This window comes from Tamandua tetradactyla, chromosome 9, assembly GCF_023851605.1.
Source record: "Tamandua tetradactyla isolate mTamTet1 chromosome 9, mTamTet1.pri, whole genome shotgun sequence".
Classification (NCBI taxonomy): Eukaryota; Metazoa; Chordata; class Mammalia; order Pilosa; family Myrmecophagidae; genus Tamandua; species Tamandua tetradactyla.
In genome coordinates, this window is record NC_135335.1 from 19,161,463 (window position 1) to 19,233,551 (window position 72,089).

The following is a 72,089-nucleotide window of genomic DNA, read 5'->3' on the forward strand; positions in this document are numbered from 1 at the left end:
GCAAGGTTGACATTTCAGTTTACACTCTAAAGTTGCTATTCTAATAATAAGACTCTGAGTCTGATTTTCAGAGAGTTCAAGTCTGCAGCTACGAAAATAAGATTTTCCTTCAGGACAGTCAGAAACATTTACATTTGTCATACAGAGCCTATGCTTCTCATTTGAAGCCTTCAGCTCATCCCTTTCCCTCACCAACACATACAGTGTGTCTAACATCAACCAGCCAACATCTCAATACCTCCTAATTCCACAGAACTCTATAAAGATGTCAAAAACATTATCCTCCAGAGCCTGGCTTCGAGCAAGCAGAGCATTAGAAGAATTCAATGGTGATATTTTGACCATCCCTTTTGCCATTCACTCCATGGATTGACAGTGTCATTCTGATTATGGGAAACAGTGTCCTTAGTGCCTTTGAGTCCAGAGTAGAAAATCAATTGTAAAAACCCAAGTTTAAGATTCTGTTTCTTAAGAACCCACCTTCTGGTACAAAGTTATATGAGCTAGGGTTCTCTAGAGAAACAGAATCAGCAGGCGATATCCATAAATATAAAATTTATGAGAGTGTCTCATGTAACCACGGGGATTTAGATTCCAAGGTCTGTAGGGCAGGCCACAAGCTTGCAGCTCCAATGAAGATCCTCAAAAAACTCTCAGGAGAGGCTGGCTCAGCAACAGTGGGGATGTGAGGGTCCAAGATCTGCTGGGCAGGCCATGAGCTGGCAGCTCTGAAGATGGTCCCCAGTGAACTCTCTGGAGAGGCTGGTTGGCGGAAGTAGAAAGAGTGACTATCTCTTCTGAATCCTCCTTAAAGGTCTTGAAATCCTGTACAGATTTACAACAAGGTTTTTAACATAACATCACAACAAAGAAAAGGCCGAGGACAGAATGGATTTACTGGAAAATTCCATGAAAATAATTCAGAATTAACTACAGTTCAAAAAAAAAACAGAGGAAGTGGGAACAACTCCTAATGCACTATGTGACTCAATATTACCGTGATAACAAGACAAGATATAGATGTCACAAGAAAAGAAAACTAAGGAACAATATCCACTATGAATACAGATCCAAAAATTCTCATTCAAACACTAACATTCTGAAAAAGCAGCATAAAAAATATTATACGTCATGACAAAATCGTATTTATCTTAGGAATGCAAGAGTGCTTTAAGACATGGCAATCAATCGATTTAATACAACAAATTAATAGAATGAAGTAAAACACGTACACAATTACCTCCATTGGTGCAGTAAAATAATTTGACAAAAATCCAGCAGTTCCATGATAAAATACTAAAAAATTTCATATATAAAGGAATTACTTCAGCCTGATAAAAGAAATTTATTCAAAATAAAATAATACCATGGATAACATCATAAAATAGCAAAAAGAATAAAAGCTTCACCCTAATATCAGAAACAGGACATGGACATGTTTTCAGCACTTCTATTCAACAGTTTGCTAGAAATTATAGCCAAATCAATGAGGCAAGAAGAATAAATAAAAGGAATCCAAATAAAAAATAAGTATATTTATTTGCAAATTGCATAATATCATACTTCGAAATCCTAAAGAAATTCATTAGAGCTAAAAATAAATTTTTTCAAAGTTGCAGGAAACAAGAAAGGAGGAAAATAATGTATTTCTGTAGAGGAGGAATGAACAATGCAAAAACAAAATTAAGAAAATATCATTTATAATTTCACCAAAACACATAAATAAATAGGAATAAATTTAACCCAAGAGATTTGAGGTTTCAGAAGTTAAAATGATGAAACATTGATCAAAGAAATTAAAGAACACTAAAAAATGGAAAAACATTTCATTTTCATGGATTTCAAGATTTAATATTGTTAAATGGTAATCCAGCCCAAAGTGATCCTCATACTTAATGACATTCCTAACAAAATACCAAAGACCTGTTTTGCAGAAATATAAAAGTTATTCCTAAAATTCATTAGAGTTGCAAAGGACCTTGAGAAGCCAAAACAATCTTGAAAAATAAAGAACAAAATTGGAGGACTCACACACCAAAATTTCAACACTGCCTACAAAGCTAAAATAATCAAAACAGTGTGGTACTGGCTTAAGGATAGACATATGGATCAATGGAATATCATCGATAGTAAAAAATAAAATAAAAAAACACCTATCTGTATATTGGTTTCAAGAAGGTGCAAGTACAATTCAATGGGGGATAGAAAAGGTTCTTCAACAAATGGTCCTGGAATAACATGAAAAAAGATTGAAATTGGACTCCTTCCTCACACCTTTTAGAGAAAAACAGCAACTTAAGATGGATCAAAGACATGAGTATAAGTGATAAAACTTTCAGAAAAAAAAATAGGGGGTAAATCCTTGTGACCTTAAATTTGGCAATTGATTGCTAGGCATAGTACCAAAAGCATGGGCGCCTAACCAAAAAATAGACAAATTTGACAATGATAATTAAAACTTTTGTACACCAAATGATCTATAAAAATAGTGCAAAGGTAAAATAAATATTCGGAGAAAAGTATTTGAAAATCATACTTAAAGAAATCTTGCCACTTAAGAAGCAAGACAAACAACCCAATTAAAATGTGCAAAGAGGTTGAATAGACATTTCTTCAAAAAGTTATACAAGCACAGGAAAAAATGTTAAACATCATGTGTCATTATGGAAATTTAAATAAAAACCACAGTGAGACACCACTTCACATCCACTAGCATGTCTATAATAAAGCATATAGAAAGTAAAAACTGCTGGCGAGATGTGAAGAAATTTGTTGCTGGTGGATACGTAAAATGGTGCAGCTACTAAAGAAAACAGTCAGTTGTTAAATAGCTAAACACAGGCAATAGTTAAACAGAGAATTATCACATGACCCAGCAATTCTATTTCTAGGTATATTTCCAAAGGAATTGAAAGAAGGTACTGAAACCAATATTTGAATATTACTGCCCATAGCAGCACTATTCACAATAGCCAAAAGGTGGAAACAACAGAAATGAACATCAATGGATGAATAGGTAAACAAAATATGGTATATCTATATAGTGAAACATTATTCAGCCATGAAAACAAATAAAGTGCTGTCATGTGCTACAAAAATGAATGAAACTAGAAGATATCATGCTAAGTAAAAGAAACTGGACACAAAATGTTAAATGTTGCATGATTCAATTTATATCAAATACCCAGAATGAGTAAACCCATCCAGACACAAAACAGAGTGGTGGTTGACGATGGCTGTGGTAAAGAGGTAAGTAAGCTGCCGAGTGACAGCTTCATTGATACAGGGCATTTGTTCGGTGACGAAAATGTTTTGGAACTAGAAATGATGATCATTGCACAACCTTGTGAAGATGCAAAATGCTGCTGAATTGTACACTTTAAAATCGTTAGTTTTCTGTTCTGTGAATTTCACGTTACTTAAAAAGGAGAGGAAAAGGGAGATTAGTTGGGTACAGAAGAGCAGAAGGCAATGTGACTACTGAGGTAGAGATTGGAGTGATGACGTCATAAGGCAAAAAAACGCCACCAGCCAGCGGGAGAGAAGTGACTACAAAAGAAAATGCCTTAGAGCCAACAGAGAAAGTGCAGCCCTGCCGATACCTTAATTTCAACCCGGTGAAACGGAGTTTATACTTTTCATTTCCGAAACTAAGAAAGAAAAAAAATGTGTATTGTTTCAAACCCCCAAGTACCAGATGACTTTTTTACAGCTGCCATAGGGAATTAATATAAAATTTTGTTGTATGAAACCACTGGATATCGGGGTTGATTTGTCACTTCAGTGCGACCTAGCCTGCCTTGAGTCATGCAGGATATAATTTGCTGTGGCATGTTTTGTTATCTATGCTCAGTATTTTACAAATAGATGGTGGTCCTTTGAGATCAGTTAACCTTATGATTCTTTAATTAGTTCAAAATCTTTATTGAGCCCCAACTATGTTCTAAGAATGAGTTTGCATCAATAAACGAATCAGAAACTGTTCTGATCAGCAAAGAATTTTATTTGTCGAGGTGATGAATTAAATAAGTAAAAATACACTAAAATATACAATAATATATTTTGTTATCATTATGAAGGATGAGAAGATAGAGATAAGAATTTATGATCGTAATTGTTTTCAAAGAAATTGGTCCATGTCAGTTGGTTCTTTCACTCAATTTAATTAGACACTTGAGCTCTTCTCTGTAACCAACATTGGACTAGATTTTGAGAACACAAACCTAAATGAGTTAATATGTTTTTCCTGAAGGGTTCATACTTCAGTGTAAGAGAAATCTGTAACAAAAAAAATGCAATATAATTAATAAGGGATTCAATAGCCATATAGGAGAAGTTTGCTGATACAGAAGAGAAAGTAAGAAAGGGGCAAGGGAAAGCAATGGAAAAGGAAAAGAATGTAACATTTGTTGATCAACTGTGATGTGTCAAGACTGGTGCTAATTTCTGGTTCATTCAATACCTGTTTAATAAAGCTCTTTGAGGAAGGCATTATTTTTCCCCCAAAGAACTTCAGAACGTTTAAGTAACTTGTTCTATATTGCAAAATTTGGTTGAAATGGAATTCAAATTGGCTTTATTCTCCCCCAAAACCTATTCTGATTTTTGGTATCCAAACTTTTTTTTTAATCACATTTTGAGGCTGAATGAGAACTCATATAAAAATTGTGAAACAAATTGTGTTGTAGATGTTTGATGGTATTTCTCTTCATATATCCCCTTCCCTCTCTTCAATGGAATCCAGATTTTCTTATGAGGCTCTTTCTGCCCTAATTATGGTAAATAATACTAGATGCCATAAAAGCAAGCTCCCAAATCACTGTGGCTTCACTATGGTGGTTTCCTTCACTAATTTATTGTTTACTTGATTGATCTAAGGTAACTCAAACAGAGTTTCAAGTTCTTTCTATTTAGTGCTCACCATATCCTGTGGCTTGGATACTCTCTATTCAAGTGATAACATAGAAAGAGTCACATGGGGACAGGGGTTTCATGGGCCAGGCTTGGAAGGTGCACATACGACTAGTAGTCACATTTCATTAACAAGAACACATCACACAGCACAACTAATCAGAAGAGGTCTGAGAAATTAAGCCTAGTTAGGTGCTCCAGAGGAAAAAGTATATTTTTTGTTAAGCATCTGAGCAGTTTTTTCACTATAATGGTTATGGCCATCAAATATTAATTTTATTCCTAACCCACACACAGAACATGACAAATAAATCCTATCTAATCACTATAAAAGTTCAGTATCCAGACTATGGAAAAGATCCTTCGCATCAAGTCAGATGCGGTCCAGCGACATAAGAACTAAAAAGAAAATGTAGCCCACCTAACATTCATACCCAGTATAAACATTGGAACAGGGTAAAAAAAAAAAATAGCTAACTCCCACTAATAAAAGCAAAGAATGGAAGACAGATTGGTCAGCTCTGATATCTAGTTAAGTTGGCATTACAAAGGCCGCTCAACCCTGGTGATAGAAAATATTCCTTCATAAGATCCTGATTTTGTCCATGGGGATAAATCCACTTCCATTGTGGTCTTGGCCACTGTTCTACCCTCTTAGGTGTCATTTTTATCCATATATTTTACCACCCTTCTGAAACCTATTAAAGACTAAAATATGTCTAACACCATTAACAAATGTTTTTTATTGACTCTGCAGTATCTCCGAAAGTTTTTTTGTAAATTTCCAGTAATTCTAAAAGTAAATAATTATTTAAAATAATAATAAACATGATTCCAATAGAAGAAATATCACCATCAAACACAATAGTGAATATTTGTGTTATACCACACTATCATGCAAGTACCAGTATAACCAAATTTGCACATTCTAGTAAAATTTTGCAAGTATTGACATCGATGGCAAAAATTGCAAATGTATAGAAACTAAAAGTAAGACATGAGCGCACATACCTGTTGGTAGCTTTAACAAAAAATTGAGCTCCCTGGTGGTCAAAATTAAATGCATAAGTATTGCATATTTTCATACTATATTGAACATGCATTTTTTTTAATTTTTAAGTTTTTTATTGTACTGTATGATATACATACAAAGCAAAGAAAGGAAAAAGGAATAGTTTTCAAAGGACTCTTCAACAAGTAGTTACAGGATAGATTCCAGATTTTGTCATGGGGTACAATACTATCATCTCATATTTTTCTTTCTACCTGCTCCAGAATATTGGAGGCTAGAGGGCTTAAATATTTCTTTTATCACCACAATCAACTTTTTTCCCTTCTTTTTCTTGTAAGAAATAACATATATGTGAAAAAGTTATAAATTTCAAAGCACAGCACCACAATTAGGAGTAGAACATATTTCAGAGTTTGACATAGGTTACAATTCCACAATTTTAGGTTTTTACTTCTAGCTGCTCTAAAATACTGGATAATAAAAGAGCCACCACTTTAATGATTCAGCATTCATATTCATTTCTTAAAATCTATCTTCACTGAATAATTCCACGATCCCCTTTGATCTTCCCACCCTTGATTACAGAGCTGATATGAGTAATATTCAAACTCAAAGGACAAACTTACTTCTGACCAAATGAAAAACAGTATTTTTAGCTATCTCACTGTCAGTGTTGTACTTTGTAGATCTTGTTGTTAGTATAGAAGTGTGGGATTATGTGGAAAAGATTAGATTGGAATATAGATGTTCCTAATTAAATTAAGACCCCTTTCTAGTTTAAAGAATATCATTTCACTCTATTCTGCTATTTTCTTTTTACCTATAATAAGAGACAAAAAGATGGTGAATAAAATGAAATTACTATTTATGCAATCAGAGCATCATCTACCATTTTTTTATCTCACCTTCTCGAAGAAATCAGCATGATGTTTCTTAACTATTGCCTAAGTCCCTACTCATGAAGTTTTGTTATTTATACACTGGTCTCATCTCAGTATTTCAGAAATATGTTGAATTCATTCAATATTAGGCTCAAAACACTTATCATAGATATAGCTTGCCCAATAAAAGAGTACATGGAATAACGATTCTTAAATTGCTCCTTGGAAATAAAGAAACATCAATTTCTAATTATGAGTTTAAAGTGAGAAATTCAGACAGGAAATGATGCTAAATGAGTCTTCAGTCAGATATTGGTCAAATGGTTCCACAGTATCTACAGCAGGGAAAGGTGAAGGAGAGAACACGGACATGGGGCCAGGAAACTGGGTTCCAATCTTGAATCTACCACACCTTCTTTCAGTGTCCTTAGAGAAGTTAATTACTTCCTCCTATTTGTACAATGAACATAATGAAATTACCCTTTTCACATAATTCACAAATCATGTCTGTGAAGGACTATCAAATAACTCACTAAGTGGTTACTGTTTTGAAGACAACATTGATCTCGGGGGTTGTGGTCAGCTATAGTTTTGACCGAGACTTCCTTAAGTGTTGTTTTTGAATCAGCACTCACTCATTCGCTGTGAATATTTGACTATTTTTCAGAATCCTGACACAGCTGATTTAGTCAGTTTTGCTATTTTTTTCAGTGTTCTGTGGAGATATGGGCCATTGGAATTCCTTACTCCATTTCTTCACCTTTCTCTTAAAAGGGCACTTACTATTATACTTAATCACCAAATAATCCAGGATAGTCTCTCCATCTCAAGATCGTCAACTTAATCATATCTACAAAACTCTGCCATAGGAGTGTCAATATCAGGTGCTAGAGCTTAGCTTAACATCCAGGTATTAAAAATGGGTTATTACAATGTCAAAATGAAAACTTTAGTGCTTGCTTTGATTGTACAAGGAAGGGGTTAACCTGGAGGGAAGTACCAGCTCTCACTATTCCATTTTTCCCATGGAACAGTTAGAAAATTTGTGCAGACATGTGATCACCTCATTGTTGACAGATCCTTGAACATAAGGCTCTTGTCATTTTATGGTTCTGGGGACTAAGAGTGGAAAACAGAGAGAAGCATTGAGTGGAAAAATATGGAGTACGGAACCAATAGGTCTCATCAGAAGCACCCGAGGAAGGCAGTAGCCTAGAAATATAAATTTGTGTAAGAACATAAATCATTTAGAGGCTTTGAGTCTTTGACTGCAATTCCCTTCAGACATGGCAGTGCACCGGTTCTCCACCAAGCCTGATGTGAGGAGGGCAGTTTCCTCCATGAGGTCTGACAAGTAGAACCTGTGGAAAGGCTGGAAAATGACACATAGGATTTTAGTCATGAACCAGACTCCTCAGTAACAATCAAAAGTGCCAGGTAATAGAACCAAATGTCTTCCTAGCCATTGTTCAACCAATGCCAGATTTGTTTCTGACTTTTACTCGTGCATGTCCATCACACAGATTGACCGTGGAAGGGGAGGACTCTCTACACGTGGTCACTGAATAACACAGGATGATGATGGCTCCACCATCTGTACCTATACCTCCTGGAACATTCAGCTTCCTTGGTCATAATAGTAAGAAAGAGACAACTGTAGGATTGTGCACATGTTTCAATCCACAAATGTGACACATACCAATTCTTCCCACAGTCCCTTATCTAGAACTATTATATTTCTGCCTAGATGCAATAGAGTAGGCACAGTAGGGAAGCAGATAGAATTATAAGAACCACTGTATTTTTGACCCATGCGTTAACAACTTGTAAATAAATAAAATAGTAATATTTACCTCATAAGCATATGATATGTATGAGATTTTGTATATATGTCGTATATGTTATCTCATATAATATTCTTGACAATCTATAAGAAGTACGTGTTATCCAGTACTTTATACATGATAAATTTGAAGAGGTTAAATCATAACCCTGAATGTGAAGCCAAGTCACACGCTTGTACAGAACAAATCTGTACCCGCTAAACTTGCCTGTTCTGAGAAACGGCATGCGCCAGAAGTGAGAGTGTAGAGGAAGGAATAGACCTGTTTTCTTTGTTGAATAAAGTAATTCTGGGCAATAAATGCAATAGTAAGGCAAATGGGTGTTCCTTAAAAAAAGATTTTGTTAAGGAAACTTGTTGATGTTTCTTTGAGAAAGAGCAAACAATAAAGAATGCTAAATGAAAATAAAATAAAATTTTTAGAAACATGTCAATTCCAAGTGCTGGAGAGATGGTAAAGCAATTGGAATATATTGCTGGTGGGAATGCAAAATGATAGAGGCACTTGAGAAAACAAATTGGAGGTTCCTTATTCAATTAAACATATATTTACGATATGATCAAGCAATCCAAATCCAAGGTATTTACCTACATAAAATGAAAACCTATGTTCACTCAAAAAGCATTAAGCAAATGGTTAAATGACTTTATCCTTAGTTGCTAAACACAGAAACCAGCACACAGGTCCTTTCACTGGGGAATGGATAATAATCCGTAATGTCTGTAGGATGGAATATTACTCTTTAATAAAAAAAAGATTCCACTAGTGTTACAGAAAACAAAAAGGTGGGATCTCAAATGCACTAAGTGAGGTGAAAGACACCAGACTCAAAGGCTGCATATACTAGCATTCTATTTATATGAGACACTTGCATATGCAAAACTATGTGGACAGAAAACAGCTTGGGGACTACCAGAAGAAGTGGGTAGGAGAAGTTGACCACAAAGAAGCTTGAGGAAATTTATTTAGGTGATGAAATTGTTCTACATCATGATTGTACAAGTGGTTACATGACCATGTATATTTGTTTGAACTCTTAGAAGTATAAACTAACAACTGTGGATATTACTGTATGCAAATTATACTTTAATTATAAAAGAAAAAAGAAATGACAGCAACTCATGAACAAATGTGCACATGCTCTACATATCCAACTAAGTCCCCACAGGCATTAAAATTGCTTCTTTGCCAGGAAAGTGGAATAGGGAGCTATGTGCGCCCTCAGAGGGGCTGGCCCTGGGGGCTGAATGTCTGTATAACTCCCTCCTGATTCCCATGTATTAGTCTCTAAAGTCACATCATGAGTCCATGTAACATCATTTTAGAGGATGGAGACTGTGTGTGGAGACACTTTTGCTAATCATTTATTCATGTGAATAATAGTAAGACTTTCGCTTAAACTGAATATTTGCTATGATCCTGCGATATGTAGAAAAAAACACCCAAGACAAAAATTACATTGATTGACTTTAAAATAACCCTTTAGCAAATTACTGTCTATACCTTGCCTCTCTTGCTCTGTGAATTATGTGATATAAGTAATTTTATTATGATTATTTTACAAACAAGTAAGAGTATATTATTCCTACATGTACAGAGACAATGTATGGCAGGTGCAGGATTCAGGTTCTTGTATCCAAGTAAATATTCTTTCTTCCATCTTTCCCTGCCTTAGAAATCTTGGGACCTTTTGACCAGCATTGGCTGAGAATTCAATAAAGCCTTGTTCCATGGATGAATTTCTCATTTCAGACCCACATTTGGAATTGACTGTCCTTTTTTATCAAAGAACAAGGTAAGTTTTTATGATCCATTTACACTTTAATGAAAAGTGTACTTCATGGCAAAAGCAGTAGGGCAGCTACCATCAGTTATTTCAACCCAGAAACAGATATTTGAACATTCTTCCAAAACAATGAGACTGGGAAGTAAATTTCAAAACTTCGATCTGTAAAGAACTTTGTGATATATATAAAACATCGTGTCACTTTCCTAAAAAAAGAAGCAAAATAAATAGAATAGATAATATGCTCATTAAGTAAATTGTAATTTTATCTTGTTCACTATTTGTGGGCTTTTCATTCAAGGTCAAAAAAGAGAGACAAAAAAAGAACAAGGAGATGATATATCTTTAAATTGCCTGAGTGTCCTAATTGAATTAGCAAGATTAGTGCTCCACTTTAAACTTTTCCCCATAATCTCACTCTTTTAATAAATAGTTCATCTTCAAACACTGACAGTGAAGTGGCTATAAGCATAGTCTTTAATTTGTTTAGAACTGAGTTTGCTACTTGAAACTCCCTCATGCTAACTATGTAAGTATGGGCACCATGTAACATCTTGACCCTTCAATACCCTTAATGGTAAAGTGGGAATAATGATACCTACCTTTTAAGGTTATTTTGACAATTAAATGAAACGGTATTTATATCTATCTATATGTGTGTGTGAGTGTGTGTATATTTATTCATCATTGACTGTAGAATATAGTGTATACTGAAAGTGGTTGTGTCGCAAGTTAGCAAGCAGAGACTTTATGGGGTAGGCTTATAAAATAAAATTGCAAAAGGATGGAAAGAGTGGTTAGAAGAAGATGGATATCCTACCAAAGTTTCAAATTAAAACACAGAAAATTAAAGTACTTTAGCTGGTACAAAAACATATTTTTAAAAAAATTAAACATGGTGTTCACCACCAGAAAAGTTCTGCAGGCTAAAGACAATTCACAATATGATCTTTTTTATTTTTCTAAGAACAATCTTACTGAGATATATTCATATACCATACAAGGCATTCAAAGCGTTCAATCAGTCTTTTAGTATATTCACAGTTGTGCATTCACCACACAATTAGTTTTAGAATATTTTCTTTACTCTAAAAGAAAACCCATTACTCCTCAACAGTCGCCTCTCTATACCTTTATCCTCCCCTGCCTCTAGACAACCATTAATCTAAATCTGTCTTTATAGATTTGTTTGTATTTACATTTCATATCAACAGAATCATACAATATAGTATATTGTGTTCATTTCTTTCACTTAGCATAAAGGTGTTTTTTTATTTAAAGAAGTGTAGGTTTGCATAAAGGGCATGTAAAAGCAACAGTGTCCCATATACACCCCTATTGTTGACACTTTGCATTAGTGTGGTACTTTTTTTTAACAATTAAAAGAATATTAAAGCAGCATTATTATAACTGTATTTCATAGTTTCCATTAGGTGCATTTTTCCCATAAACCATCCTATTATTAATACCTTCTATTAGTGTTGTCCATTTTTTATAATTGATGAAAGAACATTCTTATACTTGCACAATTAATCCCAACCCATCATCCACAGCAGGGTTCACTGTGCTATACAGTCCAATGTTTTATCTCCTAACTTTCATTCTAGTAACGTACACAATTCAACACTTCTCATTTCAACCACTTTCACTTTCATAATTCAGTGCTGTTAGTTACTATCACAATAATGTACTCCCATAACCATCATCCTTTTTCAAACTTTACAAAAAACCTAAATAGAAATTCTGTACATATTAAGCATCACCTCAACCTACTTTACCTTCAGTCTATCCCCTAGTAACCTAAATTTGGGATTCAAATACTATGAGTGCTAATTATAATTAGCTCAGATCTGTGAGATCATACAGTACTGGCCCTTTTGTCCTTGGCTAATTTTACTCACCATTATGTCCTCAAGGTTCACCATGCTGTCACATGAATCGGGACTTCCTTCTTGCAGCTGAAAAATATTCCATTATATGTATATACCACATTTGTTTATCCATTCCCCAGTTGATGGACACTTGGGCTGTTTTCATTTTTTTGGCAATTGTGAATAATGCCACTAGGAACATTGGTGTGGAAATATCTATTTGAGTCTCTGCGTTCAGTTCTTCTGGGTATATGACTAATAAATAATGGGATTGCTGGATCATATGGCAAGTCTATAATTGGATTCCTGAGGAACAACCAAATTGTCTCTCACAGTGGCTGCACCATTTTACATTCCCACCAGCAATGAATGGGGGTTCCAATTTCTCCACATCTCCTACATTTGTAATTTTGTGGGGTTTTTTAAATCGTAGCCATTTGGTGCATATGAAATAATCTCATTGTGGTTTTGATTTGCATTCACTAATAACCATGGAAATAACATTCACTAGCTAGTGATGTTGAGCATATTTTCACGTGCTTTCTAGCCACTTGTATATCCTCTTCAGAAAAATACCTATTCAGGCTTTTTCTCCATTTTTTAAATTGGATTGTTTTTCTTTTTATTGTTGAGTTGAAACATTTTTTTAATATATTCTGGACATGAAACCCTTATCAGATATGTGGTTTCCAAATATTTTCTCCCATTGAACAGATTACCTTTTCACTTTTGTGACAAAGACCTGTAATACACAAAAGTTTTTCATTTTGAAGAGGTCCCTATTTATTTTTTCTTTCACTGCTTGTTCTTTCAGTGTAAAATCTAAGAACCATTGCCTATCAGAAGATCCTGGAGATGCTTCCCTATGATCTCTTCTAGGAGTTCTATAGACTTGGGCTCTTATATTTTGTGTTTGATCCATTTTGAGTTAATTTTTGTATATTATGTGAGATAGGAGTCTTCTCATTCATTTGTATATGGATATTCAATTCTCCCAGGGCCATTTGTTGAAGAGACTATTCTTACCCATTGAGTGGATTTGACAGTCTTGTTAAAAATCAATTGGCCATAGGTGCAAGGGTCTATATCTGAACCTCTGATTTGATTTAATTGGATAATATATCTATCTATCTTTATGACAGTATCATACTGGACCACTGCAGCTCTGCAGTATGATTTAAAAACAGTAAGTGTGAGTTACCAAACTTTGTTCTTCTCAAGATGTTTTTGCCGCTGGGGGCCATTGACTTGCACATTTGATACTTGACTTCAATTTCTGCAAAGTAGGTTGTTGTAATTTTGGTTGGGATTGCATTGAATCTGTGAATCACTTTGAGTAGGATTGACCTCTAATATTTAGTTTCCAGTCCATGGACATACGCTGTCCTTCCAATTATTTAGGTCCTCTTTGATTACTTTTAGCAATGTTTTGTAGTTTCTGGGTTGAAGTTCTTTACATCCTTGGTTAAATTTATTCCTAGATATTTGATTCTTTTAATTGGTGTTGTAAATGGATTTTTAAAGTATTCTCCTCAGCTTGCTCATCACTGTGTGTAGCTCTTGTACCACACCATTTTGCTGAATTCATTTATTAGCTCTAGTAGGTTTGTTTTAAAATTGTCAATTGAATATCAATAGGAAACACAACCTGAATAATGTGATAAGTGAACTAAATCTAACAGACATAAACTGAACATCAGAACCCCAAACAAGAGGATATACATTCTTCTTAAGTGTGCATCGCTCATTCTCCATGACAGACCACATGCTGGGTCACAAAGCAAGCCTCAATAAATTTGTAGAAATACATAGAAATACATAGCTTCATGTTATGATAGAGAATGTTTTAATTCTTCCTTTCCAATTTGGATGTCTTTTATTTCTTTTCCTTGCCTTATTGGTCTGGCTGGAACTTCCAGTACAATGTTTAATAAGAGTGGTGACAGTGGGCATCCTTGTCTTGTTCCGGGTCCTAGAGGTAACGCTTTCAGTCTTTGATCATTGAGAGCCACTATGTTAGCTGTGGGTTTTTCACATACGCCCTTTATCATGTTGAGGAAATTTCCTTCTTGTCCAATTTACCTAAGCATTTTTATGAAGAAAAGGTGTTGGATTTTTTCATATGCCCTTTCTCCATACCTTCACTGCATCCCGTATGTTTTGATATTTAATGTTCTCATTTTGAGTCATCTCACTGCTTGATCTTGCAGTTTCTTGTTTGACCCACTGATTGTTTAAGAATTTGCTGTTTTACTTTGATATATTTGGAAATTTTCCAATTATTTGCCTCTTATTGATTTGCAGCTTCATTCAATTGCAGTCAGAGAGAGTGCTCTGTATAATTTCAATTTTTTTTAAATTTATTGAGGCTTGCTTTGTGACCCAGCATGTGGTCTGTCATGGAGAATGAGCGATGCACACTTAAGAAGAATGTATATCCTCTCGTTTGGGGCTCTGATGTTCAGTTTATGTCTGTTAGATTTAGTTCACTTATCACATTATTCAGGTTGTGTTTCCTATTGATAATCAATCTTGATAGTTTATCTGCTGATAAGAGCAGTGTATTGAAATCTCTAAATATTGTTGTAAAGTTGTCTGTTTCTCCCTTCAGTTTTTTTCACTGTTTGCCTAATGTATTTTGAGACATCCTAGTTAGGTGCACAATATTTATATTTGTTAATTCTTCTTGGTGAGTTGCTTCGTCTTCTTTTTTTTTTAAATGTTTTCTGTTCTTGTTTGTTTCTTATAACAGCTTTAGATTTAAAGTTTATTTTGTCTGATATTATTATAGGTATCCAGCTCTTTTTTTGATTGGTATTTGCATGGAATATATTTTTCCACCCTTTCATTTTCAAACTATTTGTGACTTTTTGTCTAAGCAAATTGTTGTAAACGTATGGCTGATCATGTTCTTTATCCATTCTGCCAACCTCTTTCTTTTGACTGGGTAGTTTAGTCCATTAAGATTTAGTGCTATTACTTGAAGGACAGAATTTGACCATGTTTTCTTTGATTTTTCTATGTTGTGTCTTTTTTACCTCTTTTTCTTTTTTATTGTAAAATATTTTTCTGTATAGTTGATATTTTGAGATCTATTTAACTGATTCATTTATCATTTTCATTTCTGTAACTTTTTAAAATATGTTTTTGTAGTTAACCTGCAGTTTATATTACACAACCTATATCTATAACTTACTGACTTAAAAATATACTAATTGAACTGCAATATCATACATATTCTTACTTCAACAGCCCTCTGTTTCCCCTCTTTATGTTATCTCTGTCACAATTTACCACTTTATATTTTGCATATCCATCATTGGGAATAAACCTACCTACTTCAATTCCATTCCGATTTTATGTGAATTAAGTAATAGAGTTGCATATTGTGGATACAGTACTATTAGATTTTCCATTAACACTTCAGTTACCTTACTGATGATCTTCCTTTCTTCTTATGACTACAAGCCACTCTCTTCTGACTTTCCTTTAAATATGCAGAACTTCTTTCAGTATTTCTTTAGGAGAGCTCTTTTGTTAGTGAGCTCTCTCAGTTTCTGTTTATGTGTGATATTTTACTCTTCTTCATTTTTGAGGGACAGCTTTGCTGGATAAAGAATTCTTGGCTGGCAGTTTTCCTCTGTTGGTACCTTAAATATATCATACTGTGCCTTTTTGCATCCATGGTTTCTGATAAGAAATCTGCACTTAGTCTTACTGAGAATCCCTAGAATGTGGTGGAACACTTTTTTCTTTTGCATAAGCAGGCACCAGGAAACGAACCTCGGTCCCCAGCATGGCAGACGAGAAGTCTGCCTGCTGAACCACCGTGACCTTCCCGTGGAATACTTTTCTCTTGCTGCTTTCAGAACTCTGTCTTTATCTTTGACATCTGACATTCTGATTAGTGTCTGTATTGGACTAGGTCTATTAGGATTTATTCAGTTTGGAGTTTGTTGAGCTACTGGAACACATATATTGGCTTTTTCATAAGAGTTGGTAAATTGTCAGCCACTAGTTCCTCAAATATTCTTTCTACCCCCTTTTCTTTCCCTTCTCCTCTGAGACACCCATGACATGTATGTTTCTGTGCTTTGTGCAGTCTCTCAAATCCCTGAGACACTGCTCAATTTTTCTATTTTTTCTATCCATTCTTCTGGCTCTATGCTTTAAAATGTCCTGTCTTCTAGTTTGCTGAATCTTTCTTCTGTCTGTTCAAAACTGCTGTTGTATTTTAAGTCTATTTTTAATCTCTACATTTGTGCCTTTCATCCCCATAATTTTTATTATGTGTCTTTTTATACTTTAAAATTACTTTTTCTCACACTTTGTCTTCCCACCATCCTTTATTTCTTTATGCATATTTTCTTTCATCTCTTTGAATTGATTTGGGATATTTGTTTCAGTATCTTTGATTAGTTTTTCCAGTTTTAGAGTCTCCTCTGAAATTTTACTTTGACCCCTTGGTTGAACCATATCTTCCTGTTTCTTAGTATGCTTGTAATTTTTTTTGCTGTTGTCCATGCATCTAATTAACTTGGTGAGTTAACACTAACATTTTCAGGATTGCTTTTTTTTGTGCAGTTGTTTCACCTCCTGGAGAGGGCTTTCTTTCCTCTCTTCCTTCTCCAGGAATCTTGATCTCTTCTATTGTTTTTGTACAGTATTTGCTCCCCAGCTTCTATGATTTAATTAAATTCTGTCCTTCCCTCAGTGCCCTGTTTTCTGTATACTTTTCATTTCTGGGAACCATACTCTCTTACAAAGGCTCAGTTTATCCCCTTTTCATTTTTTTCTGTGAGGCTTTTTAACTTAAAGTTTCTTCTTCTTTAGTGTAAACCACCCCAGGGAGCTACTTGGGGTCAATCTAAAAGACTGGGTTACTACAGAAAAATCTGTTTTGCCTTTAGCTGTCCAGCCAACTGAAACTAGGTTGAGTGATTCTGTACTCTGTGGTGGTTTGTGTTCTTCCCTGTGTCTCTGTGAACATAAGTCCCTGTGACTCGATATGTGTGGAGTCCTCACTCATTTGGATGCGGAAAGAAAAACTGAGTAATATTTCAGGGCACAGAAAATTTCAGTGGGGCCCAGTATATGAGAAGAAGCAAATAAAAGAGGGAAGTTACCAGACTTCAAATTTCACCGACACCTTCAAGCTTTTCATGTCACCACCTCACTTTTCCAAATTTACATAGAAGCCATTATTCCATCCTAACAATAATCGTATACCTAACACTGGTGAAACTATGATAAATATGACATTTTACTCATCGTTTGGGTACATTATCTCATTTAATTCTTATAATTCCTTGAGGTAAATCTCATTAACAACTTCATTTTACATCCAGAGAAAACGAAGGTAAGAGAAGTTAAGTTGAGACCAATGACTCCTTAGTAAATGGTAGATTTGACATTTGAATGCCTATACACCCCTTCACAGATACCAAATTCCATACCCTGTTCGATACCTTCTATTCAGAATTGCCGTTGCGGCTGGTGCGTTCCCCTCCTGCTGCAGTTACCCCACCATGTATGCTATACACACATCTCCCGGTTACTTGACTGTAAAACACCAAATACTGAGTTTGGAAACAATAAAGAAGAGTAAACTGAGGCAAACTGAATTTGATTTAAATTAACATCACTGGACTTGGGAATCTCTCTTCCTCAGTTCAAGGCATGGTTTTGCAGGTTAATACTTATGCAGACCTAAATTAATTATTCACTCCCTGGTGCCTCAAAAGCTAAAAGAAGTGACAGCCAAGGTATCTCAACGGGATTTTGAGAAGAAAAATAAATATGTATATATAATGCCAAGAACAGTAAGTGGTATGTGAATACGTTAGAAGCATATGTATTTACCAGGCTTGGAAAATTTAAATGGCAGATATATTGAATTAAAGACATGTCAACTTGATCAAATCATTATATTTTTTAAAATCTGAGTCTACAAGTTAAAAAACAAATGTTCAGAAAGTGATTCATAAACATTATTCAGCCTCAGTAGCTTATAACTCCAATAATTACAGCATAAATTTAGTTCTCAATCTCATACTTTAACGCAGAGAATGTTTAAGTACAAATTATTGCTATAATGTGATAATTGACATAGTACTTATATTTATTAATTTCACTAAAACTGTTTTATGTTTAACATTCTGTTCATTTATTTTACATCACTACAGGGCATCTTCTGATTCTCAAATACCTTCAATGGAGAACAGTACAGAAGTGACTGAGTTCATCCTGCTGGGACTAACCGATGCCCCAGAACTGCAGGGCCCCCTGTTTGTAGTGTTCACCATCATCTACCTCATCACTGTATGTGGGAACCTGGGGATGATTGCATTGATTCTCTTGGACTCTCGACTCCACACTCCCATGTACTTTTTCCTTTGTAACCTCTCTTTGGTGGACTTTGGTTATTCCTCAGCTGTCACTCCCAAGGTGATGGCTGGGTTCCTCACAGGAGATAAGGTCATCTCCTACAATGCATGTGCTGCTCAGATGTTCTTTTTCACAGCATTTGCCACTGTGGAAAGTTACCTGCTGGCCTCAATGGCTTATGACCGCTATGCAGCAGTGTGTAAACCCCTACATTACACCACCACCATGACCACAAGTGTGTGTGTCCAGTTGGCAGTGGGGTCCTATGTCTTTGGTTTCCTGAATGCCTCCATTCACATTGGGAACACATTCCGCCTCTCTTTCTGTAGATCCGATGTGATCAACCACTTTTTCTGTGATATTCCAGCAGTCCTGGTTCTCTCTTGCTCTGATAGACATGTGAGTGATCTGGTTGTTGTTTTTGTGGTGAGCTTCAATGTGTTTTTTGCTCTTTTGGTTATCTCAATTTCCTACCTGTTCATATTTATCACTGTCCTGAAGATGCACTCAGCTAAGGGATATCAGAAGGCTTTATCCACATGTGCTTCCCACCTCACTGCAGTCTCCATCTTCTATGGCACAGCCATCTTCATGTATGTACAGCCCAGCTCCAGTCATTCCATGGACACAGACAAAATGGCATCCACCTTCTATGCTATCATCATCCCTATGCTGAACCCTCTGGTCTATAGTCTGAGGAACAAGGAGGTCAAGAATGCATTCAAGAAGGTTGTTGAGAAGTCAAAATTTTCCCTAAGCTTAACCTTTGTAGGATCCACAATGACATAGTTTAATCCCTCTCCTGTCTTCTTCATGAAATGGCTCACATTTTCAAGGTCACACTGTATCTAGAACCCTAAAGTGGTATCTTTGCTTTCTTATAGAAATCTGTTGTCTACAAGAAAGAGAACATATATATGGAAATGTAATGAGGATGCTTGAGGGGGAAATGAATTATGGGTTCTGCTCAATCACTGCACTTCATACACACTGATTTGTTATTCCTAAACAACTCCAACCTTGCTTCTCCCTCAGGGCCTTTTGCCACCTATTCTCTGTTTGGAATATATCCTAACTTCTTGAAGGTATCTTCTAAAATGATATTATGTCATAGACATACCAATATCCAATGGACCTTGTCCTCTCCCTGCTTTATTCTTCACAGTCCCAATCACATCTCAACGCTTGTTATTTCCTCTTTGTTCACTTGTTAATCTCCCCTAACTAAAATGTACCTTCCACAAGTGACTTTCTCTGCTTTACTAGCAACCTTATCCCCAACACGTAAATTATGGCCTAGTTCATACTAATTTCTCAATAAATATTTGTTTAATTAATTAATTTTTTGATCCAACTTTCCATATATTTGAGTGACTAATAATCATAATTTATTACCCATAATATAATTCTTTAAATATAAACTTTGTGCCTTTCATGAGACACGGCTGATTTTTTTTAATCTACATTTTCACTCAGTACTTACAGGCTCTGCTTTTGGATAAATTAATGACTTTTAGAATTCCCACAGCAGAATGGATCATTTCAAATAATTTTAACTTTTTGCAATAGGAATGACTTCTTACAAAGTGATAAATAACACGTGAAATCAATTACGTTTAGTAAGTCATAAAAAAGCAACGCATGAGACTAAGAGAAGATTCCTATCTGATTCAATGTGAAAAATTCTTCATAAATATTGATGACTCCTTTGATTCCAAACCCCCACAGACAATGTAAGTAAGACAATAATTATCAGCAATAAACATAACAGCTCAATATGCTAACATAGTACACAATAATTGTGTATTTGATTTTGATCCTTAGGTGAACTCAATTCTATAATAATGCTACCCAAAGGAATTTGTATCCATTTCTTATTTCTCTTCATATATAAAATTGGAACCATTGAACATATCAAAATATATAAAATTGGGCTTTAACATCCATAAAGGGTCATGCTGATGATAGTGAGGCAATGTATTATAATCTCAATATTCTTTCTTTGGTGTTTTTCATCCTGCAACCATTCTTTGAATTATTATTTTAAAATCATTTTAAATTTTGGAATACTTTTACTTCCAAAAATTTGAAGATATATTATAGACAGTTCTCATATACCCCTCACCCCATTCCCCTTATTGATAACATCTTACTTTACCTAGATAACGTTCTTAAAACTAAGAAATTAACATTGGCATGCAAATATTACATAATTTTCATAATTATGATGATTAATTTCTTGTTTCAACTTTGTTCTGTTACAGTGTCAAGTTGTTTGGTGAAGCAAGTACTGATCTGATTGTTACTCTAAGGATATTTCATAGATTTAAATCAGTCAGCTGATTACATCTATAATCAACTAAAGAGATTACCTTCAATCATGAGGAAAATATCATCCAGTCATTTAAATGCCTTTAAAGGAAAGCTGATTATTTCAGCAGTCAAAAGGAAGAATTTCCGTGTCAACTTCAGCCAACCAGCTTTTCCTGGGGAATTCACTGAAAATATTCACTAGAATTCCCAACTTGTGGCCTGCTCTACAGAGTTCAGACTTGTTCATCCCCACAGTTGTGTGAGCCAGTTCCTGTAATAGATCTCATAATATTTACATTATATGTCTAATTTTCTGTCAGTTCTGTTTCCCTGGAGAACCCTGACAAATATGGATTGTATTCATATTTTATTATTTTCCCACTAATCTCCTTTTTTTCTTGCAGAATCAATCCTGGATACAGCATTACATTGTTTACATGTCTCCTTACTCTCTTCTGTAACACTTTTCAGTTTCTCATTAGTTCCTTGTTTTTCATGACCGCATTAGTATTAGTATATTACATGTAAATACATATGTAGAGATGGAAATTCTTTCTTTTAATTGCTGAAATCATCAGTTTTCTTTTAGGATTTCTGACTGATTAGATGAGACTTCTCTCGTTGCTAAAGGCAATTTCCTTATTTTATCAGCCATAGATGCAATCAAATGACTAATGATTTTAATACAGTTTCTACCAAGCCAGGGATTACTTAACCAAACAACTGGTCCACATAAGCTTGTTGAGTTGGCACATGCACTTAACCATTACAATGACCTTGACCGTTTTGAGAATTTCTGTTTAGATATTTGTAGAATTCCTTCCTATTTGTACTTCTTTGATTTCCTCCCTCATATTTAGACAAGAGCTATAAGATTTGGGAAGAATAAAAAGTGCCTTCCTAATTGTTATTTCTGGATTTTGATGAGCTGTTTTATATATATATACGTGTAACCTGGTATTCAGAGATAAGAATGAAGTCAACCAGTTCAGGATTAAGGTAATTCAGAATACAGGGATGAGGAAGGCATTGTCTGTTTTAGAACATCACTTACTCTTTGAGAAAAAAAGGAAGAAAGGTTTATTTCAACCATAACTGAAATTTTCTGAAGCACATAATCTAACTCAGCCTGTCTAGATAGTTCATTTAAACAACCCAAACACAGGGAGCCCAAAATAAGAATGACAGCCTTTAATCCTGTATAGCTTAATGTAATGCCAGGATACACCCCAGAGTATACTAAGCAAATAATCAAAAACTATTGGCAAAGTCCCTTGAGGGATGGGAACAAAAATAGGGAACTATTAAATTTTACCACCAGAGAAACCCCTGATACTGTGTCAAACATTAGGGACACTCAAATTAATAAGCCAAGCCCTTGATCTTGAAGCTTACTCTTATGAAGCTTATGTATGTAGCAGAGAAGTTTAACCTTCCTATAGGTATGCCTTAATGTTACTTCTGGAGAACCTCTTTTGTTGCTTAAATGTATCCTCTCTCTAAGTCCAATTCTTCAAGTGAAACCATTGCCCTCTCCACTACATGGGACATGACATCCAGGGGTGAAAGTCTCCCTGGTGATGTGGGAAATGACTCCCAGGGATGAGCCTGGCTCTGGCACTATGGGATCAACAATGCCATCCACCAAAAGCGGGGAAATTAGTGTAACAAATAAGGTATCAGTGGCTGAGAGGTTTCAAATAGAGTCAAGAGTCTACACTGGAGGTCACTCTTATGCAAGCTTCAGTTAGAAATTGCTACTTACCATAATTTGCCATCCCCAACTGCAACCATTCCTAGAAAATCCAAAAGAATACCTAGGGCATTATATAAAATCCAACAAAGGTTCAATGAACTAAGATAATTTTCCAGAAACCTACAACCTCCAGGTGGGTCCCTGGACCAGGTAAGTCCTGAAATGCAGAGGGACCAACCTCTCCAGATCATCAAATAGTTCCTTCCTCATATCCCATCTTATACACAGCCCATCCAATAGGAAAAACTTAGAATGAGCGTAGCTCAAATACCCCTGAAAAGTGGGAAAAAGATCAAAGGTGATGATGGAGTTATATAGAGAAGGTAGGATTTAACAAATGAGTATGAATGCCGAATCATTATATTTCTTTTAGTCTCCAGTACCTGAGTGCAGCTAGAAGTAAAAATCTAAAATTGTGGAATTGTAACCCATCTCAAACTGTGAAATCTGTTCTACAACTATTTGTTGTATTGTATTTTGAAATTCATTGCTTTTTTGCATTTATGTTACATATATATCTCACTGTGATTTTCATTTACATTTCCACAATGATCTATGTTATTTAACAGTTTTTCCTGTGCTCATAAAACTTTTTGAAGAAATGCCTACTCAAAAAATTTACATTTTTAATTAGGTTGTTTGTATTGTTCTTTGAGTGACAAGAATTCTTTATATGTATAAATATGATTTGCAAATGTTTTTCCAAATATTTATTTTGCTTTTTCATTATTTTTATAGGGTCGTTTGATGTACAAATGTTTTTAGATATCCTGAGGTATAAATTACCAATTTGTTGGTCAGGTGCTCATGCTTTTGTAGTATATCTTAGAATCCATTGTCAAATCCAAGATCACAAGGATTTGCCCTTAATTTTTTTCTAAAAGTTTTAACACACATTCATGTCTTTGATCCATCTTAAGTTGCTGTTTTTTTTCTATAAAAGTGTGAGGAAGGAGTCCAACTTCATTCTTTTTTTCATGTTATTCCAGCACCATTTGTTGAAGAAACTTTTATATCCTTCATTGAATTGTACTGGAATGCTTTTTGAAATCAATATATGGAGAGGTGGTTTTATTTCTGTACTGGTGATGCTATTTCACTGTTCCATACATCTATCCTTAAGCCAGTACCACATCGTTCTGACTGCTGTAACTGCGTAGGCAGTGTTGAAATCGGAATGTGTTAGACCTCCAATTTTGTTCTTCATTTTTCAAAATTGTTTTGCCCACTCAAGGTCTTCTGCAGTTCCATATGAATTTTAAGAAGAACTTTCACATTTCTGTGAAATAGGTCTTTGGTATTTTGTTAAAAATGCCATTAAGTATGTAGATCATTTGGGGGAGTACTGCCATTTAACAAAAGTAAATCTTCAAATCCATGAAAATGGAATGCCTTACCATTTTTAATGTTCTGTATTTCTTTCATCAATCTTTTGCAATTTTCAGTGTTCAAACCTGAATCTCCTATGTTAAATTTATTCTTATATATTTCATGATTTTTGGTGTAATTATAAATGGAATTTTCTTTGCATTGTTCATTCCTACTCTACAGAAATACAACATTTGTTGCCTCTTTTTTTTATGACCTGCAGCTTTGAAATTTTTTTATTTTTAGCTCTAGTGCATTTCTTTAGGATTTCCTAAGTGTGGGATTTTAGCTCATTTGCAAGTAAACGTAGTACTATTTTTCTTTTCTGATTTGTATTGCTTTATTTATTTTTCTTGCCTAACTGCTTTGGTTATAACTTCTAGCACATTGTTGAGTAGAAGTGATGAAATCATGCATCTTTGTCCTGTTTCTGGTATTAGGTGGAAGCTTTTATTCTTTTACTATTATATGATGTTATCCATGGCTTAATTTTGTTTTTAATAAATTAGCTTTATCAGGCTGAAGACATTCTTTTATGTATGGAATTGCTGAGTACTTTATCATGAAACGCTGCTGGATTTTTTTCTCAACTTCGTTTACTGCACCAATTGAGATGATTATGTGGGTTTTTTTTTTTACCTCATTCTATTAATGTGGTGTATTAAATAAATTGATTTGTGTATCTTAAAGCACCTTTGAATTTCTAGGATAAATCGCACTTCATCATCATGTACAGTATTTTTATTATGCTGCTTTTTCAGATCGCTAGTGTTTGGATGAGAATTATTGTATCTGTAATCTTAATGGATATTGTTCTGTAGTTTTCTTTTCTTGTGATATTTTTAACTCGTTTTGGTATCAGGGTAATACTGAGTCATATATATAATGTATGAGGAATTGTTTGGACTTCCTCTATTTTTTTTTTTCTTTTTTGGAACTGTAGTTAAATCTGTAAATTTTTTGTGGAATTTTCCAGGGAATCCTTTCTGTCCTTGTCCTTTCCTTTGTTAGGATGTTTCACCTTAAATATGTTGTTATAAATTTCTATTTCTTTTTATCAATTTTAGTAGTTTCTGTGTTTCTAGCATGGTTTCCATTTCATTTTGGTCATTTAATTTGTTTTGTAAAATCATTCATATTCTTCCATTATTACACTTTTTATTTCAGTAAGGTCAGTAGTAATGTTCTTACTTTTATTTCTGACTTTTTTTTGAGTTTTTCTTTTCTTCTTGATTATCTGCTAGAGGTATTTTGATTTTCCTCATATACTCAATAAACTGACTTTTTTGTTTCACTGATTTTATCTACTGTTTTTCTCTTCTCCATTACGTTTACCTCTACTTTAATCTTTATTATTTCCATCTCTCTGCTAGCTTTGGAATAGTTTGCTGTCCTCCTGCAATTCCTTAAGATGTAAATCTTGTTACTGACATGACACTTTTCTTTTTTAATGTAGTTTTTACAGCTCTAAGTTTCCTTCTGTTGCTGATTTTTGTGCTGCCTACCATAAGCTTTGATATGTTGTTTTCCATTTTTGTTTGATTCAAAGTATTTCCCAACTCCCCCTATTATCTTTGAACCTTGAGTTGGTTAACAGTTTATTCTTTAATTTCCACATGCAGTTGATCCTCATTATTCACATTTTCCATATGGGAATGTAATATTCAGGTACATGTATTCACTAAAAAGGTATGTGACATTTTCACCAACATTTTCTTACCCTAGGGAAACAAAAAAAAAATTGCAATTAAGTTTGAACAAGTCTGGTTCAGTTTTCATTACTTCAGCATTCATGGGAATTTTATAGACCATATAAGTACCACTGATAACAAGAAAATGCTTTTTAATGAATTTTCTGATTTTCTTTCATTGTTTTCTATCTCTGTACAATTGTGGTCAGAGAAGATACGTTGCATGATTTCAATTTTTAAAAATTTACTGATACCTGTTTTGGGGCTTAATGTGAGATCTGCTGTGGAGAACATCTATGTGCATTTGTGAAGAATGCTGATTCTGCTTTTTTGGGATGAGTGTTATACTGTTATAGCACTGTTCACATCTTCTGTTTCATTAATGATCTTCTGTCTGGCTAGTCTGTCCATTATTGAAATTTGGGTATTTACTGCTCCAACTATTATTGTAAAACAGTCTATTTCTCCCTACATTTCTGTCCATTTTCATGTATAAACTCTGCAGCTTTGTGGTTAAGCATGCCTTTGTTTATAATTGTGCTATCTCCTTGATGGATTGACTCTTGCATCAATATATAATGTCCTTCTTTGTCTCTTTTAATGCTTTCTGAATTAAAACTTTTGTCTGGAAAATAGCAACAGATTTTTTTAAGTTGTTATTTTTATTATATCTTTTACCGTGCCTTCACTTTCAACCCACTTGAATCTTTGGCTCCAAAGTGCTTTTCTTGGAGACACAACATAGTCGGATCATTTTTGTTTTATCTGCTTTCTGCCAGGTTATTTTTAATGGAAAACTTTGTCCATTTACATTTAAAGTGATTACTAACAGAGTGGCGTGATGGTGGCTCAGTGTCAGAGTGCCTGAGATCTGGGTTCAATTCCCAGTGAATGCCTAGGCAAAAAAAAAAAATAGTGATTACTAATAAGGAAAATCTTACTTCTGCTATGTTGCTATTGTTTTCTATATATCATCTATTATGTGTCCTTTGAATTTGAATTACTGACTTCTATGTGTTTTGTTTGTTTTTATTAATGCACCATACTTATTCCCTGCTCATTTCCTTTTCTGAGTTTTTTTTCAGCTATTTTTAATATAATCTGGAGTTTACAATTAATATACTAAACATAAAAATCTAGTTTAATAATGAAAACATTGCTTCAAAAGTTTAATAATGTAAAAATGCTATTATACAGCTCTTTCATTTCCCCCTTTATGCCATTATTCTCACCAATGACATCTTTATACATTGTGTGTACATTAGCATAGGCTTATAATTATTGTTGCATGCATTTGTATTTTAAATTATGTAAGTACAATAGAGGAGTGGCAAACAAAAAATACAATAATACTAGCTTATATATTTACTATGTAGTGTATTTATTTCTTTATATGGCCTCAAACTATTATCCAATTCATAATAGCCTGAAGAACCCCCATTAGCAGTTCTTGTAGGTCAGCATTACTAACAATCTTTTTAAGCTTTTATTTATTTGGTAATGTCTTAGTTCCTAGATTGTTTTTGAAGGAGAATTTTGTTATGCATAGTATTCTTGCTTGACAGTTTTTTAAATATGCCATTTCACTGCCTTCTGGCCTCCATGGTTTTTAATGAGAAATTGGCTGTTTATCCTATTCAGTGTCTCTTAGGTAATGTGTTATTTTTCTCTTGCTGATTTCAAGGTTCCCTTTTTGTTTTGGGCCTTCAAAATTTGAAAGATAATGTGTTGATATGAATCTCTCTGTATTTACTCTATAAGAGTTCATTGAACCTTGTATGTGTATGATATTTTATCATCTGTGGGAAGTTTTCAGCCATCATTCCTTCAAGTAACCTTTCTGCTCCCTTTTTTCTGTTTGCTCCTTTTGGAGCTGCTACTTTGTATATGTTGGTACAAATATCTTTACTTATATTTGATGGGTTGTTGCTCTCCTGGTTTGTTTTAGCATATTTAAGAAAGCTAATTTAAAATCTTTGTCCAGTAAGTCCAATGCTTGTGCTTCCTCAAGGATGGTTTGTAATAATTATTTTCCTCATTGAACAGTCTATACTTTCTTGTTTGTTTACATGATTCTTAATTTAAAAAAATATGTGCTTCTATTGACAACTCTTCACACACACAAAGTCCATATATGGTGTACAATATATGACTCACAACATGATCACATAATTATGTGTTCATCGCCATGGTAATTTTTTAGAACATTTGCATCACTCAAGAAAAAAAATGTAAAGAAAAAAGAAGGAAAATGCACATCCCATACTCCTTACCACTCCCTCTCCAATCTACCCAATTCATCTCACCATTTGTCCCCGCTATTATTTGTTTATTTTTAATCCATATTTTTTTACTCATCTGTCCATAACCTGGATAAAAGGAGCATCAAACACAAGGTTTTCACAATAACACAGTCAGCTTTGTTAACATGATTCTGAATTTTTGTTTAAAAACTCGACATTTTCAATATTATAAATTAATAAATCTATAAATCAAAATCTCCCTTTCTCATGGTTTGTTGTTGCTTACTCTGGGTTGCAGTTACTCCTTTGTTTATAGACATTTCTAAACTCTTCTTTAAAGACTGTACTCTTCGTCCTGTGTGGTCTCTGAAATCTCTGTTTTGTAGTTTATGGTCGACCAGTGGCTTGACGTGAACGTCCTTAAATACCATGTTTAAGTCACCTTGCTCTTGATTCAGCATTCATTTGGTTGTTGGAAACCTTTGATTATTTTCCAAAGTTCAAAGTTGATTCTGATCATTTTTTCCTTTTTCTATTGGTGTTTTTTGTAGAACTTGGTTCATGTGATTTCCTATCCAACCATTTTTCCTGTCTTGCTCTGATTGGATACTTGGCATAACATTTTCTCCCCACACAAATAATCCAATATAATCTCCCCAACTCAAGGTCCTCATTTTAATCACATTCTCAAAATCTTTGCATTAAAATTCAACATAGAAGCATTCCAAGCATTATTATCTTGGAAATATTGTCTTTAAGACCCAATATTCAGCCATCTGAACAGTTTTTTCTCTATTTATGCTCTTATATGACCATCACAGGTTATTTGTGTAAGGTGAAGACTCCAAATGGTCACTCAAAAACACAGGCTTCTGAAAGCATCCTAATCAGTAACAACATCTGCTGCAACATGCAGCCTCCTCTGATACTGTGGTTGGGGAAGACACTACTAGAGGGTTACTCATATGTGTCAGGGTACACAGACCTATCTCAAATTACCAACATTTCATTGTCTAAAATTAGCAAACATCTTTGTCTAGCTGCAAATGAGACACATATATATGGAGAAGTAGGTGCAGTGTGTGTGAACAACTAACTTCTTTCTTAGGTTCAAATCATATCATTCAGGGCTTCTGGAAGTTTGAAGGAGTGAGGACAGTGACGTCTGACATCCATGAATCAGCTAGATATCTCCTAACTTGAAGTTGCCAAAAACAGAAAGCTAATTTTCATTCCATGGTATACAATTTTTTTTAAATAATATGACAGCAATATTTAATCTATAAGGCATCTAATTTATGTAAGATAGATATTGTATTCAACTCTGTATATATTGTCATCTCATATAATCTTCTAAAAAGTCCTATTAGAAATGCATGAAATTATGGTCTCCCTCTTCACAGATGAGATGCTGAAGTTTAAAAGTTTAAATCACTTCCTGAATTTTATATCAAATCACCAGACTGCACAGAATGAATTTCTAATTCTACACTTGTGTACATGAAAAAAGGTATTTGTTCTAGTTTGCTAGCTGCCAGAATGCAATACACCAGAGACAGATTGGCTTTTAATAAAAGGGGATTTATTTCATTAGTTCTTCAGAGGAAACGCAGCTAACTTTTAACTGAGGTTCTTTCTTACATGGGAAGGCACAGGGTGATCTCTGCTGGCCTTCTTTCCAGGCCTCTGGGTTCCAACAACTTTCCCTGGGGTGATTCCTTTCTGCATCTTCAAAGGCCTGGGCTGAGCTGTGAGTGCTGAAATGAGGTATGCTGAGCTGTTTGGGCTGTGCTACGTTGAGCTCTCTCATTTAAGCACCAGCCAATTAAGTCAAACGTCATTCATTACAGCAGGCACGCCTCTTAGCCAACTGCAGATGTAATGAACAGCAAATGAAGTTCACATACCATCAGCTCGTGGCCACAGCAACAGAACTAGGTGCCTTCACCTGGCCAAGTTGACAACTGAATCTGACTATCACAGCATTGTGATTCTGTTTTGGAGTATGCACTTAGAGGTGACTGTGCAGTGTAAAGATTCCTCTCCATCGTTTGTAAAGTTCTTCCCAAGGAAGGTCTGTGGTGGTAAGACAAATGGGTGATTTTTTTAAAGAAATCTTTTGCTAAGGAGACTTCTTGAGATTTGTTTGAGGAAGATCAAAATTAAAGTGAAATCAAAAGAAAATTAGATTTTAAAACCATCTAAGAATACCAACTACATACAAGGATGTGAGGCAATTGGAATACATTTCTGGTGGGAGTGTACAATGGTAGAGTCACTTAAGAAACAGTTTGTCAGCTTCTTATTCCATTAAATGTATATTTACCATGTGACCAAGCAATTCAACCCCTAGGTCTTAAGTTCACACAAAAGAACTTTAGGCAGATGTTTAGAGGGCATTTATTTGTAAATATTAAACACTGGAACTAACACAAATACCTCTCAACTGGGGAACAAACAATATGCATATATAATGGAATACTACTCTACAATAAAGAGATTCCACTAGTGATACAGGTAATAATATGGATGGGTCTCAAATGCATTCTAAGTGAGAAAAGCCACACTCTAAGGCAACATACTCTAGGATGTTATTTATGACAATATATGTTGACAAAAAACAGTTTAGTGGTTGCTAGGAGTAGTAAGGTAGAAGAGTTTGACTACTGTGGGAGAAGAGGCTCCCAGAAACAAACTCAGCTGAATATTTTATAAGAAATGGAGGTTATTTATATGAGTTTGGTAGGGGTTACATGATCGTATACACATCACCAACTTCTTAGAACTATTTGCTAAAAATTCGATATTATTGTGTGTAAATTATGATTTAATCAGAAAAAAAGAGAAGAAATGGCAATAAGTAATGCACAAACATGGGTGCATTCTCAACACCAAGACCAATTTAGGTCTCAGCATGCAGTTTAATTGCTTCTTCCCCAGGAATAGATGATAGGCTATAAATGCCTTCATCGGGAGCATCCCTTGAGAGCGCTGTGTTTCTACAGCTCTCTACTGATACCCCACTATTAGCCACTGAAATCTGAGCATCACTCCCTGATATATTATTTTAGAAGGATAAAACTGTCTGCAGAGCCATTTAGATCATAATTTACTCATTTGAATATTGATCATTTACGTACACATAGACCTTGCTCAAAATGAGGATGTGCTATAAGTCTGCAACCATGGACAGGGAAATTACCCCAAGATAAAAATTATTATACTGATTATCTTTAAAGCAGTAAAGACTCAGTGAGTTGTTTGTCAGCTCGCCTTTCATTTTCTCTTAACAGCCACGATTCTGTAAATTATGTGAAAGAAGAAATTTTATTATGTTCATTGTGCAAATAGGAGGAAATAAATGACTTCTGTAAGGAAACAGAAAAAATAAGTGGTAGATTCCGGATTGGAACCCAGTTTCCTGGCTCCATGTCCATATTTTATACTTCATCTTTCCCTGCTGTAGATACTGTGAAACCATTTGACCAACATCTGATAGAGGACTCATTTAGTATTGTTTCATGGCTGAATTTCTCATTTCAGACTCATAATTAGGGATCGATGTTTCCTATTTCCAAGGAGCAAGGTAAGAATCAGTACTCCACATACTCTTTTATTTGGCCTGCTATATCTATGATAAGTTCCTTGAACCTAAAATTGGATGAATTGAACATCTTTCTGAAATACTGAGGTGGGTCAGTGTATAAATGACAAAACATCTTGAGTAGGGAGTTTGGTGATAATTAAGAAACATCATGATTTCTTAAAGAAGGTGACTTTTTAAAAAGTATAGATAATGCTCTGATTGACTAAATAGTAATTTCATTTTATTCACTATCTCTTTTCTCTTACTATAGGTAAAAAGAAACTAACAGAATAGAGTGTGAAATAATACTTTATGCTAGAGAAGGGTCTTCAATTAGTAACATCTGTATTCCAATCTAATCTTTTCCACCTAACCTCACCTTATTATTCCTAGTACATTTACACTGACAATGAGATCTCAGAAACACTGACACTGATATCGCTAAAAGTAGTGCTTATATTTGGTCAGAAGTATATTTGTTTCTTGAGTTTTTAATATTACTCATGTCAGATGTTTAATTAAGAAGTGTCATGGAAAGCCTGGAATTCAGTTCCTTTAGTGGTAAAATGGGAATCAAATACTAACTTCTTTATAAGTTCTTGTGAGGTACAGTTGTGAAAGGATTAAGAACAATACGGCAGAAAACAATGGTTAGCAGAACTGCCAAAGCCATCATATTCAAATAAAACGCACTCTGCTTGCACAAGAACAAATTCAAAACAAAATTTTAAAATCCAGAGATTACCACCAGAACATATCTTCCAGCTAAAGACAACCACAATTTATGAACGTTTGACTATCAAACTCTAATTCAGCTTTGAAATGGTACTAATGAGAAAAAGAATGAGTTTAAGAAAGAAGAGTTTCATTCCAGCAAAACATGGATTGCAATGAAAAAAAAAGCAAATAATCACATGCAAAGACTAACAAAGTCCTTCGTAGATGGAGGAGGGACAGACAGAAACAATGGAGGGCACAGAAAATCTTAGTGCAAATAGTTTTGAGAACAGTCTCATTGAAAAGGAAGACTACTAGAATTCAAACTTACCCAAACCTTTGAGCCTGTTGCCACCCATGTTTCCCAAACTAAAGTAGAAGCCAGCGTTCCAGCCTAATAATAGTATTAACTAATCAGGCCTGTGTTAATCACTAAAATTGTACTAATTTTTAAAATGCATTATATCATTTAATTCTCACAATAATCCCTTGAGGTAGGCATCATTATCATCTTCATTTTATAAGTGGAAAAAACGCGACTTAGAGATGTTAAACCAGGACTGATGACTCCAAGTAGTAAATGATATTTGAAAGCATATACACTTCTCCCAGAACCCAAAGAATTGCCTTTGCTCACTGTACAGGCTTCAACCACTGCAGTTATCCATATACATATACAGTACTAAGCTTACATCTCTGTTAACTCACTGTTAAATACCAAATACTGAGCTTGGCCCTATGGAAACGATGATAATTGTAAATTGAGCTCAGATCAATTTGATTTCAATTTAGTTAAGACCGTTGGACATGGAACTCACTCTGCCTCAGTACAAAACTTGGCTTTGCCAGTTAATAGTTCTGTAAACGTAAATAGCTCAGCACCTTGCACCTCATTAGTTAAATGGGAGTAGCAGCTTATAGATTTTATATGGCTGTTGATAGTGATACAATAATATGAATATAAAGGTGCTTCCTCAGGGTCTGACATGTGAACAATATAGAAGTGTAAGCTTTATTGAGGCTCAGAAAGCCTGAATTGGCAGATGCTTTCATTCCAGATATGTCATCTTGATCAAGACATTACATATTCTACATATAAGTTTACAAACTTATGAAATTGAAAATTTGAGGAGATGATCCATGAACATTACTCAGTTTCAATAACTTGCAGTCCATAAATAATTTATGCATTAAATGTTGTTGTGAAGTCCATGCTTTAGGTATGGAGAGTCTTAAATACAATGTTTACTATACTCAAAATAAAATAATGTCTATGATATATTTCAATTTTACTGCTATCTACTCCTTGTTTAAAACTCTGTTCTTTTTCATTGCTACAGGGCAGCTTCTGATTCTCAAATACCTTCAATGGTGAACAGCACAGAAGTGACTGAGTTCATCCTGCTGGGACTAACCGATGCCCCAGAACTGCAGGGCCCCCTGTTTGTAGTGTTCACCATCATTTACCTCATCAGTGTATGTGGGAACCTGGGGGTGATTGTATTGATTCTCTTAGACTCTCGACTCCACACTCCCATGTACTTTTTCCTCTGTAACCTCTCTCTGGTGGACTTTGGTTACTTCTCAGCTGTCACCCCCAAGGTGATGGCTGGGTTCCTCACAGGAGATAAGGTCATCTCCTACAATGTATGTGCTGCTCAGATGTTCTTTTTCATAGCATTTGCCACTGTGGAAAGTTACCTGTTGACCTCAATGGCCTATGACTGCCACGCATCAGTGTGTAAACCCCTACATTACACCACCACCATGACCACAAGTGTGTGTGTCCAATTGGCAGTGGGTTCCTATGTCTGTGGTTTCCTGAATGCCTCCATTCACACTGGGGACACATTCCACCTCTCTTTCTGTAGGTCCAATGTCACCCAAAACTTTTTCTGTGATGCTCCAGCAATTATGGGTCCCTCTTGCTCTGATGGACATGTGTCTGGTCTGATTGTTGTTTTTGTGGTGAGTTTCAATGTACTATTTACCCTTCTAGTTATCTTGATTTCCTAACTGTTCATATTAATCACCATCCTGAAGGTGCACTCAGCTAAGGGATAGCAGCAAGCTTTTTCCATATGGGTTTCCCACCTCACTGCAGTCTCCATCTTCTATGGGAGAATCATGTTCACGTATGTACAACCCAGCTCCAGCCATTCAATGGACACAGACAAAGTGGCATCTGTGTTCTATGCTATTGTCATCCCCGTGCTGAACCCTCTGGTCTACAGCCTGAGGTACAAGGAGGTCAAGAGCACATTTAGGAAAGTTGTTAAGAAGGCAGAGTTCTCTCTGGCATAATCATTTAACTTTGTAGGTTCTACAATGACCTAGTTTCATCTATGCCATACAATTTTAAAGGCCACACTATGCTAAAATCCTTGTAATACTCTTCACCTTTTAAAATCTGTTGTCTGGATAAGGAAAACATTATGCCCAGAAATGTAATACCTGAATGATGGTGGCTGAGGGGGTAGCTTAAAAATTTGAGGTTCTGCTTATCAAAAATCTTATTGATATTTGAATTACTCACATATTCACATGTTCTTATTTTCTCTAACATATATCATGAAAGCCTCATGTAGAGAAGGGCACACAAAAGTCCATTAACTGAAATGTATACAAGGGTCCCCTGTGTGCACAAACTCACAGGACTGGGGAATCATTCAATGAAGTCAATGGAGTGTGGCCAGTATGTGATAAACATTTTAAAACAGCAAATTGACATATCGTAATTTAAACTTTTGTCTCATTTGTTTATCTAGTTGAAAAAGTATTTTGAGTGTTTAGAATGAAGAAAAAATGAGATTATGGATTTTTAAATAAATACATTTGCCTTCTTTTGGCACGCAGAACTATATATGTATATCATCTTAAGGTGAATATTATGTCTTTTCTAGAAGTATTTGATAGAAGTAGTGTGGTCATATGATAATTTTCAAAAGGAAACAGATTAGAGTATAGAGAAGTGTACTTATAGGAAGGAAATTTTTACATTTATCAGTATATGACAACCAAGCCTTCACATTTTGAAATAGTTTTTAAAAGCAGTGAGAGTAATGATAGTGCTAACCATTTTTCACCCAAGAAATGCTATGTAATGGCTAATGCCACTCATTCATGGATACTTTAACTTTATTTGAGATTCTTTATCTCATCACTCTCCTGTTCTTGACCACACTTTCTTTATGCTGATTTCCTCAACAATTTAAGGACAACTCTATCCCAACTCCTGCCTCAGGGCATTTTTATTTGCTATTCCCTCTGCTTGGATTATTCCCTTACTCTGATCCCTGCCCATGAGCTTTGTGCTTTATTTACATCTTTAATTTATTTCAATAATTGTTTGTACTTTTCCATCTCCAATTTTTACACTTCTTTTAGTAAAGTGTATTCCTAAGTATTATTATTATTATTATTATGTTTACAATCCACAAAAATTTTATTTTTTTACTCCTCTTATGCCATGAATTTGTAAGGAATAGTCTACAGAAGGTCAGTTTCCTTTCCATTGGTTCTCACAAAGTGTGCTTCTCTGCTGGGAGCAGGCTGACACTTTAGTTGAACACAGGTACCTTTCTCTTTGGTTACCATTTTTTCTGATTATTTTCCTTTACATGCTTCAGGAAGCTATCTTGACTCTTAGAGTGCTTAATATGTTCAATATGCACATTAATTCTTTTGGCAAGAATCTTGCCCTCCACTTGTTTGTTGACAACAATACCAACAGCATGCTGTATAACATTGTAGACCCTTCCTGTTTTGCCAAAGGAGCAAGTGTTGATTCCTTTTTGAACAGTATCCATTCCCTTGATGTCTGCAATATATTTATTGCCTTTCTCGTAGATTCATGTGTATGTGGCCAGAGGAACAACTCCATGTTTTGTAAAAAGCCTAGAAAACATATAGCAGATGTCTCTCCTCTTTCCCTTTGTGTTCATCATTTTGGTGAATTACTGCAAAATGGCGGTTCTGGTGAAAAGAAAGTATTTTATTAGTTTTGATGTTGTTTCAAGTGGAATTGTTTTCTTAACTTCATTTTAAATTGCTCACTGCTAGTTTCTAAAAATCCAATTGCATTTGCATACTGATCTTGTGTCCCACAGTCTTTCTGAATAGCGTATGAGCTATAATAGTTTTTTAGGGTATTACAAAGGGCTTTCTCTATATAATATCATGCCTCTGAAAACAGAAGGAATTTTTTTCTACTTTTCATATGTGGATGTGTTTTATTTATTTTTCTTGACAAGATTCCTGGCTAGAACCTCCAGTAAAATGTCAATTAGAAATGTTGATATTGAACATCTTGTCTTATTCTTAATCCTAAGGATAAGCATTCAGTCTCACCACTTAGTGTGAGCTAGTTGTACAGGTTTTTTCATAGATGCCTTTGATCATATTGAGGAAGTCCCTTCTACTTCTAGTTTTTGATTGATTTTGTTCTGAATGGGTGGTGGTTAGATTTCATTAAATATGTTTTCTGCATTTATCATAATGGGATGTGATTTTTATCCTCTATCCCATTATAATGGTGTGTTGCAGTAATTATTTTCAGACGTTAAATAAATCTCACATAATTTAATCCCACTTGATAATACTTTTATAAATGACTTTCTGAGAATTTGTTTTTTTCACCTATATTATCTAATTTGTAGCCAGGCAATTGTTCAGAATGTTCCTTTTAATTTCTTTAATAATGTTAGGTTGTCTATTCTTTCATTCAACTTTACTAACTCAGTTGTCTTTTCTTATCTTGGTCAGTCTAAAAACCTGCCCATTTGTTGATTTGTTTGCTTGTTTACATGGGCAGGCACTGGGAAGCTAACCCAGGTCTCTGGCATTGCAGGCAAGAATTCTGCCATTGAGCCACCATCTCATCGCTCTATTGATATTTTTAAATAACCAACTTTTGTCTTCCTTAAGGCTCCTTAATATTTGTTCTTGTATTATTTATTTTAATTCTGCTCAAAATTTTTTTATTTAATTGCTTCTGTAGTCCTATATTTACTTAGCTCTTCTAAAGATGAAAGTTAGGATATTGATATGATTCTTTTTTTATAATATAAATATTTAAAGATATACACTCCTTGCAGGTAATATTGTAGCTATATCTCAAAATTTCTGAAATGTTATGTCCCTATTTTCATCAATCTCAAAGTATTTGCTACTGTTCCTCATGATCTTTCCATTGGCCCATTGGTTATTTAAGAGTTTTTTGTTTGGTTTTCAAATATTTGTGAGTGTCACCAATTTCCTTGTTAATGATTTCAAATTTAATTCCATAGGTCTCAGAGATCATATTTTGTTTTATATTGTACTTGTCCTTTGAACTTATTGAGATGCATTTTATGGCCTATCATGTAATCTATCCAAAACAATGTTCCACGTGTGCTTGACGAAAATGTACACATTGTTTTTTGCCTGGAGTACTTTATATATGTCTTTTAGATCAACTGGTTAATAATTCTTTTAAAGTATTCTTTAAAAGCCTATGCCTACAGATTTCTGGGAAGATGAGGGAATAGGGTAGAGCAAATTCAGCCCTGTTCCAAGGAAAAGTCAGAGAGGGATGGGACGGTGACTGAGATGGCGATTTCAGAGTGCAGCTCACCTGGGAGAGTCTTCTGCACCACATAAGGTGGCCCTAGTTGAGAAAGCTGTGGAATTGAGAAGCAGAGAACAGGAGTCTAACAAGGAAGACTGGCACCCACAGGAGTACACGGTCAGAGGGACTGGAACTAGGAAGTAAGCCAAGCTGCATTCTTTGAACATGCTACCCTCACCACTGAAGACCCATAACCCGTGACTCACCCCACGCCCCACACACCTGAACCCCATCACCTGGCCTTACTCCCCCATGCATCAAGTGCCTCTGCCACACAGCCCTGCAGGCTGTCACCAGTGCATACAGGCTGTGATCACTTATCTCCTTACCCAGGCTACTCCCACCTGCAGCCCATATAGTTGCACAGTACTCTCTGGCCCCCCAAGCTCTGCACACATGTACATCAGTCTAGGCACACCTAGACTCCTGCATGCACACAGCCTCCAGTCACATTCCCCAGCTCTAAGAAGGAGCTGACCTGTGCAGCTGGGTCACATCGCTCCCAGCCCATACAGGCACAGTGCTGGCTGACCTGCTGCCATAGCTCTGCACATGCTCACAAAGAGCTCCACTACTTAGACAGCACACAACAGGGTTATGGCCCCCAGACCTGTGCACCCATACAGCCACATCTTCCCTGGCTGCTGAGCCCTCATGTTCACAGGCACCGGTGTAGTAGCCTGAAACTCTGCCTATGCCTGTGTTACAGTGCATCATTGCACTATTGTGCCCTGCCTTGTGCCCTGCATCCTGCTACACATGCAACCTGCAAACACATAGCTTTAGACTACTGAAGGAAATCAACTTCCAAAGTAAATTAATCAAGATATTTCCATGCAATGAAAACAACAGAAGATCACTAAGCATATCACAATGAAGACAGATATAGCCCCAGATTAATGACCAAATGAAAACACCAGAAGAGACAAAGACATTGGAACAACTAATCAAAGATGTTCATACAACTCTCCTAAATTAAATAAGTAGGAGGGTTAATGGTATAAAGGGAATCAAGAAGACACTAGAAGAGGATAAAATGGAATTTGAAAGAATAAATATTAAAATGGCAGAGATAAAAGACTCTGTTGACCAAATAAATAACATACTAGAGACACACAGCAGGTGTGAAGAGAGAGAAGAAAGATAAAGTGAACTAGAGGGCAGGATAAGTGATTTCAAACATTCAAAACAGCAAATGGCAAAAAAAAGATGAAAAAATTTGAATTTGATCTCAGGGAAGTTATGGACAAAGAAAAATGCACAAATATAAGAATCATTGATGTCCCAGAAGGAGAAGAGAGGGGGAAAGGGTTAAGAAGAGTAGATGAGGATATAATGGAGGAAAACATCTCAATCCTGATAAAGGGCATAAATATACAAGTCAAAGAAGCTCAACAAACTCCAAACAGAATAAACCCAAATATGCTTTCCCCAAGACACATACTAATCAGTCTGTCAAACGTTGAAGAGGAGTAGAATATTCTGAAAGTGGAAAGGGAAAAATAATCTAACACATCCAAGGGTAACCACATAAAACTGAGTTCAGACTACTCAACTGACACCATGGCGGTAAGAAGACAGTGGTATGATATAGTTAAGATCCTGAAAGAGAAAGAATTCCAGCCAAGAATTCAGTACCCAGCCAAATTATCCTTCAAAACTGAGGGAGAGATTAAAATTTTCACAGGTAAACAAAGCCTGAAATAATTTGTCAAAAAGAGACTGCCCTACAAGAAACCCAAAGAAAGTTCTTCCAGTTGGACAAAAAATAAGACAGGAGAGGGAGGTCTGGAAGAGGGCACAGAATTGAAGAGTACCAGTAAGGGAACTTAAAAAGATAAAAAGAGAAAGAGGGAAAAGAATATATATAACAAATAAAATAAAAAAGACAGAATGGTGGATTCAAGAAATGCCTTTTCAGTAATAACTTTGAATGTTAACAGACTAAATTTACCAATTAAAAGAAACAGATTGGCAGAATAAATTAAGAAATGTAATCCAGCTATATGCCACTTATAAGAAACTCATATTAGACACAAGGATACAAGTGTCCTTGAAAGGATTGAAGAAGATGTTCAATGCAAGTTGTAATCAAAAGAAAGCAGGAGTAGTTCTATTAATATTGGATGAAATAGACTTTAAATGTAAAGACATCATCAGAGACAAAGAAGGACACTATATTTTAATAAAAGGGACAATTAACCAAGAAAAAATAACAATCATAAATGTTTATACTCCTAATCAAAGAGCTGCAAAGTACATGAGACAGACATTGGCAAAACTGAAGGGAGCAATCAACATCTCAACAATAATAGTAGGGGACTTCAATACACCTCTCTCCTCCATAGATAGAGTAACCAGGCAGAAGATCAACAAGGAAATAGAGAAATTAGACAACTTGATAAATGAATTAGACTTCACAGACACATATAGGTAATTGCACAACAAAACACAGTATATGTATTCTTCTCTAGTGCTCATGGAATATTCTCCAGGATAGAACATATGCTAGGGCACAAAACAGTTCTTTATAAATTAAAAACTTTGAAATTATTCAAAGCATTTTCTCTGATCGCAATAGAGTGAAGTTGGATCTTAATAATCACCAAAAAATGAGAACATTCACAAACAACAATTGGGTCAAAGAAGGAATTGCTAGAGAAATCAGTAACTGTCTGGAGATGAATGAAAATGAGAATACAACATATCAGAACTTACAGGATGTGGGAAAGGCTGTGATGAGAGGGAACTTTATTGCCCTAAATGCTGATATTAAAAAGCAAGAAAGAAAAAAATCAAGGACTTAACTGCTCATCTAGAAGGAACTTGAGAAAGAACACTAAGCAAATAGAAGAAGATAAATAACAAAGAATAAAGCAGAGTTAAATGATTGGGAGAACAAAAGAACAATAGAATTAATCAATAAAACCAAAAGCAGTTCTTTGAGAAAATCAATAAAATTGATGGGCCATTAGCAAGACTTACAAAGAAAAAAAGAGAGGGATTGCAAATAAACAAAACTGTAAATAAGAAGAGGTGTGTTACCACAGATCCTTAAGAACTAAAAGAAACCATAGAGAATACTATGAACAACAAACTACACAACTTAGATGAAATGGACAAATTCCTGGAAACACATAAACAAGCTACACTGAATCAGAAAGAAATAGAAGATCTCTACAAATGAATTACAAGTAAAAAGATTCAATCAATCAACAAAAATTTTCATGCAAAGAAAAGCCAAGGCCCAAATGGCTTCACAGGGAACTTTATCAAACATTCCCAAAAGAACTAACACCAATCCTGCTCAAACTTTTCCAATAAATTTAGGAAAATGAATTTTACCTAACTCACTTTATGAAGCTAGTATCATTTTAATACCAAAATCGGATAAAGATGCTATGAGAAAGGAAAGCTACAAGCCAATCTCCCTAATGAACATAGATGCAAAAATTCTCAACAAAATACTAGCAAATTGAATCCCACAACACATTAAAAGAATTATACACCACAACGAAGTGGGGTTTATACCAGGAATGCAAGGATGGTTCAACACAAGAAAATCAATTAATGTAATACAACACATTAACAAATCAAAAGGGAAAAATCACATAATCATCTCAATTGAGGCTGAAAAAGCATTTAACAAAATTCAACATCCTTTTCTGATAAAAAAAAAAAACAAAACCTCAAAATGGGTGGTGCAATGGTGGCTCAGTGGCAGAATTCATGCCTGCTATGCCAGAGACCGGTGTTCAATTCGTGGTGCCTGCCCATGCTAAAAAAGAGAAAAAGAAAAAGAAAAAACACATCAAAATATAAGAATCAAAGTAACTACCTCATATGATAAAGGGAGTATATGAAAAACTGATAGCCAACTCATACTTAATGGAGAGAGACTAAAATCTTTCCCCTAAGATCAGGAGTGAGCCAAGGATGACCACTGTCATGACTATTATTCATCATTGTGCTGGAAGTTCAAGCTAGAGCAATCAGGTAAGACAAGGAAATAAAAGGCATTCAAATTGGAAAGGACTAAGTAAAACTTTCATTATTTGTAGATGACACAATACTATACTTAGAAGGTCCTGAGAAATCTACAGCAAAGTTACTTGAGATAATAAATTCACCAAAGTGGCAGGATATGTAATTAAAGTGCAAAAATCAGTAACATTTCTGTACATAAGCAATGACCTAACTAAGGAGTCAGTTAAGGAAAAAAATCCATTCAAAGTAGCAACTAAAAGAATCAAGTATTTAGGAATGACCTTAACTAAGCATGCAAAGGACTTGTACACAGAAAACTACAAAACATAACTAAAAGAAATCAAAGACCTAAATTGGTGAAAAAACCTTTCCTGCTCATGGATAGGAAGGCTAAATATAGTTAAGATGTCAGTTCTACCCAAATTGATCTACAAATTCAACACAGTACCAATCAAAGTTCCAACAAGCTATTTGCAGACTTAGAAAAGCTATTTACCAAATTTAGTTGGAAGGGAAACAGACCCTGAATACCTGAAAGCATCCTAAAAATGAAGAATGAAGTGGGAGGATTAACACCCTTTGACTTTAAAAGTTATTATAAAGCCACAGTGGTCAAAACAGCATGCTACTAGTAGAAAGATAGAAGCATTGACCAATGGAATCGAATCAGGGGTGCAGAAATAGTCTACCAAATCTATGGTCAAATGATTTTTAACAAGGCACCCAAATCCTCTGAACTGGATTCAATAACTGGGCATGGGAGAAGTGGAGATCAATAGTCAAATGAGAAAAAGAGGACCCCTACCTTACATCCTACACAAAAATTAACTCATAGTGGATCAAATCCTAAATATAAGATGTAGCACCATATGGTTCTAGAAGAAAATATAGGGAAACATCTTCAAGACCTAGTAGTAAGAGGTAGCTTCCTAAACTTTATACCCAAAGCACAAGCAACCAAAGAAAAAAATAGATAAATTGAAACTTCTCAAAATCAAATGCTTCTCCACTTCAAAAGACTTTGTCAAAAAGGTGAAGAGGCAGTCAACTCAATGGGAGAAAAGTATTTGAAATCACATATCAGACAAAGGTTTGACATCCTGTATACACGAAGAAATCATACAATTAAGCAACAAAAGAACAAACAATCCAATTATAAAATGAGCTAAAGATATAAATAGACATTTTTCTGAAGAGCAAATACAGATGGCTCAAAAGCACATGAAGAGATGTTCATTTTCATTGGCTATAAGGGAAATGCAGATCAAGACTAAACTGAGATACCACCTCACACCTATAAGAATGGCTGCTATTAAACAAACAGGAAACTATAAATGTTGGAGAAGATGTGGAGAAATTGGGACACTTATGCACTGCTGGTGGGAATGCATAATGGTGCAGTCATTATGAAAGACTGTTTGACCATTCCTTAGGAAACTAAATATCAAGTTTCCCTATGATCCAGCAATAGCACTACTTGGTATATACCCAGAAGAGCTGAAAGCTGAAAACAGACATTTTCACACCAATGTTCATAGCAGAACTATTCACAATCACCAAAAGATGGAAACAAACCAAATTCCCATCTACATATTAGCGGATTAAAAATATGTAGTATTTACATATGATGGAATATTATGCAGCAGTAAGATGAAATGATGTCCTTAAGAACATGACAAGATGGATGAACCTTGAGGACATAATGCTGAGGGAAATAAGCCAGACACAGAATATAGATACTGTATGATTCCACTTTTATGGCCATGGTAAAGGTAAACTCAGAGGCATATAATACAGAATATAGAGGACTTAGAGGTACATAGAAACTAGAGATGGGTAAACGGTTATCTAATGAGGTTGAACTCAAATGTAATGGATTAGATACAAGTGAATGCAGTTCTCTAGAGGGGTCTATAAGTAATATTATCATATTGAAGATGAACAAGATTGATAGGGGTTGTATAGATCTATGTGTCCCACTGATTAACATTAGATACATAAATTAGTTCTGGGAAGAATTACTTCAAAGTTATGATTTCTGTCTGAAGAATGTTTAAGTCCAGGGTACAGGGGGAAACTACTATTGCATGCTATGAGCTATATTTAAAAGGAAAACATCAGCACTACCTCAGCAACAGCTGAGGTAAATAATGGGAGGAGGGGCAAGAGGAAGTTTAGATTTCCTATTTGGTGAGGATGTTTTTATTGGATATTGTTCTCTTGGACACAATGAAATTATCTAAAATTGAGAGTGTTGATGGACTCTGGACTTTGGGCACTGTACATGATGCCTGATGAATGCAGGTGGCTGAAGGATGCACTGACTGAAAAGTAAATTGGTGAACAATCGTGGACACATATAATCGAATATTGTGCTGCTACAAAGTGGAACGAAGTCATGAGGCATGCAACAGTGTGAATGAACCTGTGGGAAATTTGGTGAGGCAAAATAAACCAGAAAGGGAAGAATAATTATGACATGATTTCCTTTAGAAAATGTTTATAAGAAAACAGAGACCCAGATTGTAAGGTTTTATAACAGATACACTTTGTCTGGAGTGGTAATTATTATTTCAGGATTTCAAGAGGCTGGCAACATGGGAGATGACTCCCAGAGATGAGTCCAGTCCTGGCACTGTGGCATCAACAATTCCATCCTGATTAAAAAGGGGAAAAAGAAGTGTAACAAATAAAGTATCAGTGGCTGAGAAAGTTCAAATACAGTCGAGAGATTACTCTGGAGGTTGCTCTTACATAAGCTTCAGTTAGACATTGCTACCTATCACAACCTGCCAAACCCCAACCCAGGACCATTTCAGCCAAGCTAAAGAATACCTAGGGCAATATATAAGATTCCACAAGGGTTCCATGAGCTAGCACAACTTTCCATAAACTTGCAACCTCCAAATGGGTCCCTGGACCATATAAATCCTGAAACCTAGTAAGGCCCAGCCTTTCCAGAGCATCAAATAGTTCTATCTCCCTACACCAAATTATTGACAGACACTTCCAACATGAAAAATTTCGAATGGCCATGGCCTAAATACCCATAGAGAGAGAAATAGAAAGATCAAAGGTGATGGTGGAGTTATACAGAGAAGATGCAAATAAATATGACTTCTGAATTTTGAAATTGATATCTTTTTTAGTCTCCAGTATCTTAGAGCAGCTAGAAGTTAAAATCTAAAAGTTTGGAATTGTAACTCATGCCAAACTCTGACATATATTCTACAACTAATTGTGCTGTTGTATTTTGAAAATTATTGCTTTTTTGTATATATGTTATTTTTTTACAAATAAAAAAGTCGATTGTGATGTTAAAAAAATATTTATGTTTTCCAGACTCCTATACAGCCCATGGCAAACTCCGGCATCTATCCTATAACTACTTGTTGAAAAGTGCTTTTAAAAACGATTGCTTTTTTCTTTCTTTGCTTTGTATATATGTTATATTATATAATAAAAAGTTTTAAAATAACTCTATGCCCACAAATTTAATAACTCAAATGAAATTCCAAATCATTGAAAGACATAATCTATCAAAATTTATGAAAAGGACACAGATAATCTGAATATGGCCATGGCTCTTGAATAAGCTGTATAAATAATTAATAACCTTCCAAAGGAGTAAGCACAAGGCATAAATGGTTTCACTGGTAAATTCTACCAAATGCTTAAGGAAAAATATGATATCAATTCTCTCCAATCTCTTCTAGAAAATAGAAGTGAGAGTGGGGGGACACTTCCTAATCCATTCTATGAAAACAGCATTGCCCTAATAGTATAAAAGAAAAATATAATACAATGAAAACTATAGACAACATTGCTCATGAACACAGATGAAAACTCCTCAATAAAATATTAACAGATTGTCCAACAATGTATAAAAAACATTGTGCACCATGACTGTGCCAGTTTGAAAACATTTGGAACCCCAGAAAAGCCATGTTTTAATCTTGTTCCAATCTTGTAGGAACACACTTTTCTTCTAATCCTGACTCGATATTGTAGGGTGGAAACTTTTTATTAGATTATCTCCACAGAGCTGTGGCACCCCCAATTGTGGGTGTGACATTTTGATTAGATGGAGATGTGACTCCATGCATTCAAGGTGGGTCTTGATTAGTTTACTGGAATCCTTTAAAAGAGGAAATATTTTGGAGAAAGCCAAGAAATGACAGAGATGCTAGCCAATGCAGACACTTGGAGAACAGTTGGCTCAGAGCTGACAGAGCTCACACTGCCAGAGACCTTTAGAGATGCAGGAGGTAAACACCCCCAGGGAAGTCTTATGAATGAGAAGTTAGGAGAGAAATCTAGCAGATGCCAACCATGTGCCTTACAAGTGGTGAGAGATGTTCAGAAGACAAAGACCTTGGCAGACACCAGCTGTGGCCTTCCCAGCTGAGAGAGAAGTGTTCCAGAGAGCATCAGTCTTTCTTGAGTGAACATAACCTCTTGTTGGTGCCTTAATTTGGACACTTTCACTTCCTTATAACTGTAAACTTGTAACTTATTAAATTCCCTTTTTAAAAGCCATTCCATTTCTGGTATATTGCATTCCAGCAGCTTAACAAACTAATATAATGACGAAGTGAAATTTATTCTAAATATGTAAGTGTGGTTCAAATTTGGAAATCAAGTAATGTAATCCATCATATCAATTGTCTTAAGAAAAAAATTATATGATCTTATGAATAGATACTGAAAAAACGTTGACAAAATCCAACACCTATTCCTGAGAAAAACTTTCAGCTGACTAAGAAGAGATAGGAACATTCTCAAGTTGATAAAGAATATCTATTTTAAAAAATCTCACAGTTAACATCATGGTGAGAAATGAGATTATTTACCCTTAAAAATCAATAGTAAGGCAAGAATGTCTCCTCTAATTACTCCTATTCATCATTGTACTGGAAGTCCTAGCTAGTACAATAAGATAAGAAATTGAAATAAAATATTTGGAAGGAAGAAACACAATTGTCTCTGTTTGAAGATGATATGACTGTCCATGCAGTAAATCCCAAATTATCAACAAAAACCTCCTTAAGCTTGCCAAGTAACAAGGTTAATGTGCAAAATTCAAATGTTTCCTATAAAACAGCAGTAATTAAGAATTGAAATTTGAAATCTAAAAACATAGCACCATTTTCAGTAGCACCTAAAAAATGAAACACTTAGGTATTAATCTAACAAAATATTCACAAGAGCTATAAGAAGAAATCTACAAAACTCCCAGGAAAAGAACCAAAGATCTAAATGAATGGAGCAATATCCCATGTTCATAGAAAGGAAGACAATATTATTAAGATGCAAATTCTTATCAACATTATGTACAAATTCAACACAGTCCCAATCCAAATCTAAGCAAGTTATTCCTTAAACATCAACAAACTGATTCACAAATATATATAAAAAAGCAAAAGACATAGTAGAGTCAACATAATACTTAAGAACTATTTCAGAAGACTGAGGATACCTGACTACAAGACTTACTACAAAGCTACAGTGATCAAGTATGGTATTGGTGGAAAAAAATAGAAAAATGCATCAATTTAAGAGAATGCATAGCCCTGAAACAGATCCATTGATCTTTGAAAAATGAACAAAGTCAAAACAATGGAGAAAGTAGGATGTTTTCAACAAATGGTGCTAGGACAACAGAATATCCCCAAGCAAAAAAAAGAAAATATATATATACATACACATAACACTACCCTTACCCCTTTCACAACAATTAAATCAAATCATATATCTAAATGAAATTGGATCATATATTTAAATGTAAAATGCAAAGAATAAAACTTCTAGATGATAACATAGGAGAAAATCTAGGTGACATTGGTTTTCTTATGACTTTTTAGATACAATAGCAAAAAATAATCCATGGGAGAAAAAAGTATAAATTACACTTCATTAAAAATGAAAGTTTGTGCTCTTCAAAAAAAGATTGAGAGAAAAAGATAAACCACAGATTAGGAGAAAATATTTACAAAATACCTATCTCATAAAGGACTATACAAAAAACACTTAAATTTCAACAGTAAGAAAACAAAGAACCCAATTTAAAATGTGCAAGAGGGCGGGCCACGGTGGCTCAACAGGCAAGAATGCTTGCCTGCCATGCCAGAGGACCCGGGTTCGATTCCAGGTGCCTGCCCATGTTAAAAAAAAAAAAAAAGGTTAAAATGTGCAAGAGATCTAAACAATCATCTCACCGAAGAAGAAATGCAGATGACAACTATGCATATGAAAACATTCTCAATATCATGTTATTAAAGATTTGAAAGTTAACACCAAATAAAATACTACTACACACTTATTACAATGGCTAAAATCAAAGCCCTGACAATACCAAATGCTGGTGAGGATTGAGTAACAATTCTCATACATTGCTGATGGGAATGCAAAATAATAAAGCCACTTTGGGACATAGTTTGGCACTTGTGCTGCCAGGTATTTATCCAAATCAGTAGAAAAGCTCTTTCCATGGAAAATCCTGCACAAAAATGTTTAAGGCAACTTTATTCAAGATTAACATAAATTGAAAACAAGGTGTCCTTCAACAGGTGAATGGGTAAACAGACTTTGATACATGCATACAATGAAATATAATTCAGTGGTAAAAATAGAAGAGTTATCAAGCCTTATACATAAATGGAGGAAATAAATTCAGATTGCTAAGTGAAAGCAACCCGTCTGAAAAAATTACATAGTGCATGATTCCAACTAATATGACATTCTGGAAAAGAAACAACTATAGCGACAGTAATGAGAACAGAGCTAGCAGGGATCATGACTAGGGAGAGGGATGAATAAATGGAGCACAAGGAATTTTTATGTGGGTGAAACTATCCTTATGATAATGGGAATACATGATGAATACATGACATTATGCATTTTTCAAAATCCACAGAGGATTATCAATACAAAGAGGAAATCTTAATGTGAAATGTGAACTATAGTTAATAATAATGTATGAATATTTCTATATCAGTTGTAATAAATGCCCTTTTATTATTATATTAATAATAGAGGAAACTGTAAGCAAGGGAAAGCTACAAGCTGGCAGCTCCAATGAAGGTCCTCAACAAACTCTCAGGGGAGGCTGGCTGGCTGAAGCAGAGTGACTGTCTCTTCTGAATCCTCTTTAAAAGGCTTCTGGTGATTAGATTAAGTGTTACTCATTGCAGATGATACTCCCCTTAGCTGATTGCAAATGCAGTCAGCTGTGGATGCAGCCAACATGATCATAATTCAAGTCTATGAAATGTCCTCACAGCAAAAGACAGGACAGCACGTGCCCAACCAGACAACTGGGCACCACCACCTGGCCAAGTGACACATGAATCTGAATATGAAACCCTTTATCATATTGAGAAAGTTACCTTTGATTACTATCTTTTGAAGTGTTTTAATCAGAAATGATATTAAATTTTGTCAAATACTTTTTCAGCATCATTCGAGATGATCATGTGAATTTTCCCTTTCCATTTGCTTATGTGCTCTGTTACATTAATTGATTTTCTTGTGTTGAACCATCCTTGCATTCCTGATATAAATCCCAGTTGGTTGTGCTGTATAATTCTTTTAATGTGTTGTCAGATTCGATTTGCTAGGATTTTGTTGAGAATTTTTGCATCTATGTTCATTAGGGAGATTGGCCTGTAGTTTTCCTTTCTCATAGCATCTTTACCCGTTTTTAATATTAAAATGATATTAGCTTCATAAGGTGAGTTAAGTAGTGTTCCTTTTTCCTCAATATTTTGGAGAAGTTTGAGCCAGATTGGTGTTAGTCCGTTTTGGAGTGTCTGATAAAATTCACTTGTGAAGCCATCTGTCCCTGGGCTTTTCTTTGTAGGAATAATTTTGATGACTGATTGAATCTTTTTTTGTGATTGCTTTGTTAAGGTCTTCTATTTCTTCCTGAGTCAGTTTGTGTGTTTCCATGAATTTCTCCATTTCATCTAAGTTGTCTAATTTGTTGGCATATAGTTGTTCATAGTATCCTCTTATGATTTCTTTTATGTCTTCAGGGTCTGTGGTAATTCACCCCTTCTCATTTCTGATTTTGTTTATTTGCATCCTCTCTCTTTTTTAATTTGTCAGTCTTGTTAGTGGCCCATGAATTTTATTGATTTCTTAAAGAATCAACTTTTGGTTTTATTGATTCTTTCTATTATTCTTTTGTCCTCCCATTCATTTAGCTCTGCTTTAATCTTTGTTATTTCTCTTCTTCTATTTGCTTTGGGATTAGTTTGCTGTTCTTTCTCATGTTCCTCCAGGTGAACAGTTAAGTCCTCGATTTTTGCTCTTTCTTGTTTTTCAATATAGGCATTTAGGGCAATAAATTTCCCTCTCAGCACAGCCTTTGCTGCATCCCATAAGTTCTGATAAATTGTGTTCTCATTTCCATTCTTCTCCAGAGAGCTACTGATTTTCTAGTAATTTCTTCCTTGACCCAATGGTTGGTTGATTGTCTTATTTAATTTCCATATATTTGTGAATTTCTCATTCTTTGGTGGTTATTGAGGTCCAACTTAATTCCACTGTGATCAGATAAAGTGCTTTGAATAATTTCAAAGTTTTTAATTTATAAAGAACTGTTTTGTGCCCTAACATATAATCTATCTTGAAGAATGTTCCATGAGCACTAGAGAAGAATGTATATGCTGGTATTTGGGGTGTAATGACCAATATATGTTTGTTAGGTATAATTCATTTGTCAAGTTGTCTAACTGCTCTCTTTCCTTGTTGATCTTCTTCTGGTTGTTATATCTATAGAGGAGAGTGGTGTATTGAAGTCTCCTACTATTATTGTTGAAACATCTATCACTCCCTTCAGTTTTATCAATGTCTGTCTCATGAACTTTGGAGTATATATATTCACAATTGTCATTTCTTCTTGGTGAATCATCCCTTTAATTAATATATAGTTTCCTCCTTTGTCTCTTTACATTTAAAGTCTATTTTTTCTGATATTAATATAGCTACTCCTGCTTTCATTTGGTTACAACTTGCAGGGAACATCTTTTTCCATCCTTTCACTTTTGACTTATTTGTATCCTTGTGTCTAAGATGAGTCTCTTGTAAGCAGCATATAGCTAGGTTATATTTCTTAATCAATTCTGCCAATCTGTATCTCTTAAATGGTATATTTATCCCATTAACATTCGAAGTTATTTCTGAAAATATATTTCTTGCATCCACCATCTTGTCTTTTTTATTTTGTTTGTCAGATCTATATATTCTTTTCTCTCTTTCTCTTTTTATCCTTTAAGGTACCTTACTGGTACTCTTCAATTCTGTGCCCTCCTCCAGATCTCTCTCTCCTGTCTCTTTTTTTTTCAACTGGCAGAACTCCCTTTCGTATTTCTAGTAGGGCTGGTCTCTTTTTGACAAATCCTCTCAGGATTTGATTGTCTGGGAAAATTTTAATCTCTTCCTCAGTTTTGAAGGACAATTTGGCTGGGTACAGAATTCTTTGCTGGAAATCTTTCTCTTTCAGTATCTTAAATATATCATATCATTGCCTTCTCACCTCCATTCTGCCAGTTGAGTTGTGTTAACTCAGTCATAGGTGATTTTCCTTGTATTTACTAGATTGTTTTTCTCTTTCCACTTTCAGGATTTCCTGATTCTCTTCAACATTTAACAGATCTGTATGTGTCTTGGGGAAGGCCTATTTGGATTTAGCCTATTTGGAGTTTGTTGAGCTTCTTTGACTTGCATATATAGTCCTTTATAAGGGTTGGGAAGTTTCTGCCATTAATCTTAATTAATCTCTCTAGTCCTTTACTCTTCTCTTCTTCTTTTGGGACACCAACAACTCTTATATTTGTGGGCTTTGCTTTGTCCATTATTTCCTTGAGATCCAATTCAAAATTTTCCATCTTTTTGACCACTTGCTGTTTTAAGTGTTCAAAATTAGTTGTCCTGTCCTGTAGTTCACTTATTCTTTCATTTGTCTCTCCAATTCTGCTGTTGTGTATCTCTATATGTTTTTGTTTTTGTTTGCATGGGCAGGCACCGAGAATTGAACCCAAATATTCAGCATGGCAGGTAACAACTCTACATGCTGCACCATCATGACCCACCCTCTATATGTTTTTTATTTGGTCTACAGCATCATTAAACTCTATGATATCTGCTATTTTCTGTTAATTCTTTCAACTTCCTCTTTATGCCCTTCTAGCATCTTCTTGATCTCCTTTATGTCATTATCCATCCAATTTACTTTATTTAGTACAGTTATGTGAACATATTTGATTAGTTGTTCCAATATCTGTGTCTCCTCTGGTGTTTTAATTTGTTTGTTAGGCTAGGCTTCAACTGTTTGCACTATGATATGCTTAGTAATCTCCTGCTGTTTTTGTTTATGTAAATATCTTGATTGGTTTATTTTGGAAGTTGATTTCCTTCAATAATCTAAACCTTATATTTGTGGGGTGGCTGTGGAGCAGGATGCAGGGCATGGGGTGGGGCACAACAGCACAGCGATGTGTTGCAGTGCAGGTATAAGCACAGGTTGGAGATGCTACATTGGTGGCTGTGATCAAAGGTGTCCAGAAGCGGGGAAGATGTAGCTGTGTGGGTATCTTTTATAACTTTTTGAAGAAATGTCTCTTCAACTTATTTGCACATTTTTAATTGGGGTGTTTCTCTAGCTTTTCTAAGTGGCAAGAATTCTTTATATACACAAACACGATTTGCAAATGTTTTCTGCAAAAATTTATGTTGCCTTTTCATTATTTTTTTAGTGTCATTTGATATACAAAAGTTTTCAATTATCATGAGGTCTAATCTAGCTATTTGTTGGTTAAGTGCTCATTATTTGCTACTATGTCTAACAATCAATTACCAAATCCAAGGTCACAAAGATTTGCCCCTATTTTTTTTCTAAAAGATGTATAGTTTTGCCACTTGCATTCATGTCTTTGATTCATCTCCAGTAGCTGTTTTTTAATGAGGTGTGAGGAAAGAGTCCAACTTCATTCTTTTTTCATGTTATCCCAGCACAATTTGTTGTAGAATCTTTTCTATCCCCATTTAATTGCATTGACACCCTTCTTGAAATCAATATATAGATAAGTGGGTTTATTTCTGTACCCTCGATGCTATTCCATTGATTCCTATGTCTATCCTTAAGCCAGTACCACATTGTTTTAATTATTCTAGCTTTATAGGCAGTTTTGAAATTGGGATGTGTGAGTCCTTCAATATTGTTCTTCATCTTTCAAGATTGTTTGGGAATCAATGGAATAGCATTCCATTGTGTGAGTCCTCCAATGTTGTCCTTCATTTTTCAAGATTATTTTGGCTGCTCAAGGTCCTTTGCAATTTCATGTGAATTTTAGAAACTTTCATTTTTGCAAAATAGGTCATTGATATTTTGTTAGAAATGGAATTTTATTTAGATCACTTTGGGGAAGACTGCCATTTAACCATATAAAATCTTCAAATACATAAAAATGGAATGTTTTAAACTTTTTAAAGTGTTCTTTGATTTCTTTCATCAATGTTTTGTAGTCAGTGTTCACACCTTGGATCTCCTTTGTTAAATTTTTTTCCTATGTATTTTATGAGTTTTGGTGAAATTATAAACGTAAATGTCTTAATTTTGGCATTGCACTGCTCATTACTACTGTACAAAAATACAACAAGTTTTGCTTGCTTTCTTGTGACCTACAACTTTTTGAGTTTTGCTTTTAGCTCTAGTGAGTTTCTTTAAAGTTTTCGATGTATGATATGTCGTTTGAAAGTACATTTGTTTCCTGTACATAATTGTTGAGTATTTTATCATGAAATTCTGCTGAATTTTTGTAAGATTCTTTTACTGCACCAATTGAGATGATTATGTGAGTGTTTTATTTCATTCTATTAATGTGGCTTATTAAATTGACTGATTTTCATATCTTGAAGTACCCTTACATTCCTAGGATAAATCCCACTTCATCGTGATCCATAATCTTTCTAATTTGCTACTTTTTCTTGTTGCTAATATTTGGATGAGAATTATTTTATCTTTATTCATAATGGTTATTTTCTGTAATTTTCTTGGGATGTCTTTAATTTGTTTTGGTATCAGGGTAATATTGACTCATATAATGTGTTATGAATTTGTATTAGCTAGGGTTCTCCAGAGAAACAGAATCAGCAAGAGATATCAAGCTGGCAGCTCCAGTGAAGGTTTTCAATGAACTGTCATGAAAGACTGACTGAGAAAACATGGGAGTGTAAAAGTCCAAGACCTGTAAGGGATCTGGCACTTCCAATGAAGGTCCTCACCGAACTCTCAGGGGAGACTAGCTGGCTGAAGCAGGAAGAGTTACTGTCTCTTCTGAATCTCCTTAAATGTCCTCCCAGTGATTTGATTAAGTGTCACTCATTGCAGAAGACACTCCCCTTATGTAATGAGCTGTGGATGCAGTCGACATGATCATGATTTAAGTCCATGGAATGGTTCTCACAGCAGCAGACAGACCAGTGCTTGCCCGACCAGAAAACCAGGCACCACCAAGCTGACACACATAGCTGACCATCCTCTACTTTTTTGGTACTGCATTTAATTCTGTTACTTTTTATGCAGAATTTTCCAGTGAAACCATTTTGCACTTGGCCTTTCCATTTTGGGGATGTTTTAAATTAAATCTCTTGCTATGGATCTGTTCAGAGTTTCAATTTCTTGAATCAGTTTTGACAGTTGTGTGTTTCTTAGGTGTTTTCCATTGCATTTAGGTCATCTAATTTGTTTTGTAAAGTTGTCCATCTTCTTTCATTATTCACTTTTTATTTCAGTAAGGTCAGTAGTAATGTCCTCACCATTTTCTGATTTTTTTGACCCTTTTTTCTTAATTAGTCTGTTAAATACAATTTGGTTTTGTTCATATTTCTAATAAACCAACTTTTTGTTTCAGTGATTTTCTCTATAGTTTTTCTCTTCTCTATGTTGCTTACCTCCACTTTAATCTTTATTATTTCCTTCTTCCTGCTAGCTTTGTAATAATTTGCTCTCCTCTTGCAATTCTCTAAAATGTAATTTTCAACATTAATATGAAACTTTTATTTTTAAATATAGTTTTTCAGCTCTAAGTTTCCTTCTGAGCATGGATTTTACTACCTTACATAACTTCTCATACGTTGTGTTTCATTTTCACTTGATTCAAAGTATTTTCCAATGCCCCCCAAATATTTGAACTATTAGTAAGTTAAGAGGGTATTATTTAATTTCCACATGTAGTTCATCCTCATTATTCACTGATTCCATATTCTTGTACATTTATTCACTAAAAAAGTATGTAGCATTTTCTCTGACCTGTTCATAGCCTAGATAACAAAATGTTAGTAGTTGAGGTTAAACGAGGATGGTTCAGTTTTCATTATCTCAGCATTCCTGGGGATTTTATGGACAAGTATGACTAATAATAAGAAACTGCTTTTTTTAGTGACTTTTCTAAATTTACTTCATTGCTTTCTATCTCCCTTCAATTGTGGTCAGAGAAGACACATTGTATGATTGCAAGCTTTAAAAATTTACTGATACCTATTTTGTGGGCTTAACATAAGATCTACCTTAAGAACGTCTGTGTGCATTCACAAAGAATGTTGTTCTGCTTCTTGGGGAAGAATGCTCTATATATGTCTACTGTTAGTAGTATTGTTCACATCTTATATTTTATTAATCATATTTTCTCTGGCTACTCTTTCCTTTAATGAAATTTGTGTATTTCCCACTCCAAATATTATTGTAGAACAGTCTATTTTTCTCTTCAATTCTGTCAAATTTTCCTTATACATTCTGCACTTTGTTGCCTGTTTATAACTGTGATATCTTCTTGATTGATTGACTCACATCAATATAGAATGTCCTTCTTCATCTTATTCAGCAATTTTTTTACTTAAAATCTTTGTCTCATATTAGTGTAGCCACCAGATATCTTTTAGTTACTATTTTCTTGATATCTTTTTCCATACCTTCATTTTCAACCTACTTGAATTGTCGGATATAAAGTGCTTCTATTGTAGATGAAATATAGTTGGATCACTTTTGTTTGATCCACTTCCTGTCATTTTCTTCATTTTAAATGAAAAGTTTAATCCATTTACATTTAAAGTAATTACTAACAAAGAAGGAAATTTCTGCTATATTGCTATTTTCTATATATGCTATTTTCTATACATAATCTATTATGACTCAAAGGCCACTACCTCAAAATGATATAGGGAATATATGAAAAATTTATAGCCAGCATTGTACACAATGGAGAGAGACTGAAAGTTTTCCTCCTAAGATCAGGAATGAGACAAAGGTGCCCACTGTCACCACTATTATTCAACATTGTCCTAGAAGTTCTAACTAGAGCAATCAGGCAGGACAAATAAATAAAAGACATCCACATTTGACAGGAAGAAGTAAAACTTTCATTATTGGCAGATGACATGATACTATACTAAGAAGATCCTGAGAAATATGCAGCAAAGTTACTAGAGCTAAAAAACAAATTCAGCAAGGTGACAGGATATAAAATTAATGTGCAAAAATCGGTGATGTTTCTATACATATGCAATGACCTAGCTGAGGAGTCAGTTAAGGAAAATATTCCATTCAAAACAGTAAATAAAGAATCAAGTACTTAGGAATGAACTTAACTAGGGATGTAAAGGACTTGGACACAGAAAACCACATAGAATTGCTAAAAGAAATCAAAGGAGATCTAAATAGGTGGAAATACATTCCCTGCTCATGGATAGGAAGGCTAAATATAGTTCAGATGTCAATTCTACCCAAATTAATCTAGAGATTCAATACAGTACAAATCAAAATTCCAACAACCTACTATGAAGACTAAGGAAATCTAGTTACCAAACTCATCTGGAAGGGAAAGAGATCCCAAATAGCTAAAAGTACCCTAAAAAAGAAGAGCGAAGTGAGAAGATTAACACTCCCAGGCTTTAAAACTTATTATACAGCCACAGTGGTCAAAATAGCATGATGCTGGCACAAAGATAGAAACATTGACCAAAACAACATGGTACTGGCATAAAAAATAGAAACATTGACCAACAGAATGGAATTGAGAGTGCAGAAACAGACTACCAAGTCTATGTTCAACTGATTTTTGACAAGGCCCCCAAACCCTCTGAACTGGGACAAAATAGTCCTTTCAATAAATGGGCATGAAAGAGTTGAATATCAATAGCCAAAAGAATGACATAGAATCCTTTTCTTACACCTTATACAAAAATTAAATGAAAGTGGATCAAACACCTAAATATACGATGTAGCCCCATAAAGGTTCTAGAAGAAAGTGTAGGAAAACATCTTCAAGACTTAGTAATAGGAGGTGGCTTCCTAAACTTTACACCCAAACACAAGAAAAAAAGAAAAAATAGATAAATGAGAACTCCTCAAAATCAAATGCTTCTGCACCTCAAAAGACTTTGGCAAAAGGTGAAGAGGCAGCCAACTTAATGGGAGAAAGCATTTGGAAATCACATATTGGACAAAGGTTTGACATCCTGTATACATAAAGAAATCATACAACTCAACAATAAAAACAAACAACTCAATTATAAAATGGGCTAAAGATGTGAATAGGCATTTTTCTGAAGAGAAATAACAGATGTCTCAGAAGCACATGAAGAGATGTTCATTTTCATTGGCTATAAGGGAAATACAGATCAAGACTGCAATGAGACACCACCTCACACCTATAAGAATGGCTGCTATTAAACAAGCAGGAAACTAAATGTTGGAGAGGATGTGGAGAAATTGGGAAACTTAGGCACTCCTGGTGGGAAGGTATAATGGTGCAGCCTCTATGGAAGTCTATTTGGCTATTCCTTAGGAAACTGAATATTTAGTTGCCTTATGACCAAGAAATAACACTACTTGGTATATACCCAGAGGAGCTGAAAGCAGTGGCACAAACAGACATTTCACACTGATGTCCATAACAGCATTATTCACACTTGCCAAAAGATGGCAACAAACCATCAACAGATGAGTAGATAAACAAAATGTGGTATATACAAATGATGGAATATCATGTAGCAGTAAGACAAAATGACTCCCAAAGCACAGAAGGACGAGCCCTGAGGATATAATACTGAGTGAAATAAGCCAGACACAAAAGGATAGGTACTGAAAGACTCCACTTTTATGACAAAGGTAAAGGTAAAATCAGAAGCTTATAATATAGAACATGAGGGGCTTAGAGATTTCATAGAAGCTAGAGATGGGTGAATGGTTAGTTCATAAGGTTGAACTAAAATGTAAGGGAATAGACAGAAGTGAAGGTGGTGCTCTAGTGGGTGTATAAGTAATTTCACCATATTGAAGATGAACAAGATTGAAAGGGGATTTATAGACCTATGTGTCCCACTGATCAACACTAGAAATATGTATAAATTTTTGCAAGAACTACTTCAAAGATAAGATTCATGTGCAAAGAGTGTTTAAGTCCAAGGTACAGGGGAAAACTGCTATTGCATGCTATGAGCTATGTTTAAAAGGAAAACATCAGCACCAACACAGCAACAACAAAGGTAAATAATGGAGGAAAAGACCAGAGTTAAGAGGAGCTTTAGATTTCCTACTTGGCGAAGGTGTATTTATTGGTCATTGTTCTCTTGGGAACAATGAAATTATATAAAATTGAGAGTGTTGATGGACTGTGGACTTTGCACACTATACATGATCCCTGATGAGTGCATGTGGCTGAAGGATGAACTGACTGAGAAGTAGATTGGAGAACAGTGGTATATACCTAGGAATGAATGTTGTGATGCTACAAAAAAAAAAAAAAAAAACGAAGTCATGAGGCAAGTAATACTGTGAATAGATGTGTGGGACATTTGCCAAGGCAAAATAAGCACAAGCAAAAGGACAACAATGGTTTGGTCTCCTTTAGAAAATACTTAGAAGAAAACAGGGACCTAGATTGGAAGCTTTTATAGCAGACACATTTAGTTCACAGTGATAATTATTATTTCTGGATTTTGAGAGGGTGTTTTATATAAATACATGTAACCTGTTATTTAGAGATAAGAACAAAGCTGATCATGTCAGGGTTAAAGCAATTCATAACACAGGGGTAATAAAAAGATTGTCTGTATTTTAGAACCAAACATACTCTTTGAGACCAAAGGAAGAAAAATTTATTTCATCTGGAACCTAAATTTTCTGAAGCACATAATCCAACTCGACCTACCTGTATAGTTCATTTGAACAAATGCAGCACAGGAAGCCCAGAATAAGAAAGAGGTCCTTTAATCCTGCATAGCTTAATCTAATTCCTGGATATATCCTAGAGTATATTAAGCAGATGATCAAAAAGTACTGGCAAATAGCAACCCCTTGAGCGATTGGAGAAAAAATATGGAAATGCTAAACTTTACCACCAGCAATCCCATGATACTGTGTCAAACTATAGGGACATCCAAATAGATAGAACATGCCCTTGATCTTGAGACTTACTCTTGTGAAACTTATGTAGGTAGCAAGAAGCTTAGTCTACCTATAGGTATGCCTAAGAGTTACTTCTGGAGGACCTCATTTGTTGCTAAAATGTGGCCTCAGTCTCTCTAAACCCAACTCTGCAAGTGAAATCATTGCCCCACCCCTACATCTAGGGGTGAAAAGTTCATCCCTGGTGACATGGGAGATGACTCCCAGGGATGAGTCCATCCCTGGTACTGTGGGATCAACAATTCCATCCTGATAAAAAAGGGAAAAGAAGTTGTAACTAATAAATTATTAGTGTTTGGGAGAGTTTAAATAAAGTCAAGAGGCTACTCTGGAGGTTGTTCTTACACAAGCTTCAGTTAGATATTGCTACCTCTAAAAACCTGCCAAACCCCAACCAGGAACACACCAGCCAATGTAAAGAATATCTAGGGCAAGATATAAGATTCCACAAGGGTTCCATGAACTAGTGCAACTTTCCAGAAACCTACAACCTCCAGATGAGTCCCTGGACTAGATAAGTTCTGAAAACTACATGACCCAACCTCTCCAGAACTTCAGGTAGTTCCAACTCCCTACATTGTAGTAGTGACAGACCCTTCCAACATGAAAAATTTTAGAATGTCTATAGCCCAAACACCCACCAAGAGAGGGATAGAAATATCAAAGATGATGGTGGAGTTATACAGAGAAGATAGGATTTAGCAAATAAATATGAATGCTGAATTATTAAATTGATATCTTTTTGTCTCTGGTATCTTAGAGCAACTAGAAGTTAAAACCTAAAATTGTGGAGTTGCAATCCATGTCAAACTTTGAAATATGTTCTACAACTAATTGTGGTGCTATGCTTTGAAATTTATTGCTTTTTTGTATATGTTATTTTTCACAAAAAAGGAGAGAAGAAACATCAGCTGTGGTGTTAAAAAATTTTTAAGCTATCTGACCTCCTATATTCTGGAGTAGTTAGAAGGAAAAATCTGAGATGATGGTATTGTAGCCCATGACAAACTCTGGGATCTGTCCTGTAACTACTTGTTGGAGAGTGCTTTGGAATCTACAGCTTTTTTATTTCTTTGCTTTGTGTGTATGTTATACTATACAACAAAAAATTTAAACAAATCTTTGTCTAGTAAATCCAATGTCTGTGCTTGTTCGAGGACAATTTGTATTCATTTATTTCCATCGTTTGAAAATCTTATACTTTCTTGTTTGTTTACATGATTACATGATTAATCTTTCTTTGAAAACTGGACATTTTGAATATTATAATCTGGAAATTAGAGTCTTCCTTTTCAAGGGTTCGCTGTTGTTGCTTACTCTGGGTTGTAGTTACTTCTTTGTTTATTGATTTTTATAAACTCTTTTCTAAAGACTGTATTTTTTGTCCCGTTAGTGGTCTCTGAAATCTCTGTTTTTTAGCTCATGGTCAACCACTGACTTGATGTGAATTTCCTTAAATATCATGTTTAAGTCACCTTTTTCTTGATTCAGCATTCTCTTGGTTGTTGGAAATCTTTGACTACTTTCCAGAGTTCAAAGTTGATACTGATCATTTTTGCTTTTTCTTTCTGTTAGTGTTTCTTTGTAGGAATTGGCCCTTGTAATTTCCTACCCAATCATTACCGTGACTTGCTGTTAACACTTGATATAGGATGTTGTAGCCACACAAACAATGTAAGATAATCTCCCCATCTCAAGATCCTCAGTTTAATCATCTTCTTAAGTTTTTGCATTAAAATTTAACGTAAAAGTGTTCCAAGCACTGGTATCTTGAAACCATTGTATTTAGGGACCATTATGAAGCCAACTGAAGTTTTCTTCCTTATTTTTTATGCTCTTATATGACCATCACAGGTTGTCTGTGTAAGGTGCAGACTCCATGTTGCCACTTGAAAACATGGGCTTATGAAAACCTGATCATCTATAACAACATCTACTGAAACATGCAGCCTCATCAGATACTGTGGCTGGAGAAAAGACAACTAGAGGGTTATTCATATGCTTCAAACCACCCAGACCTACCTCAATTGTTCCCACATTTCATTGTCTAGAAGTAGTACATGTCTTTGTCTAGCTACAAATGTGACATGTGCATGTTGGGAAGCAGGTGCTGTCCTTACAAACACCTCACATCTTTTTTAGGGTCACACTATTTTATTGAGGGGCTCCTGGGGATTTGAAAAAGGAGTGAGGACAATGGGGTCTGGCATCTACCAACAACCAGATCTCCCTAGATTGACGCTGAAAGAAAAAAAGAACTAAAATTTTGGTTCACCTTATAACATTTTTATAGTAATAAAATAATAATATTGAACCTTAAAGAGCATCTAATATGCTTAACATGTTGTGCTCAGCTTAGCATATATGTCATCTCATATAAGCTTCTAAAATTCTTATAGGAAATGCATGAACTTATGGTTTCCCTCACCACAAATGAGAAACTGAAGTTTTAAAAGCTTAAATCACTTCCCTGAATTTTATGCCATCACCAGACTGCGCAGAATTAATTTGTATTTGCTACACTTGCCTACATGGAGAAAGGCATCATAATTCTGTTTAGGAATGTCCACTCAGAGGTGACTGGGCAGAGAAAGGGTCCATTTCCATTTTTGGTGAAGTCATTCTCAGGGCAGAGCTCTGGTGGTAAGACAAATGGGTGATTTTTTAAAGAAATATTTTGCTAAGGAATCTTCAGAATTCTTAGAGGAAGATCAAATATTAACATGAAATAAAAATTAAATTAGATCTTAAAACCATCTAAGAATACCAACTAATTACAAGGATATGAAGCAATTGAAATATATTTCTGGTGGGAATGCATATTGGTAGAGTCACTTCAGAAACAATTAGTCATTTTCTCATTCAGTTAAACATAAGTTACCATGTTACCAGGCAATCCAATCCCTACATATCATGCAAAGGAATTTTAGACAGATGTTTAGAGTGGATTTATTTCTTTATATGCCTATGTTCTAGTTTGCTAGCTGCCAGAATGCAACACACCAGAGACTGATTGGCTTTTAATGAAAGGGGATTTATTTTGTTAGTTCTTCTGAGGAAAGACAGCTAACTTTCCACTGAGGTTCTTTCTTATGTGGAAAGGCACAGGATAGTCTCTGCTGGCCTCCTCTCCAGGCCTCTGGGTTCCAACAGCTTTCCCTGGGGTGATTCCTTTCTGCATCTCCAAAGGCCTGGGCTGAGCTGCGAGTGCTGAGATGAGGTATGCTGAGCTGCTTGGGCTGTGCTATGTTGAACTATCTCGTTTGAGCACCAGCCAATTAAATTGAACATCATTCATTACAGCAGGCATGCCTCTTAGCCGACTGCAGATACAGTGAGCAACAGATGAGGTTCATGTACCATTAGCTCATGTCCACAGCAACTAGGCACGCTCACCTGGCCAAGTTGACAACTGAATCTAACTACCACAGCCTACATAACTATGTAAATATAAAGAGGTTTATTATTGCAATTGACTCTTACAACCCTTGGGCTTGGCAAGAACAGATTCAGTAGAGTAGGTCAATTGGAATTCTAATGAAACAAAGGTTGAATTCAACAGGAGACTTGGCTGGCTGAAATAGAAGGCTTGAATTCTTCTTTCTGCACTTGAAGTCCTCAGTTCTATCTTTAAGGCCTCCACCACATTGGATGAGGAGGCTCTTACCATTGCTGAAGGCACGCTCCTTAGTTGATTGTAGGTGTCATCAGCCATAGATGCAGTCAACTGACTAATCATTTAAATTAGATTGATTTATTTGTAAATGTTAAACACGGGAACTAAAACAAATGTCCCTTAACTGGGGAACAAACAATATGTGCTCTGTATGTAATGGAATACTACTCTATAATGAATAGGATTTTACTATGATACAGGTAATAAGATGGATGGGTCTCAAATGCATTCTAAGTGAAAGGAAAAAGTTACACTCTAAATCAAATCAAGGATTCTATTTATTACAATATATGCTGAGAGAAAACAGTTTAGTGATTGCCAGGAGCAGTAAGTAATGTCAATAAGTAATGTACAAACATAGGTGCATTCTGAACACATCCAACTAGGTCCCAACAGGCAGTTTAATTACTTCTTCTCCAGGAAAATAGGAGAAGACATAAATGCTCTCATTGGGAGGCATCTCTTGAGAGTTCCGTGTCTCTACAGCTCCTTACTGATAACCCATCATTAGCATCTGAAATCCCAACATCACTTCATGAGACATTATTTTAGAAGGAGACGACTGTCTGCAGAGCCATTTTGATCATCACTTATTCATTTGAATATTGCTCATTTTACTACACACAGACCTTGCCCAATATGAGGATGTGCTGTGAGTCTGCTACCATGGACAGGGACTATACCCCAAGATCAATATTATATTGCCTTTAAAACGGCAACCAACTAGTGAGCAGTTTGATAGCCCTTCTCTCATTGTCTCTTCACAGCCATGATTCTGTGAATTATGTGAAAGAGAGACTTTTATTATGTTCATTGTACAAATAGGAGGACATAATTGACTTCTCTAGGGACAGTGAAAGAAGGTGTGGTAGACAGGATTGGAACCCAGTTTCCCAGCCCCAAGTTCATGTTCTTTCCTTCATCTTCCATGCTGTAGATACCGTGGAACCATTTGATCACTAAGCATCTGACAGAGGACTCATTTAGCATCTACTCATGGCTGAATTTCTCACTTCAGATACATAATTAGAGATTGGGTTTCCTTATTTCCAAGGAGCAAGGTAAGAATCAGCCTTCCATATACTCTTATTGGGCCAGCTATACCTATGATAAGTTCTTTTTTAGCATAAAATTGTATAAATTGAACATCATTCTGAAATACTGAACTGAAACCAGGGTATAAATGACAGAACTTCATGAGTAGGGAGTTTAGCGATAATTAAGATACTCATCATGCTGATTTCTTAAAGAAGATGTGTTTTTAAAAAGAAAAGATAATGCTCTGATTCAGTAAATGGAAATTTCATCTTATTCACTATCTCTTTGTCTCTCGTTATAGGTAAAAAAAAATAACAAAATACAGTGAAATGATATTTCTTTAAACTAGAGAGAGGTCTTAATTTAATTAGTAAAAATCTATATTGCAGTCTAATATTTTCCACATAATCCTACCCTTCTACACTGACAATGAAATCTACAAACTATAAACAGTGGCAGTGAGATAGCTCAATGTACTGTTTTACATTTGGTCAGAAGTATTTTTGATTCTTGAATTTTGAATATTACTCATAATTTTAAAATCTGTAGATCACCACCAGAATATATCTTCCAACTAAAGACAACCCACAAATTATAAACTTTCAATCATCAAGCTCTCTGATTTGGTTTTGGAATGATAGTTATGAGAAAAGTAGTACATTTAATGAAGGAGACTTTCAACCTGGCTAAAATATGGATTGAAAGGAAAAAGTAAGCAAAAAAATAACACATAGAATGGCTTCTAAAGCCATTCATGGTTGGAGGAAGGACAGACAGAAACACTGGAGGGCACAGAAAATTTTAGTGAAAGCAGTTATGAGAAAATCACATGCAAGAAGGAGGCTACTACATTTCAAAATTCACCGACGCCTTTAAGCTTGTTGCCACCCACATTTCCCAAACCAACATAGATGCCATCATTCCAGGCTAATAATAGCAAACAATTACTAAACATTTTACTCATTTTTAAAAATGCATTATATCATTTAATTCTCACAATAATACCTTGAGATAGAACTTATTATCATCTTCATTTTTTAGATGGAAAAAAATGAGGCTCAGAGATGTTAAACCAGGACAAATAACTCCACGGTGGTAAGTGATATTTGAAAGTATATGCACCTCTCCCACAGCCCATAGAACTGCCTTTTCTTATTATACAAGCCCCTCCTGCTGCAGTTATTCCACCATATGTATACATTATACTTATGTATATGTTAACTCACTCTCAAATACCAAATATTGAATCTGGTCGTATTGAAACAATAATAATTGTAAATTGAGTTCAATTCTATTTGATTTAAATTTAGTTAAGACAATTGGACATGGGAATCAATTTGCCTGGGTACAAAGCTTGGCTTTACCAGTTAATAGTTGTGTAATGGAAATAACTCAGCCTCTTGCACCTTATAAGTTAAATGGGAGTAGCAGCTTATAGATTTTATATGGTTGTTGAGAGTAATATATTAATAGGAATATAAAGAGGTTAATTCAGGGTCTGGCATGTGAACAATAGAGAAGTAAAAGATGTACTGAGGTTCAGAAAAACTGAATTGGCAGATATTTTCATTCCAGATATGTCATCTTGTCAATTCATTACATATTCTACATCTCAATTCACAAACTTAAAAACTTGAAAATGTAAGGAGTTAATCAATGAACATCATTCAATATCAATAGTTTACCCTCCAGAAACAATGAAAGCATTAAATTTTGCTGTGAAGTTTATGCTTTAGGTCTGGAGAATCTTAACATACAATATTTATATAGCAAAATTGATGCCTATGATTTATAGACATTTTCATTTCATTGCTATCTACTACTCATTTAAAACTCTCTTGTATTTCTTATTGGTACAGAGCATCTCCTGATTCTCAAATACCTTCAATGGAGAACAGCACAGAAGTGACTGAGTTCATCCTGCTGGGACTAACCAATGCCCCAGAACTGCAGGGCCCCCTGTTTGCAGTGTTCACCATCATTTACCTCATCACTGTATGTGGGAACCTGGGGATGATTGTATTGATTCTCTTGGACTCTCGACTCCACACTCCCATGTACTTTTTCCTCTGTAACCTCTCTCTGATGGACTTTGGTTACTCCTCAGCTGTCACTCCCAAGGTGATGGCTGGGTTCCTCACAGGAGATAAGGTCATCTCCTACAATGCATGTGCTGCTCAGATGTTCTTTTTTGTAGCATTTGTCACAGTGGAAAATTTCCTCTTGGCCTCAATGGCTTATGACCGCTATGCAGCAGTGTGTAAACCCCTACATTACACCACCACCATGACCACAATTGTGTGTGTCCAATTGGCTGTAGGTTCCTATGTCTTTGGTTTCCTGAATGCCTCCCTCCACACTGGGGACACATTCCACCTCTCTTTCTGTAGGTCCAATATGATCCCTCACTTTTTCTGTGATATTCCAGCAGTCATGGCTCTCTCTTGCTCTGACAAACGTTTTAGTGAGATGATTCTTCTTTTTATGGCGAGCTTCAATGTATTTTTTGCTCTTCTGGTTATCTTGATTTCCTACCTGCTCATATTTATCACCATCTTGAAGATGCATCCACGTGAGGGACACCAGAAGGCTCTATCCACTTGTGCTTCCCACTTCACTGCAGTCTCCATCTTCTATGGGACACTCATTTTCATGTATGTACAGCCCAGCTCCAGTCATTCCATGGACACAGACAAAATGGCATCCGTGTTCTATGGTATCATCATCCCCATGCTGAACCCTCTGGTCTATAGTCTGAGGAACAAGGAGGTCAAGAATGCATTCAAGAAGGTTATTGAGAAGACAAAATTGTCTCTAAGATTGGAATTTTAACTTTGAAGTATCCACAATATCAATATAATTTCATTCTGATCAGATCCTCTCTTTACAGTGAGTCACATATTAAGGCTTACATTTCTAAGTATCATTTATTTAATTTATTTTTTGTTTGAGGAACTATTTGAAGAATCTTAATTGGAGAAAATATGATATAATTTTAAATGAAAGTATGTGCTTTTATTGTTGGCACATTCTATCAAGAGATACATAAATATCACACCTTATGTGAATGAATAGCTCTGTTTTGACTGAGTCATGTGAGCCAACATGTCCACATTACAATTTTCCAAAACATAAATAGAGTAAAAGAAAAATGAGAAAAAATTCAAAACAATTTTCCATTTATTCATACACTGTATATGATGACTAAATTTTCACTCTGTTTAAAAATGTGCATTGAAAATATTAAGAATGTTGTGTTTTTTTCTGTCTGCAAATGCTTTTGAAATGGTTACTGTTGCTCATTCATTCAAACTTGTGTTATTTCATCTTTTATCCCTTCCTTACTAATTTTCCCCACTTTATTCACACTGCTTTTCTCACAGTTCTTTGACAACTCCAAGTCCCTCATATCTCAGGACCTTTGTCCTTGTTGCTCCCTCTGAATGGAAAGGTCTCACTTCATGTCTCTGCTTAAATGTTTTCCTATCATGGAAACCTTCCTTGACCACCTTTATAAAATAGACATTATCCCTTCTTATAAACACTGTCCTCTCAGTCTGCATTATTTTTCATCATCCTTACCTCCACTCACTTATTTTATATTTATTTTTCATGTTTAGTATATCTCTTGCCAAACTAGTATGTCAACTAGGGTGGTTTTACCTACCACTCTTCACCTACTAGAGTAACTTTGTGTCTTTCGTTCACAACATAATACCCAGCATACAATGAGTGTCTGATTCATAAAAAATGCTTATTAAATATTTCTCAAAGGAATTAATAGATTAATTTTTAAGCCCAACTGTATAAAAATGTGGAATCTTCAAGCCTCTGATAATTATAATGTGCAATCCATAATTTGAACCTCCTGGTTAAACTTTTAAAGCATTTCCAGAGCTTCATTTAATTTTCTGCTTCGCTGAAATGTTTTTATCTATATTCTCATCCTAACTGGCACTTCCCATTTTTGGACTCAGTGATTTCCTGGAGGTCATGTTATTAAGTGTTTCATCATGAACCATGTCATAAATTTTACTTAGAATAGATGTCTCATTAAGTGTCATGAAACACATTGAATAAATAATATTTATCTTTAGTAAGTCACATACAGACATTAAAAAGAGATTTAAAAGTTTAATATTGGAAATAACTTGAAAATTTACTTCATACATACTGATTAAACAGTTAACTTCATTGTTTCAAAATGTCCATATAGAATATCATGTCCATATTTGCTAGTAATAAACATAATGCATGCTCAATATATTACTAAAATACACAATACTTATGCATTTAATTTTGACCACCAGGGAGTTCAATTTTTTTACTAAACCTACCAGCAGGTATTTGCACTCATGTCTTACTTTTTGTTTCTATACATTTACAAGTTTCAACTTCGATGTCAATATTCATATTATTGTACTTAAATGTGCAAAGTTGGTTGTACTGGTACTTGTACAGTAGTATGGTGTAACACAAATATTCACTATTGTGTTTGATGGTGTTTCTCCTATTGGAACCATCTTTATTATTATTTTAAATAATTATTTATCTTTAGAATTACTGGAAATTTACAGAAAATTTTCAGGGATACTGCAGAGTCAATAAAAAGCATTTGTTTATCTGTGTTAGACATATTTTTGTCTTTAATATATTTCAGCAGTGGTGGTAAAATGTATGGATAAAAAGACATGTGTGAGGTTAGAACAGTGACCAATGAAACAATGAAAAATGGATTTCTCCCCATAGAGAAAATCAGGATCTTATGAAGGAATATTTTCTATCAACATGGTTGAGGAGCCTTTATAATGCCAACTCAACAAGATTTCAGAACTGACCAATGTGTCTTCCATTTTTCTCTTTTATTAATGGGAGTCTTCCCCTAGTTATTTTTACCCTGCTTCAATGTATATACTGGGTATGAATGTCAGGTGGGCTAAGTTTTCTTTCTAGTTTTTAATTGCTGAACCTCATCTGATTTGATGCAGAGTCAACATGCAGAGTCTGGATACTCAACTTTCTTAGTGATTAGATAGGAGTTATGTGTCCCCTGGAGGAGGTGGAGAATATGTTCAATGTGTGAGTTAAGGAGTAAAATTGATATTAGATGTCCACAACCATTATAATGAAAAAAAAATGGATCAGTTGCTTAACAAACAATAAATGTTTTCCTCTGGAGCACTTAACTAGGCTTAATTTCTCAGACCTCTTCTGATTAGTTTTACCATGTGATGTGTTCTTGTTAATGAAATGTGAATACTCATCATATGTGCTACTTCCAAGCCTGGCCCACGAAACCACTACCCCCATGTAATTCTTCTTTGTCACCACCTGGTTAGAGAGAATCCAAGTCACAAGGTACAGTGAAGCCACTAAATGGAAAGAACTTGAAACTCTGTGTGAGTTACCTTAGACCAATCAAGTGTACGGTACATGAATAAGGGACATTGCCATGGTGAAGCTTTTATGGCATCTAGAATTATTTACCCTAACTAAAGCGGAGAAGTCCTCATATGAAAATCTAGATGCTGTTGATCAGAGGGAGGGGGATACATATGAAAAGAAATACCATCAAATGTCTATAATACAATTTGTTTCACAATTTTTTATTTATGAATTCTTATTCAGTCTCAAAATGAAAATAAATAGCTGGGATACCAAAAATCAGCATAAGTTTTGCAGGAGAATAAATTTTACTTGAATTCCATTCCAACCAACCTTTGTGATTTAGGTCAAGTTACTCAAATGTTCTGAAGTTTTTTGGGTGAAAAATAATGCCTTCCTCAAAGAACTTTATTAAATGTATTGAAGGAGCCAGAAATTAGCACAATTCTTGACAACCACAGTTGATTTTTTTTAAATGCTATATTCTTTTCCTTTTTCCATTCCTTTCTCTTCCACCTTTTTTTTACTTCCTGTTTTGTACTGGCAAACTTCATTATGACAATTGAATCCCTTATTAATTATGTTGCATTTTCTGTTGCTGATTTATCTCTAACACTGAATTATGAACCCTTTAGGGCAAAACATTTTAAACATTTAGGTTTGTAGTCTCAGAATCTTGTTTAATGTTGGTTACAGAATAGAGCTCAATAAATAGCTAATGAAATTGAGTGAAATAACAAATTGACATGGGCCAAATTATTCAAAAATAATTAGGGTCATAAATTCTTATCTCTATCTTCTCATCTTTCACAATGATAACAAGATATACTAGTGTATATTTCAGTGTGTAACAATATGTAACATTTTGTGTCTGGCTTCTTTTACTTAGAATAATGTATTCTAGGTTCATCCATTTTGTAGCACATGCTAGCACTTCATTTGTTCTTATGGCTGAATAATATTCCACTGTATGGATATACCACATTTTGTTTACCCATTCATCCATTTATGTTCATTTAGGTTGCTTCCATCTTTTGACTGTTGTAAATAATGCTGTTCTGGACATTAATATTCAAATATTCATTTCATACCTGCTTTCAATTCTTTTGGATATATACTTAGACATAGAATTTCTGGATCATAATATAATTCTATATTTAACTATTGAGGAACTACCAACTATTTTCTTTAGTGGCTGCACCATTTTACATACCCATCAGCATAGATTTCTGCACATCTCGCCAACACTTTCTACTTTGTATATTTTTTATTATAGACATGCTAATGGATATAAAATGTGTCTCAGTGTGCTTTTCATTCGCATTTCCATAATGAGTTATGATGCTTAATAGTTTTTCCTGAGCTTGTAAAACTTTTTGAAGAAATGTTTATTCAACTTGTTTGCACATTATTTATTGGATTGTTGTCTTGCTTTTTGAGTGGCAAGAGTTATTTACATACGTAAATATCATTTGCAAATAGAATTCTTTATATATAAATATGATTTGCAAATATTTTCTCCAAATGTTTTCCTTTTCATGATTTTTATAGCATCATTTGATGTAGAAAAGTTTTTATTTATCATGAAGTCTAATTTATCCATTTGCCAGTTAGGTGCTCATGCTTTTGGTACTAAATCTAAGAATCCATTGTTAAATCAAAGGTCACAAGGATTTACTCCTGATATTTTTCTAAACATTTATCACTTGCATTCATCTCTTTGATCCATCTTAAGTTGCTGATTTTTTTCTGTAAGGTGTGTGGAAGGAGTCCAACTTCATTCTTTTTTCATGTTATTCCAGCACTGCTTCCTGAAGAATCTTTTCTATCCCCCATTGAATTGAATTGGCACCCGTCTTGAAATCAATATATAGATAGGTGGGTTTATTTCTGGACCCTTGAGGCTATCCCACTGATCCTTATGTCTATCCTTATGCCACTACCACATTGTTTTGATAAGTCTAGCTTTGTAGGCAGTGTTGAAATTAGGGTGTGTGAGTCCTCCAACTTTGTTCTTCATTGTTCAAGACTGTTCTGGCTACTTATGGTCCTTTTGCAACACCATATGAATTTTAAGAGCAACTTTTCCATTTCTGCAAAACAGGTCATTGGTATTTTGTTAGGAATGGCATTAAGTATGTAGACCACTTTGGGGAGTACAGCCATTTAACAATATTAAACCTTCAAATCCATGAGAATGGAATATCTCTCCATTTTTTTAGTGTTCTTTGATTTCTTTCATTAATGTTTTGTAGTTTTCAGTGTTCTAGCCTTGAATCTCCTCAGTTAAATGTATTGCTATGTATTTTATGATAGGTGAAATAAATGGAATTTACTTAATTTTATTTTTGCATTGTTCATTCCTACAATACAGAAATGCAACATTCTTTGCCTCTTTTCTTGCATCCTACAATGTTGAAAATTATTAATTTTAGCTGTAGTGTGTACTTTAGGATTTTGCAAGTGTGATATCATCTGCAAGTAAATATACTTTTATTTTTCTTTTCTGATATGGCTTCCATTTATTTTTCTTGCCTAATTGCTCTAGCTATAACTTCT

At 34.9% G+C, this 72,089-nt stretch overlaps 2 protein-coding genes and 2 pseudogenes across 2 annotated transcripts; 3 read left to right on the forward strand and 1 right to left on the reverse strand.

The window, feature by feature from the left end:
- Window positions 1–18,515: 18,515 nt before the first annotated feature.
- Window positions 18,516–19,481, forward strand: LOC143645572 (olfactory receptor 5B2-like). The gene has a single exon (XM_077114857.1). It carries the CDS (start codon window positions 18,519–18,521, stop codon window positions 19,479–19,481), a length of 963 nt encoding a protein of 320 aa, XP_076970972.1. The 5' UTR covers window positions 18,516–18,518.
- Window positions 19,482–20,333: 852 nt separating this feature from the next.
- LOC143645573 (olfactory receptor 5B2-like) lies at window positions 20,334–34,670 on the forward strand (annotated as a pseudogene).
- Window positions 34,671–35,828: 1,158 nt separating this feature from the next.
- LOC143645928 (large ribosomal subunit protein eL21 pseudogene) lies at window positions 35,829–36,313 on the reverse strand (annotated as a pseudogene).
- A 29,716-nt stretch (window positions 36,314–66,029) lies between these two features.
- On the forward strand, window positions 66,030–66,977 carry LOC143645929 (olfactory receptor 5B2-like). Its single transcript, XM_077115028.1, has one exon. It carries the CDS (start codon window positions 66,033–66,035, stop codon window positions 66,975–66,977), a length of 945 nt encoding a protein of 314 aa, XP_076971143.1. The 5' UTR covers window positions 66,030–66,032.
- Window positions 66,978–72,089: the final 5,112 nt, after the last annotated feature.

Bases quoted from the DNA above. Each gene is read 5' to 3' on its own strand.
- LOC143645572 (XM_077114857.1), top strand. From the start codon at position 18,519: ATGGAGAACAGTACAGAAGTGACTGAGTTCATCCTGCTGGGACTAACC.
- LOC143645929 (XM_077115028.1), top strand. From the start codon at position 66,033: ATGGAGAACAGCACAGAAGTGACTGAGTTCATCCTGCTGGGACTAACC.